Genomic DNA, 72,089 nt, shown 5'->3' on the forward strand with positions numbered 1-72,089 from the left:
TTACAAATCATTGTTAATTAAAATTGGCTTTGATATACCTTGGGATCCGAGTGGATCTATTACTTGAGCACTATATGCCTAGCTTAATGGCTTTAAAGAAAGCGCAGCCGGGTTGACAATCCGGAAGTTTTAGAGAGTCATTTTATTCTCGTGTGTGATTTTAAAAAGTTTAAAAACAAAAAATATAGAGGGGAACCTAAAACTTTTCAAAAAGGAAAGTGAAAGTAATTAAGACGAGCACCGTTGAAGTGGGGGAGCTCCTTGAACTTTGTTCATGCCCATGGAACTTTCAAATCTTTAATTACAGAAACTTTCCAACAATAATAATTATACCCTTTGTACTGATCCATTGTATTATAAAAATAATGTGTCAGGATTTACCTTTAGGATGTTTAAATTGCTTGTTTGTTGTGTGCGGTGCAAAAACATAAACTTTTGCTGTAGTGCGTGAATTTATATTTTTTACTGAAGCGTCCAAAAAATCTGAAATTTTTAAGTAGTACTGCTATGCAAATTTTTTATTTTTTCCTAATTTTTAAAAATTGTTTGATTTACATAAGTATATGTACCATCTGCATCTTTACAGATTGTCCTGTTTTCACAGATTGTTGTTATTGTTGCATTATTTGCGTATGTTTGAAATCTTGTTGAGCCCCGTTGACTTGGGAGCCATAGAATTGTGATTGCATACAATAGGTAATGTTTGGTTCTAATTATGCAATAATGTTACAACAATACATGATGGGATTTGATGTTATATGTACTAACCCCGCTAGGTTCAGTTATGTTTTTTGTGGATGAAGTGTCGAAGATCGAGGAGGTATTGATATGAGAAGAATGAGGAGAGGAAAGAGCTCAAGCTTCGGGATTCCCAAGGCACCCCAAGTAAATACTCAAGGAGACTTGTCTAAGATTGGGGATGCCCCGGAAGGCATCCCATCTTTATTCAACAAGTATCAATATGCTTCGGTTTTTGTTTTGTTCACATGATATGCGTAAATTCTTGGAACGTTGTGTGCTTTTTATTTCTCTTTTAGTAATGCATCATGTTGTTATGATATAGTCCTTGGTAGATTTATAGAATGCTCTTTGCACTTCACTTACATCTTTTGCGTATGGCTTTACAGAATGCTTGATGTGCTTCGCTTATATCATTTAAAGTTTGGATTGCCTGTTTCAATTCTTTACACATAGAAACCCGTAATTTGTAGAATGCTCTTTTGCTTCACCTATATTTGTTAGAGCGTGGGAAAACCTTTTTTTAGAAAGAATTAAACTCTCATGCTTCGCTATCTATTTAGAGAGTCAACAAGAATTGGTCATTCACATGGTTAGTCATAAAATTCTACATAAAACTTGTAGATCACTGAATATGATATGTTTGATTCCTTGCAATAGTTTTGCGATATAGGATGGTAATATGTGGGAGGTACTAGTGAATAATTGTGGTTTAGTAAGAATATTCGTGTAAAGGTTTGTGATTTTCGAAGCATGCACATATATTCTCTCGTTATGCTAAGAAGTTGGAGCATGATTTATTATTTATTGTCTTCCTTTGCGTGGAGGTCGGGGGGGCGATGGTTAACTCATACCAACCTCCCCCCTAGGGGCATGCGTAGTAGTGCTTTGCTTCAAGGGCTAATAAACTTTCACAATAAGTATGTGAGTTCTTTATGACTAAGGTGAGTGCATGGATTATACGCACTGTCACATTTCCGCAATTTGCTAGCCTCTTCGGTACCGTGCACTGCCCTTTCTCACCCCGAGATGTGGTGCAAACCTCGCCAGTGCATCCAAAGCCCGTGATATAATACTCTCTTTCACACATAAGCCTCATTATATCTTCCTCAAAACAGACACCATACCTACCTATTATGGCATTTCCATAGCCATTCCGAGATATATTGCCATGTAACTTCCATCATCGTCATATACATGACTTGAGCATTAATCGTCATGTTGCTTTGCATGATTGTAAGATAGCTAGCATGATATTTTCATGGCTTGTCCATTTTTATATCTTTGCTATGCTAGATCATTGCACATCATGGTACACCGCCAGAGGCATTCATATAGAGTCATATTGTTCTAGGTATCCAGTTGTAATTTTGAGTTGTATGTAAATAGAAGTGTGATGATCATCATTATTCATTATTAGAGCATGTCCCAAGTAAGGAAATAAAAAAGGGAGGCGTAAAAGAGACCAATAAAAAAGAGGCCAAAAAGAGCCCAACGAAGAAAGAAAAAAAGAAAAAAAAGGGAGAAAAAATGAGAGAAAAAGAGAGAAGGGGCATTGTTCCTATCCTTTTTTTATTCAAAACAGCACCATGTTTTTCATATAGACAGTCTCCTCTGTTGTCACTTTCATATACTAGTGTGAATTTTTCATTATAGAACTTGGCTTGTATATTCCGATCAAGGGCTTCCTCAAATGCCCGAGATCTTCTAGCAAGCAAGTTGGATGCACACCCACTAGTTTTTAGTTGAGCTTTCATATACTTATAGCTCTTAGTACATCTGTTGCATGGCAATTCCTACTCCTCGCATTGATATCAATTGATGGGCATCTCCATAGCCTGTTGATTTGCCGGGTCGATGTGATACTTTCTTCCTTTTTGTCTTCTCCATATTCATCTCTACCATCGTATTCTATTCTAGCCATAGTGCTATATCCATGGCTTGCATTCATGTATTGCGTGGGGGATGAAAAAGCCGAAGTGCGTTAAAATGTATGAACCAATTGCTTGGCTGACACCGGGGTAGTACATGATAAATAATTAAATACTTTGTGTTATGAAGATGGAGCATAACAAGGCTATATGATTTTGTAGGGATAAAGTTTTTTAGCAATGATATTTTGAAAGACATGATTGCTTGTTGGGATGCCTGAGTATTGATGTCCTTATGTCAAATTATAGACTATTGCTTTGAATCACTCGTGTCTTAATATTCATGCCATAATTAGATTATATGATCAAGATTATGCTAGGTAGCATTCCACATCAAAAATTATCTTTTTTATCATTTATCTACTCGAGGACGAGCATGAATTAAGATTGGGATGCTAATACGTCTTCGTCGTATCTATAAATTTTGATGGTTTCATGCCAATTTCTACAACTTTCATATACATTTGGCAACATTTTATATTATTTTTGGGACTAACCTATTGATCCAGTGCCCAGTGTCAGTTCCGGTTTGTTGCATGTTTTTTGTTTCGCATAATATCCATATCAAACGAAGTCCAAACGTGATAAAAATAGTAGGTATAAATATTGGGAGCCGACTTGCTAGGTTGGAATGGCCGAACGGTGTCAGGTTCATCGGGAGCCAACCGGCTGGGGCAGAATGACCGGAACGAAGTCCTATTCATCGGGAGCCAACATGCACGTGTGGGGCGTACCGCATAACGGCCGAAATGGCGTCCTGTTCATTGATCCGCACTGGGCGGGGTGTAGCATACCGCAAAAGGGCTTAAACGGGTCCTGTTCATCCAATGCCAACCATCTACGGCTGAAGCAGGGTACTGTTCATCGAGAGGGGTGTGACGTACCACAAAACGGCCTCCACAGGGTACTGTTTCATCCAGCGCCAACTGCCTACGGCCTCCATGAGGTCTTGTTCAGTAAGCGAAGGGCTCGTCGTGCACGCGTGTGTATGAGAGAAGCATGCAAACCACCCCTCCCGACCACCCAATGTATACCAGAAATCCTCGAAAAATTCCCGCCTTCACTTCTACCATAATTTTTTAGGTCATGGACACCCAAAGAATGTCATGCAGGTGCGCCTCCAGCCTGGCTAGGACGAAAAGCTCATTTCCTGTCATATTGTTTTATCATGGAACTAGGTGCCCACCACATCCATGATGATACGTGTTTTTATCACAATTATCCTCACTTCCAGGATGGAATTTTTTTGTTCTGGCCATAATGTCATGGATGTGTCTTTTTCTTGTAGTGAAATATTCAGACAAAAGTATTGGGTGTTTAATGACTAAACCTCATTTGCCCCCAGGGAATTTTTTTCTGCTACCATACTAACCCCTTCTCTCACTGCTGTCCGGAATAGCATTCCATGTTGTCCTCGCTCTTTTACCTTCTCCCTGATCGATCTAGATGATCTTGGGTACCTGCAGGGCCTTAGAACGAAAAGAAGACAAGAGACAACTCCGTGGAATCGGATAAATACAAATAACGTCAAATACACAAAGTCATTCCAGTGATCACATGCACAAATACATAGGGTCACAAGGCCTTGCCTCAATACACTGCCTTACCGAATTACTCACACGTTGCGACCGGATCGAAGATGAACTCATTGAAGACGACATCAAGATGAATGATTGATTTATAATATGTCTTACAATAGTTGCTAGATGCGATACAAATTACAATTGGAGATGGATGGCTGCGGTGATGATTGTGGTGGAGGCTATGGAGATGAAATGGTAAATGATGGCAGCTGGGGTTGGAAGATGGGTTTTTGGTTCTACATTTCATGAATGATGCCCTCACTATTGATATTCTGGTGTTCGCCCCTTTATAGAAGTTGGTCACGTGGACAATTTGAGCTGGCGGCATGTGGTACGAGCGGGTGCGCTCATACCATGCGCCGCCTTGCACTCCATGAAAGCCTGTTGCTCCTCCTATTGACTTGCCTCTTCCACCCAACTTTGGATTTGCTTGTATATGATGATATCCTTCCATGTTTAGTCCCTTTTCCCGCAGAAACACATAAACAAAGGGTTTCATGATCTCTTGCAATCGTTAGTCATTATTGTCAATATCAGAGTGATTTTCTTGGAAAAATTCCGGAATTAGCCGGTTTAAACAACGGTGCAATGACCGCAAAAATATCACTCATCAACCTCCCTGAACTTAAACCTTGATTGTCCTCAAGAAATAAAAAAATTCAACCATAAGGAACTTAGTTTAAAACAAAATAACGAGAAGGTTTTGGTTCACTTACAATCAGTATGCCTAGATAGCCCTCCGCTTTCTTGAAGAGCATCTATGATTGCATATAGCTAATCCGTTTCTTCAAACGTCGGCAAACACGGTTGGGTGTGCGGAATAGTTATCGGTCATCCCACAAATTTTTGTTTTGACAACATGGTACCTCATTTAGTAAACCTCAAATCCATCCAACCACATGCATCGTAAACTATCACCATGATCCAACACAAAGCGTCCTGGTACTATATCAATACATGCGATAGGACAACAAAAAATTGCCACGTTCTACTAGCTATGGACAAAGATCATTGACGGCTGCCCTTGCCCTACCTTGTGTGGGCGTCCTTGGCGTCTTTGTCGCGGGCGTAGCTCTCGAAAACGCGAAATGGATCAAGCCGGATCTGCTTCTCGTCAGAGTTGTCCGAGTCGTCACTGTCTTCTTTCTCCTCTTTGGGGGGCAGTCCGGCCATGGCACAGACCGCTTAGTTTTGCTCCCGAACGAGAGCATGCGTGTTCCTCCTTTGTCGCTTCTGGACGATGCGGGCATGGACGACTTCCTCGTCCAAGGCAGCGCGCGCCGCCGCATCGGTCGTCTTTGCCTCTGCAGTTCCGGCAGCGAGGCGGTCCTCAGCCTTCCACAGCCTCCCCTTCACACGACGGGTACACCGGTCCTTGTAACACTCAAGTTCCTCTAGCCTCCCACAGCCTCTCCTTCACACGACGGGTACACCGGTCCTTGTAACACTCAAGTGCCTCCGCACCGGAGATGGGGCGGGAGACGGACCTCGAGCCTTCAGCCCCCGCGGATTCGAGCGCCGGTTGCGCCGGCGCAACGGATTCCCGCTGGATCGAATCCGACCTCGGTTGGGCGCACTCTTCCGGGAATGGCGGAGGGTCATGCAGACGACCATAACCTCCTGCTCCCCGCATGGGACGCTGCCCTAGTCGATGGATCAGGAGTGGTCGGAGTCGATCCGCTGCCCGCCATGCTAGAGAAACGAGCTTCTACCCGACCGATTAGCCCAGGCCGGAAATCGCTAGAAGGGAGCTTGAGGGCGGACTGAAGAGGGATGCCTAAAATTTGATCCTAGATGCGGATGAGAACGAATATATATGGAGTCGAGGTGGGACAACGTGGGCTAGATCTGACATGACGGATGCGTGCGCCGGGTCCCTCCGTATCCGCCTAGATTTCGGCTGGACGTGATTACCCCATACACCTAGGGCCGGTACGTGACGTCGAGTCGGAATTGTGTGACCGGTGAGTACCAGGCCATTCGCGCGGGCGTAGGGGTTTGGGAGCCCGGTTGTAGATGCTGTAGGTATACTGTATGTTCTTTTGTGAGTTGTGACATAGCGCATGGCTGTGTTGGTCAAAGCTGCGTTTGCCGAACTCCTGCAACGCACCACGCCTCCCAAGCTGCTCGTCTGCTCCGCAGACACCAAAACGGCAACTGCCAAAGGCCATCGTGTAAAGCCTACAGAGCTCAGTCCAACGACTCGTCTCGTCGTCGTACCTGCAAAGCCACGACAAAAGCCCTAGAATTACTGCCACGGAGAAAAGAAAGAGAGGAGCGATTCAAACTCGTAGTACAAACGCATCAACCCCCAATCCACTTATCAGTTTAGTTCATCAATCCCCTCGTGGAGAGAACCCCTGGAAATTAGGCGGCTAAAACCCTACTACTACCCTCCCACACATTCCCATCGTTCACGGGCATCGGCATCACTCCACTCCACCCTTCTCCGCTCGCTTTCGCTCCGCTCTCCTGCCAAAATGGCTCCGCCGGCGTGGGTCATCCTGGGCGCCGTCCCGCGCGTGTCGGAGCAGCAGGACGCGGACCTCTCCCTCGACCTCGCCGCGCCGCCGCGCGTCTCTGCCCTCACCGTGCCCCCGCGCGTGTCCCCCGTCCAGGCCGACCCCACCAGCGGCGCCTGCCCCTGGGTTGTCACCGCGGACCCTGCCTCCGGCCTCCTCCTCCTCTGCGCCCCGCCGCCCCCTCCCGCTCCCACTCCACCTCTCCCGCCGGCCTACCGCAACGGGAGGCTCGTCCTCAACATCACCGACATCGAGCGCCGGCCGCCTGCCTACTTCGTCTGCGACGTCGCCTCCGCCACCGCCTTCCGCCTCCCGCAACCCGGCCGCGACCCGAGGGGGCTAGGTTCGGAGATCAATGCGCTGAACCTCGGCGTCGTCGCTGCCCCAGGAGCCGGAGGTGGTGCGCTGCGCTACATGGTCGTCGAGTTCCGCTACATGTTCGCAGACAAGCACGCCACGCTCCTCTGCTTCTCGTCCGACACCGGCGAGTGGGTGTGGAAGCCGGTGCACAACCCCCTGGGGCACTGGATTTGGGGCAGAGACGGCGTCGTCGCCCACGATGGCAAACTCTGGTGGGTGGATCTCGCCGGGGGGCTCATCTTCTGCGACCCTTTCGCGGATGCGCCGGTGCTGGACATCGTCCCGCTCCCAGAAAGCGACTGCTATCTGCCTGGTGCCTCGTGCGCCCACTGCGCCGGGAGACCGGCGGCCTACCGCCGGTTCGTGCAGGTGAGCGCTGGCAAGTTCCGGTGCGTGGAGTGGAGCTCTCGCAGCGACGACGAGGCACCCATGACGGTCAGCATGTGGACGCTGAATGATCCGGAGTCCAAGGAGTGGGTTGTCGGAGTAATGGGCCACGGGTAGGCTGACCCGGGACCCAAGATCTTTCAAGACATCGGGGCAGGCCGCGCCCCTCAGCCGAGTCCCAGCCAGCGACCTTCGAGAAGGCCGAGTCCCCGCTGGCGACCTTTGGAGGAGCCGAGTCCTTAGACGGCGACCTTCGAAGAAGCCGAGTCCTCAGACGGCGACTCTAAAACAAGCCGACTCCGGGCTTGCGACCTTTCAAGAGGCCGACTGTGAGAGTCGGCCCGCGACCTTACACGAAGACCGATGCGGGGTACAGCCCCGACGTGGCCGTCCCCTCAAGCCCACGGGAGGAAGGCATGGCTACAGTGTGCCGCATCACCAGGAGATCTCCGGTGAGGCGCGGCACTGTTGCCATGCCACCCCTGACCTCAGCCACAGTGCACGAGGCACTGTGCCCACGACGGCGGCATGTACGTCCCGGAGATCGCCGGCCCCCCCGTCAGTGGGAGAGAAGAAGATGGCCGGAGAGTCCGAAGACGGCCCTGCGGGAGTCGGCCTCCCCAGAGTCGGCCGCCTCCCGACCAGGGCCCCACAAGCCATAAACCAGATTGGACGGGGAGTGGCGACAGTGATCGCTTGACAGACGGCGACACTGTTCCCACGACCCCATGACCGAGCCTGCGTCATCAGGAGAGCTGCACAGTGTTCTGCCTGTCCGCGGGGCCCGCCAGTCGGCGGGCCCCAGAAGCCGGCAGGGAGGACGGCTGCAAGAGAGACTAACGGCTGGGGGCCACGCCCAGTCAGATTACCGTTGTACCCCCGGGGGGTAGGCCTATATAAACCCCCCGGGGCACCCATGCAAAGGGTTCGGCCCTGGATAGGCTTTAGACACATAGAGGAAAGGGAAAGAGCTAGCCTTGCTCCTTCCTGCCACCCGAAACACCTCAAGGAGCACCTCTGTACTGTCATACCATAGTGATCATGCGGAGACCCCGCAGAGCAGCAGTAGGGGTGTTATCTCCCCGGAGAGCCACGAAGCTGGGTAAGATTCGCCGGCGTGCATGTCTGCGCCTTATCCCGTTTCCAGGCACCGGCGGCGTTCTACTCGCCCCCACCATGATAAGCCACCCGTTGGCATATGTCGCATCCAACCCTCGACATTTGGCGCCCACCATGGGGCGAGGTGCACCGTCGTCCGGAGATCTGTTTTGGACGGGAACCCTCTTCCTCCCTGGCAAGCGCAGCCAGCCCGGCTCGCCAGATGGAGTCTGCATCGACGCGCTGCGCGGCGCCGAAGCCGCCTGCGCTGCCAGCGGCCTCGCCAAACTCATTGGCGAGGTGCGCCTCTCCGACGAGCCTGCACCGAGCGCAGGCACGGGTGGCCCCGAGAACCTTCTCGCGGGCCTCCTCGACCAACTCCACGTCGCCGGCGAGCCTGCCGTAGATTTGGAGTCCGTAGGCTCCTCTGACCCGATGTTGGTCGACTCCGACGCCGTATCGCTTGATATCTCCCCCACCAACGTGGTGGTCTACGACGAGCCGCTTCCGTACGAGGAGAGTGGCGGAAGTGCCGTCACGGAGGTGCTCGTCATCGGCCACGGCGAGCACTCTGGCGAAGACGCCCAGGACCCGCTGCCAGCGGCCCTGCAAGACCTGACCGCGCCTATTCCAGAGGACGCGGACGCCGAGACGCTGGAAGAACGCCGCCTTCAGCTCATCGAAGGCGCCAAGAAGTTGGCAAGCATGAGACGCTTGTCCGAAGCATACCAGCGCGAGATGGATCGTGCTGTAGGCGGCTCGCCGGCTCCGACTGGGCCGAGCCGTCTAGGTGCGGTCCGTGAACGCGGCGTGGCCATCGCCGATTTGTTCGGGGCGAAACGCCCCGTGTACGCCACCCCTGCGGAGAACATCCGCGCCGCCCAGGCGGCGACCGAAGAACTGAGGAACCTCGAAGGCGAAGAGCGCCGTGTAATAACGGAGCGAGTCCAGCAGCTCCTCGATGCGGTTGCTGCGCAGAACGCGGCAGGCGGCCGCGCAGACGCGCAGCAGCATCCGAACGACGACTTACCCCCTCGCCGAGACCAAGGCGCGACCTCCCGGACGCCGACTGGCGGAGTCCGCGGAAGGAAAGAGAAGGAGCCGGCTGCTAGCCACAGCCGGACGCGCATCACCATCGAGCGTGACCAAGACGGCCGCCCCAGAGCCGTGGAGCGACGGGACGATTATCTGCCTCCCCCGCCCCAAAGAGAACGGCGAGTTTCTCCGCCGCCTGTTGAGCATCCGACTCTCGGAGGTCGCCTTGGCCGCCGAGAGGGAGTCGGAGAGAATGATGCCCGCCACCGGATCGACCGACTCCACAGATCCCTGGCGTTAGAAGAAGAAGATGAGTTGGGTCCGCCTTGCTTCGGGCCCCGCATCAGAAACGAGCCCTTCCCCAAAGGGTTCACGCTCCCCCGAGATACGCCCAAGTACACCGGCTTCGTGAAGTCGGAGGATTGGCTGATAGACTACTCCACAGCCGTCAACATCGCCAACGGCAACAAGCGAGTCGCCGTGAAGTATGTTCCTCTCATGCTCCAGGGCACGGCCCGGACATGGCTGAACAGCCTGAAGCCCCGCAGCATCAATAGCTGGGTCGACTTTACTGAAGCCTTCATACGCAACTTCACCAGCACGTACAAGCGACCTCCCAAGCCGCGCCAACTCTCCTTGTGCGTGCAAGGCCCCGAAGAATCAACACGCGACTACCTCACGCGCTGGGGCGAGCTCCGAAACTCCTGCGAAGGCGTGCACGAGGTGCAGGCCATTGAGTACTTCACGGCCAGGTGCCGAGAGGGCACCCTCCTCAAGCACAAGCTCCTCTGCGACGAGCCCGAAACCCTCGACGAACTGCTAGTCATAGCAGACAAGTACGCCACGGCCGACTCCTCTATGAAGACGGAGATCCAAGTCAACGCGGCTGGCAAAGTGACTCCCCAGGATCCCAGAACCCCGGCTGGAGATGCCAGCCGGCGACAGCAACAGAACGACAACAAGCGTAAAGCCCCACAGCCGACTTCCAACAGTCGGCAGGTCGCGGCAGTGGAAGATCAGCAACCGGAAGGGCAGCCTCCGGCCAAGCGGCAGAAAGGCGGCAAGTCCAACTGGTTGCCGGCCTTCTCCTATGAGCAGACTCTGGATGGTCCTTGCAAGTTCCACAGCGGCGCGAAGCCGTCGAACCATACCACCAGAAAGTGCCACTGGCTCGCCAGGATCGCCAAGGGAGACGGCCTTGCCCCTCCGCCGCCTGCGGGGCCGCCGCCTCCGCCCCCGCCCCAGCAGCCGGCGGCTCGGCCAGTCGGCGCAGTCCAAGACGAGTTCCCAGAAGAGCACAGAGCATACGTAGTGTTCACCAGTCTGGCAGATGATCGGCGCAGCAGGCGCCAACAGCAGCAAGAAGTCAACGCAGTAGCAACAGAGGCCCCTGAGTTCATGCATTGGTCCGAGAAGCCTATCAGCTGGAGTCGGGCAGATCACCCAGAGGTGATGCCGAGTCCGGGCTCCTACGCCTTGGTTTTAGGTGCGACCTTGGCCACTGATAGGCGGACCGCCCGTTTCTCACGGGTCCTGATAGACGGAGGCAGCAGCATAAACATCCTATACAAGGACACCATGGAGAAGCTCGGAATCAGGCGGAGGCAGCTGCAGAGAAGCCGCACCGTGTTTCATGGAATCGTACCCGGCCTCTCCTGTTCACCAATTGGCAAGATTCTGATAGACGTCCTCTTCGGAGACAAAGATTACTTTCGCCGAGAGCCTGTCTGGTTCGAGGTGGTAGACTTGGAGAGCCCGTACCACGCCCTGCTTGGCCGACCAGCCTTGGCCAAGTTCATGGCGGTTCCCCATTACGCCTACCTTAAGATGAAGATGCCGAGTTCCAAGGGGATCCTGACCATTGCCGGCGACTACAGGAAGTCGTCCGCCTGCGCGACCGAGAGCAGTCGGGTAGCCGAGTCTTTGGTGATCGCGGCTGAGAAGCGGCTCCTTGACCGTGTCGTGGCGATGGCTGGGAAGCAGCCGGAGATGTCGCCTGACCCCAAGGAGTCGGAAGCAGAAGGATCGTTCAAGCCGGCTAAAGAAACCAAGAAGATACCCTTGGACCCGGAGCACCCAGAGAAGTACGCTGTCATAGGCACCGGTCTTGACAGCAAATAGGAAGGCGAGCTCGTCGATTTCCTCCGTGAGAATCGGGACATCTTCGCGTGGTCCCCCAAGGACATGCCAGGTGTACCGACGGAATTCGCCGAGCACAAGCTACACGTCAGGCCAGATGTGAAGCCCGTCAGGCAGCCCTTGCGCCGCCTGTCAGAAGAGAAGAGAAGAGTTGTGGGAGAAGAGATAGCCCGGCTCCTGGCAGCCGGATTCATCATGGAGGTGTTTTTTCCGGAGTGGTTAGCCAACCCTGTGCTGGTGTTGAAGAAGAATAAGCAGTGGCGGATGTGCATAGACTACACCAGCCTCAATAAAGCCTGGCCAAATGATCCATTTGCTCTGCCAAGGATCGATCAAGTGATAGACTCCACAGCCGGATGCGAGTTGTTGAGTTTCCTAGACGCATATTCAGGGTATCACCAGATCAAGCTGAATCCAGCAGACAGACTGAAGACCGCATTCATCACGCCGTTTGGAGCCTTCTGCTACCTGACAATGATGTTTGGCTTAAGGAATGCCGGCGCCACCTTTCAGCGTTGCATGCAGAAGTGCCTCTTCAAGCAACTCGGCAGAAACGCCCATGTTTATGTGGATGATGTGGTGGTGAAGACGGAGAAGCGTGGGACGCTGCTGGAAGACCTCAAAGAGACCTTTGAAAATCTGCGCCGATTCCAGATCAAACTCAACCCTGAAAAGTGCGTGTTCGGAGTCCCGGCCGGCCAACTCCTCGGCTTTTTGGTCTCCGAACGCGGCATAGAGTGCAACCCCGTGAAGATCAAGGCCATTGAGAGAATGGAGGTACCCAGCCGACTGCTGGATGTGCAGAAGTTCACCGGCTGCTTGGCTTCAATCAGCCGATTCATCAGTCGGCTGGGCGAGAAAGCTCTGCCGTTGTATCAATTGATGAAGAAGACCACCTTTTTTGAGTGGAACCACAAGGCAGATGAGGCATTTCTCCAACTGAAGAAGATGCTGGCGACTCCCCCTGTGTTGGCGGCTCCGACTCCCAAAGAGCCCATGCTCTTGTACATCGCCGCCACCAGCCGGGTAGTCAGCACAGTTATTGTAGTTGAGCGCAAGGAGGAAGGCAAGGCGCTTCCGGTCCAGAGACCGGTGTATTACCTGAGCGAGGTACTGTCGACCTCCAAGCAGAACTACCCTCACTATCAGAAAATGTGCTACGGCGTGCATTTTGCCGCCAAGAAGCTGAAGCCCTACTTTCAAGAGCACCCAATCACCGTGGTCTGCACCGCTCCACTCGCCAAGATCATCGGAAGTCGAGACGCCTCCAGCCGAGTGGCCAAGTGGGCCATCGATCTGGCCCCTTACACCATCTACTACCAACCTCGCACCGCCATCAAGTCGCAGGCGCTGGCCGACTTCCTCGTCGACTGGGCCGAGACTCAGTACCTGCCACCAGCGCCCGACTCTACTCATTGGCGGCTGCACTTCGACGGCTCCAAGATGCGCACTGGCCTCGGAGCCGGCGTCGTCCTCACCTCCCCCAAGGGCGACAAGCTCAAGTACGTGCTGCAAATCCACTTCGCCGCCTCCAACAACGTTGCCGAATATGAAGCGCTCGTCCATGGACTCCGGCTTGCCAAAGAACTCGGCATTCGCCGGATCCTGTGCTACGGCGACTCCGACTTGGTGGTTCAGCAATCATCCGGCGACTGGGACACCAAAGACGCAAACATGGCAAGCTATCGCTTCCTGGTGCAGCAACTCAGTGGATACTTCGAAGGGTGCGAATTCCTTCACGTGCCGAGAAACGACAACGATCAAGCAAACGCCTTGGCACGAGTCGGCTCTACTCGCCAAGGGATACCTTCCGGCGTCGCTCTTCAGCGCCTCCTCAAGCCGTCTATCAAGCCTTCGCCAGAATCCGACTCCATCTTCGTGCCGGCTCAGCCAGAAATAGTCGGATCCGACCCCAAGGCCCCAGCAAGCGACCTCAAGAAAGCCACAGTCGGCCCGGGGACTGCGCCAGTCGGCCCGGGGACTGCGCCAGTCGGCCCGGGGATTGCGCCAGTCGGCCCGGGGACTGCGCCAGTCGGCCCGGGGACTGCGCCAGTCGGCCCGGGGACTGCGCCAGTTGGCCCGGGAGCTGCTCCAGTCGGCCCAGAGATTCCCTCAGTCCAGCAAGAGGCAGCAGAGTCCAACCCGCCGCCTCCCAGCCCAGCCACCCTTGTCCAGGTCGCTGTGGTAGCAGTTGAAGAGATAGCAGCACCTTCATGGGCGCAGCCCATCCTCAAGTTCCTAGTAAACAAGGAGCTACCAGCGGACGAGACCCTGGCTCGGCAAGTACAATGCCGAGCAGCAGCCTACACCATAGTCAACAGAGAGTTAGTCAGGCGCAGTGTTACTGGTGTTCACCAGCGCTGCGTGGAGTCAGAGCAAGGCCAAGCAATCCTCAGAGACATCCATCAGGGCGAGTGTGGCCACCATGCGGCTTCGAGGGCGCTCGTGGCCAAAGCCTTTCGGCACGGTTTCTTCTGGCCGACTGCCCTGGAAGAAGCTAAAGAGCTAGTCAAAAAATGCAAGGGGTGCCAGGTGTTTCGCTCCAAGCCCCTTCAGCCGGCCTCCACGCTGAAGACCATCCCCATTGCCTGGCCCTTCGCAGTTTGGGGCTTGGACATGGTGGGACCTTTCAAGACGGCCCGAGGCGGCCTAACTCACTTGCTTGTCGCAGTGGACAGGTTCACCAAGTGGGTGGAAGCAAAGCCCATCAAGAAATTAAACGGGCCTACAGCAGTGACCTTCATTGCTGACATCACGGTACGGTATGGCATACCGCACAGCATCATCACAGACAACGGCACCAACTTCGCCAAAGGCGCCCTGGCTCGTTTCTGCGCGACGCAGGGCATCCGACTGGACTTAGCGTCCGTTGCCCATCCGCAGTCAAACGGCCAGGTGGAACGAGCCAACGGCCTCATCCTGTCCGGCATCAAGCCTCGATTGGTCGAACCACTCGAGCGCTCGACCGGCTGCTGGGTCGAAGAGTTGCCTGCCGTCCTCTGGAGTCTGCGCACGACCCCGAACAAGTCAACCGGTTTCACACCTTTCTTCCTCATCTACGGTGCCGAAGCCGTCATTCCGACGGATATACAGTTCGACTCTCCGCGAGTCTCCATGTACACCGAAGAGGAAGCTGAAGAAGCACGCCAAGACGGCGTCGATCTGCTGGAAGAGGGCCGACTGTTGGCACTCAGTCGGTCCAGCATCTACCAGCAGAGTCTGCGCCGATACTATAATCGCAAGGTCAAGCCAAGATCATTCCAAGAGGGCGACCTTGTGCTCCGGCTGATTCAGAGAACAGCCGGCCAGCACAAGTTGTCGGCGCCTTGGGAAGGTCCCTTCATCATCAGCAAGGTGCTAGGGAACGACGCCTACTATTTGATCGACGCTCAGAAGCCTCGAGCACGCAAGAGGAACGGCCTGCGAGTGGCCGGGAAAGAAGTCTGCCAAGACAGAAGGAAAGACAATCAGAAAAAACCCAAAATCAGCCCGACACAGAGTCGGAAGGCCAAAGAAGAGAAAAAGGAATTACCGTCGACGATGTCCTAGAGCTCGTGGTAGCCGGAGGTCAGCATCGCCTCCCGGTCGGTCCAGGCGGAGCGCTCGATCTCGAACTCGGCTATGAGGGCATCTTCCCGCGACTTGGCGTCTTCCTGCGCCTTTCGGAGCAGCTCTTTCTGCTCGGCCAGCTGCGTCGCCAGCAGGTCGCGCTCTTGGACGAGCTTGTCGCACTCCTCCTCCTTGGCGCGGCGAGTGGTGTTGGCCTCGTTCAGCTGCTCCTGGAGGGCGGCATTGGCGTCTGAAGATTGAGAGACAAGAATGTCATCAGTAAAGAAGGTCGCCGGGGAGATCCGGCCCAACTACTCAGTAGTCGGCCCGAATCTTGGGGACTACAGCCCGCGGGCGCGCCAGCGCGCCCCCGCGGAGAAGGAAGAAAGGTCGCCGGAGAGATCCGGCCCGACTGCTCAGCAGTCGGCCCGAATCTCGGGGACTACAGCCCGCGGGTGCGCCAGCGCGCCCCCGCGAAGGAGGAAGAATTGGCTCACCTCGGCTTTCCGCCAGATCGGCGGTCCGCTTCCTCAGCTCTTCAACATTGCGGTTGAAGACAGTAGCGCGGAGATTGTGGTATTCCTGCAAGGTCGGCAAAGCAAAGTTAGTCTTCGGAGCTCGCCAGAAGGAGTTCCGAGTCGCCTGCTCAGCAGCCGACCCCGAACTCGGGGACTACACCCAGTGGGTGCGCTGGCGCGCCCCCACGGAAAAAGACAGAAACTAAAAAAGGAAAAACGGAACATACCCGGACGGAGGTCCGCAGGGCCAGATGCGCCTTGGTGTAGAGTTGGAGGGCGTCGCCCTCTTTGCGCAGCTTCGATTGGACGTCCAGAAGGGCCTGGTTCAGAGGGCCGGTGCCGCCTTCACGCAGCCAGCCGGTGGGCGCGGTACTTGAGGCCTCGACGTCCAAGTTCGCCGAGCTCGCGACGCCGGTTTCCCGAACTCGCGGCGCTGAGTTCGTCCTCTCAATCCGGCGGCGCGCTGGCGCGGCGACCTGAAGAAGTAGTTGCGCGTCGGCGTCGTCCACAGTTGGAGGATCCTGCGGATCCACCGGCTGTTTGCCGTGCGGCCTTGAGGATGGAGGAGGCGGAGGCGGCGGGGGCGGTGCTTGAGTATCCGAGCCGGAGGCGTCGCCGCCCTCCTCCGCGAGAGGGTTTGCGGTGCCGACCTCCCCGGTCTGCCCCGTGAACTCAGGGGGCGGCGGCGCCGACGACAGTGGGGGGACGAGCATTGCCGATCGACGACGCGCGACCTCCTCGGCATGCCGCGTTGCCGCAGCCGCAGCCACGGCCTCCTCCAGGTGCCGCTGGGTGTTGGCGGCCGCCTTCTCGGCCTCCGCCTTCTCTAGGCGGTCGGCCTCCTCCTCCTCGCGCTTCTCTCGCGCGTTCCGTGCCGTCGCCTCCCGAAGGTCGGCGGCGGGATCAATCCGCCGTGTGTTGGCAGACGTCTCCACCGACCCCATGACGGAAGGGACGGCGGCTCTCTCAAGGGAGAGGGGAGCGCTGGAGAAGATTGGAGGGAAATCAGAAAGACTCAAGCAAGATCCAGAAAAGAAATGAAGGAGTAAGGGACTTACGAAGAAACTAGGGCGGCCTTCTCACTTCCTTTCGGAAGCGGTTGGCCTTCGCGGCCGCCTCCTCCCGCTTGGTCGCGGCGGCGGCTCCATTGAACTTCTTCGACTTGCCGCCGGGCACACTCGGCCCGGCGTGATGCCTCTTCGCGCCGGCTTGGCTGGAGGAGCCGGCTCTCGGCTGGCGGCGCGGGGCGACTTCTGCGTCGGCGTCACCCTCGGGCCAGTCGGCGAAGGTCGCCGACGGTCTGAGGCCGCCGTCTTCCCCCTCTCCGCCGCCTTCGGCGTCGGCCTCCAGCGCCGCAGCCCCCAAGTCGGGGTCGTCGATGTCACTGACCTCGCGGTCGGGGACGTAGTCGCGCGGCTCTCTTGTAGCGCCGGCTGCGGGCGCCGTGAGAGGGTTCTGCTCAGAAGACACCAACAAAGATCAGAGCTCGAAGTCAAACGTGAAGAAGATCGAAATACAGACGGAAGCAACTTACCATTAGAGGGGGGTTGTCGCGCGAGTACGGCTCCTTGCCGAACTGCCACTCTTCCGTGAACCCGCAGTGGGCGATGTGGTTCACCAAGTTCGCCACCTCTCCACGCGGCATGTCCTTGGTGCACAGTCGGCTTGGATCGCGCCGGCCGCTCATCTGACAGATGAGGTGAGGCCGGCCCTGGAGCGGAAGAACCCGGCGCGCCACGAAGGTGGCCAGGAGATCGGAGGCGACGAGCCCCTCTGACTGCAGCATGACTCGGAGTCGCGCCACGGCGCCAACTCCGGGGGCCGAAAGCGACTTCGACCGATGGGACCAACTGGGCAGCCGGCCAGTCAGTGGCTCGGGGTTGAAGGGCGGCAGGTTGACCCAGTCGCCGTCGGTGGAGACGTTCTTCACGTAGAAGTACGTCTTCTGCCACATCTTCACCGATTTCACCAGCGGGATGGGCGGAAAAGGGTTGTCGGCCGTCGTGCGCCGCACCGCGATGTAGGTGCCGCACTGTGCCGGCGTGTCGGCGGCCTGAGTGCCGAGCTTCGAAGAGAAGAACTCCCCCCACAGCTCGAGGGTGGGGAGAACGCCGATGTAGCCTTCGCACAAGGTGGCGAAGGCGGAGAGAAGCACCACCGCGTTGGGGGTGAGGTGGTGCGGCTGCAGGCTATGAAACTCGAGGAAAGAACGGAAGAATCCGCTCGCTGGGAGCCCCAGCCCGCGCATGAGGTGCGAGCGGAAGATGACCCGCTCGCCCTCCGCCGGCGAGGGCCGGATCTCTCCCGCCGGCGCGGGACGGGCCTGCACCAAGTCCGCGCTCGGGAGACGGCGGGTCTGGCGAAGGAACTCGATGTCCTCCGCCCCCACATCCGAGCCGTCCCACACGCCGGAGCGCGAGGTGGGGGGCGCGACGGAAGAAGAGCTCATCGCCGGCGAGAAGGGGCACTTTGGCTCGCGGCGGAGGGAGAAAGCTGCGGCTCGCGGCGAAGGAAGAAGGAAGGGCAGGGGAGCGGGGGAAAGGGTGCGCGTGCATTTCCGCCCGCTCCCTCCCGCCTACTTATAGCCCAACGGGCTGAGAAGCCGAGGGGGCGACGTGGGGATTAACTGCGCCCGCGGCCCCACGCCGCCCACGATCAACCCCCCACGAAGTTACTGCGCGCAGTAACGGCGTGGGGATGCCAACCGCCCTCGGCCACAGCGGATCCGCTCGAGAGCCGAGGCGCGGTAGTGGCGGGCCCCGCCTGACGGCCCGTCCCGTCGCTCGCGTGGGCAAGCAGACTATCGCCTCCACGTGGCGCCGTGCGATAGGACCACCTCAATAATGGCAGGGAAGCGTAACCGATACGCCGCCAGTTTCCCGCCACGACTTGCGAAGCGGCGGCTCCTCACGGAGCCAATCCGGCTTCGGCGAGGCGGCCCTGTGAAACAGCGGCCGAGTCTCAGAGTCGGCGCTGGGAAGATTGAAACTGCCGAAGCCCCACAAGGCGGCGCCCGCTGGGCTTCGCCAGCTTCGGGGACTACTGTCGGAGTAATGGGCCACGGGTAGGCTGACCCGGAACCCAAGATCTTTCAAGACATCGGGGCAGGCCACGCCCCTCAGCCGAGTCCCAGTCGGCGACCTTCGAGAAGGCGGAGTCCCCGCTGGCGACCTTTGGAGGAGCCGAGTCCTTAGACGGCGACCTTCGAAGAAGCCGAGTCCTCAGACGGCGACTCTGAAACAAGCCGACTCCGGGCTTGCGACCTTTCAAGAGGCCGACTGTGAGAGTCGGCCCGCGACCTTACACGAAGACCGATGCGGGGTACAGCCCCGACGTGGCCGTCCCCTCAAGCCCACGGGAGGAAGGCATGGCTACAGTGTGCCGCATCACCAGGAGATCTCCGGTGAGGCGCGGCACTGTTGCCATGCCACCCCTGACCTCAGCCACAGTGCACGAGGCACTGTGCCCACGACGGCGGCATGTACGGCCCGGAGATCGCCGGGCCCCCCGTCAGTGGGAGAGAAGAAGATGGCCGGAGAGTCCGAAGACGGCCCTGCGGGAGTCGGCCTCCCCAGAGTCGGCCGCCTCCCGACCAGGGCCCCACAAGCCATAAACCAGATTGGACGGGAAGTGGCGACAGTGATCGCTTGACAGACGGCGGCACTGTTCCCACGACCCCATGACCGAGCCTGCGTCATCAGGAGAGCTGCACAGTGTTCTGCCTGTCCGCGGGGCCCGCCAGTCGGCGGGCCCCAGAAGCCGGCAGGGAGGACGGCTGCAAGAGAGACTGACGGCTGGGGGCCACGCCCAGTCAGATTACCGTTGTACCCCCGGGGGGTAGGCCTATATAAACCCCCCGGGGCACCCATGCAAATGGTTCGGCCCTGGATAGGCTTTAGACACATAGAGGAAAGGGAAAGAGCTAGCCTTGCTCCTTCCTGCCACCCGAAACAGCTCAAGGAGCACCTCTGTACTGTCATACCATAGTGATCATGTGGAGACCCCGCAGAGCAGCAGTAGGGGTGTTATCTCCCCGGAGAGCCCCGAAGCTGGGTAAGATTCGCCGGCGTGCATGTCTGTGCCTTATCCCGTTTCCAGGCACCGGTGACGTTCTACTCGCCCTCACCATGATAAGCCACCCGTTGGCATATGTCGCATCCAACCCCCGACATGGGTGCTGGAGTATAAGGTGAGCTTTCAGGAGATCTGGGCCGACGACAGCTACAAGGCTGCCGGCCGGACGGAGAAGAACCCCACGTTCGCGCTCGTCCACCCCATGAATCCGGAAGTGCTCTACTTCTTCCTGGAGGAGCACCTCTTCGGCGTGGACCTGCGCGCCAAGAGGGTTGTGGAGTGCGGCGTGTACGAGATGGTGGTGCCACCGTCAGGGAAGCCCCCCAACTGTTTCTCCGTCCGCGCATTGGAGCTGCCGATCGCGCTTTCCGCAGGTAGCCACCCATCACACCTTCCATGGTTTCTACCCTCTATGCTGTTGAACACTGGATGTTATTTGCATTGGAATATCACTAGACACGTGCAAGCAATCACATTTCAATTGCTCCCCTCGTTTGCTAAGGTTTTAGACTCTACTTTGCCTTGCCCAATTCAATCAAAGTTGATCTGTGGGATTAGTATTCACATGTGCAAACTTGTTATGCCGTTGCTCACGTACGTATCATTATGATGCAGTCCTTAAGCTCTGTACTCCTTCTACAGTCATCCTTCTATACTACTCCCTCTGTCCCATAATGTAAGACGTTTTTTACTAGTGTCAAATTACATTATGGGACGGAGGGAGTAGTTATTTGGTTGTATTTTTCTCTTGTATTTTTTTTTGTCAGTTGTTCATCTGTTTAAATTAGTAGTAGGTATACTAGACAGCACACTTAATGCTTATTCGGCTCCTATGCTCTGTTTGCTTCCAATTGAAATTGTTCCGAGAAAAAGGCATACATGTGTTCACCTCTGATTGATCTTCTAGTAAGCCGCTGCTATATTGTCTGCATGTGCCTAAAAAGAGAGACAAAATACCTTTGTTTAGTGTCTGCACTCTTTTTAAATCCCAAAATATTCAATGTTATCTGTTGTGCAAACAAGATTCAATTAACGTTACCTGAATCACATCAGCATTGGCACACACATCCAGAAGCATGGACGTTTCGTACCAGATCTGGAAGTTGAATATACACTCTCACATCTAAACTCTGTTTTGTAATAGGATGTTGCATCGTAAATTGGAATAGTATAGAGCTCATATCGTTCAGGACTTCAGGTTGCTCCTTACGAAGGGTTTAGGCTGTTTGTTATTTGGGGTCAGAAACTTGCAATGCATAAGCAATTTATCTTGTAGGCTGTTAAACTTGTCATATTGGAGATAGCTTGTAGTGGTCACAACGTATATCCTCTTGATTGTTTGTTATCAACTTGGATAGTGGTGGACTGTAAGTATTTTTCTTTCTTATGGCACTGTAATATACTCCCTCCGTCCGGAAATACTTGTCATCAAAATGGATAAAAAAGGATGCATCTAGACATATTTTAGTTCGAGATACATCACTTTTTATCTATTTTGATGACAAGTATTTTGGGACAGAGGGAGTACATTCGATTGTTCGTCTATGGCTATTATATCTACAGGTGTACAAACCTGCAGCCACTATCTCATCTATTTTGTTCATCTATGGCTATTATACATACACCCACGTAGTCTTTGCATGTACTGAATAGTGCCACCAGTTAACTTCAAACAAACAGGTTTTCCGGAACATGGGTTACCATGCCATCACAGACTTGGCAAAGGGACACATGGATTGATTCTTTATGCTTTGGTTTTCATTTTTCCTATGTAATTACTACTGTATTTCTGAGTGGATATATAAAGCATTGATATATTTCCAAAAATAGTTATTTTAACCATTCACGCCAACGGAAAAAAATTATATGAGACCAGGTCTCATATAAACCAGGTGAGACCCGCCCTGATGGATGACATGTGACATTCACAAATCACAAAACATCTAATCTCTCCCCCCTGATTTCAGGTGGGTGTTGGGGTAGATGCTTTGTGATTTGTGAATACCACGTGTCATCCATCAGGATGGGTCTCACCTGTAACCCGTGAGACCTGGTCTCATAATTTTTTCTTCCCACGCCAACTAAGTTATTATATCCATGCATTCGTGGCAATCCCAACATTGGTTATGTTGATCAAATACTTGTTAGTTTTGACTGTGTTTCAATTGCTGTTTATGCAGGTTCGTATTCTGATGTTGGCAGTGGTCCCAACGGCGAAGAGGACGTCATTTCTTTCCCGGGTGAGCTTCATCAGAGATTTGTTATTCATGTCGATCACCACACCACACGGATATTTGTCTTCCACAGCAACGATGATGACAATGGATTTCTGTTGTGTTCTCCATGCAGGAGGAATCGCTGAGTCTGCAGATCGAGTTTGAGGAGGGATCTTGAAGCAGCATATACTTAATCTGATCAACAAGGCAATGGATTTCCATGGAGATAACTTATATCTTAGTCTTCAGTCCCTCAAGATGGTCTTGTCCTTTTGGTTGCGGCCTCTTTGGTTCTATCTACGTACCCTTGCTAATTTAGTAGTTGTAGTTTCCAACAAGATGTGAGCACTCTAATTATCTTGTTGTGTAATGAGTCTCTAGTATGCTTTAGTAGCTCGATCTCACTCGCTGCTTGATGACTTATGATTATATCATGTAGGGATGCCTGTAATGTGATTCTAAATGATTAGAGAACTTTTAAGATGCTCCCAAACGATTATGGATCATCTATTTACTTTGATCTAATGGCTAGAACGATGTATTATCTTGTACTCCCCCCGTCCCAAATGACAAGTATTTTGGAACGGAGAGAGTAGATGGTAAGAGGTGGACGGTTCAGATTTAAACTTCGTCTTACAAATGTGATCGAACGATTAGGAGTTCAAAGTGATGCCAGGTGCCATATTAGCAGTGGATAGCTGCCAGGTGCCATATTAGCAATGGATAGCCACCTGAGTTATGAGTTGTGACCAGTAGGAGTATTTGTTACCAAACAGTGGCGGATCCAGGATTTGAAGTTACCCGGGGCGGAGAAGAAACAAATAATCAAAGCCACGGTACAATCAAATAAGACAATCAAGAAAATTAATTGGCCAATACTATGCATTTAGGCAAGATGATCAACACAATGAATTGTTCAGGTAGTTTCATTCTAAAGGACTAAGCCAATAATATATACTACAAAAAATCATATAAAGTCTAACTTAAACCCTAAACCCTAAAAAAGTGTAACTTAGACTCTTGCTGGCTAAATCTTCCTATAACATCTAATTTGTAATTAATATCAGTATTCAACTTTTAAGAATTAGGTCCATGTAACAATAAATAAATAAAAATGATAGAACGGAAGACAAGAAGATTACTGGAGGGCAAAAGGAGCTGCTCTTTGCTGCTTCTGTTGGTTGCTCTCTTGCAGTTTTAAGCAGGACGTTGGGCCGTGGCGGTGACGAATGGCACGAGAAATCGGTGGCCTCCCTTCTCCTCCATCAAACACCATCCATTGGAAGAACTGGGAAGCATCGCAGTGTCTCGTCAAGGTCAAGGAGGCGAGGCAACAACGGAGGGGGGTGGCGTAATTGTGTAGCGCGGTTGATCTGTTTCGATCACTAGGAATTGGCAACGTCAAAGGCTGCATTTTTTTCCCGGGAGTACAAGGCTGCGTTTTTTTGAACGGCAAATGCTTCAAAGGCTGCGGCGTAAGGAAAAGGAATGGGCTGCGTACGGAAAAAGAATGGGTATTCTCATTGGCCCATCTCTTTAATGAAGCGTTCTCTTCTCTTTTCATCTTCGTGCTCGAACCGTTGTCTATCTTCTTCTCTGTAGCATTCATAGAAACCTACAGCAGGAAGCTCCCCTCGCCTCCCATGGTGGCCAGGACTGGCCAAAGCATTAGGGGTACCATGGGTTCCCAAAATTTACCCGGGGCGGCCGCCCCTACACGACCCCACGCTGGATCCGCCCCTGTTACCAAAGGTGACCGTTCATAGAAAGTTGCATTGATTGAGAAATCACTTTAGTTACATGACAGTCGCCTGACTTTTAAATTTCAGTAAGTTGATTTTCCTGTCCGTTTGATTGATTTTTTTGATTCGTGTTGTTTCTTCTTTTCCTAGCGTTGGTTGTTTGCCTCAGTGGGCTGTTTTTAGATTGACTAACCCTTATTTTGGATTGTCGATGTCCTTGTTGGGCACGTTGCACGCCCATTCGGTCCTTGCCTGCTTCTTATACAGAACTTACGGAGACTCAATTATGAATTGAGTAGTAGAACGTTCAAAATGTTTCTGTAGTTCAGGATGCATGCAAGTCGACATGAGGCACTGGACTGACTCATGGTCATCACTACGAGTAGTGAAAGGATCTACAACTCCTTTTGGCGCATCCTTTGTAGGAGTATCACCTAGGAGCTGATCCAGCACATACTCCTTTTTTCACTCATGAGAACAAATTAGGTACTGAATCCAATCCACATAATTTTCACCATTAGCAGCCAACTTTTCTTTCTCTAACATACGGGCTAAGTTGACCATATTGCGAGCCATTGATCTACAACGATAAAAACAAATATATTTAGACATAATTCATAATTAATTATTGCACTAGTGATTAAACGATTTTAATATAAAGCGCACTCTCACTGAAATCAATATCTCTCATAATTGATAGTGAGTGATTCAAGATCATGATCTTATTCTCAGCCAATGATGTGGACATCACTGATGACGAGAATTTTGACCGGTGGGCAATCTTTTGCCAATCATATCTCCATATTACTCTTGTTCATATTTCAATGCTTCGTACTCCAAGCTCAAAACTATTCTGCTAGAACTTCAATACAACCGAGTGCTATCTTCATACATGGTTTGGCCATCCTCATCTGACACCTCACATCTCGTTTGTACTCATGTGGACATGACGCACTCCGCAACACTACATGTTATAGACGGCTGTAATATTGGGAAGAGCACCTTTTTAACTTGATATTTACTATGAGAGGTCACCCTAATAATTGACTATCGTGCAATCAAAGGGTGCAAACAACAAAGGGATAAACATATTAGGCAATTCATAATAGCATGACATGTTATAGCCCTTGGCGCCGGACGTCTCCATGGACCACCGACGTCTTCATGAAGTTTTCTCCGGAAGCGTTGCCGTGGCGACAATTTTGAAAATTGTCGTCGTGGCACCGATTTTGTTCACGTGCACCTGGTGAAGCTCCGGGTCCTCCGAGTAACCTGTACGATGTCTCTACATCTACTCGCTCCATCCCAAACTAAGTGACTCAACTTTATACTAACTTTGCACTAGAGTTAGTACAAAGTTGAGTCACTTATTTTGGTACGGAGGGAGTATTACATTAAGGTGGCAATCCCGTAGCTCCAGCCATCATACCATGACGCACAGGCGACTTAACATTACATGTAGCCCTACAAAACAAAGTTAAACGGTTTGGCAAATTTTATTTATGTGGCTTCTAGGGCTTCCGGATAACACTAGCTACATATACACACCATCAAGGCGATAATTCTTGTTGCTCGATTAACTCTCCGTGTGTGTGAAAGAAGAGACTTAATTAAAAATCTCGGCCCCATAGTAAAATTCGTCAAATATGCGTGACCCCTAGAAGATCGTTCATCTTCATTGCCCTCTTGTGTACACAACAGTTCGCTATTCTTGATGATGAAGCCCAAGGAACTGTTAGCAGATCATCGACAGCCAGAGCCGATCAGTTGTCAGAACTTTGCTCAAAGCAACAACATGCCTTCAATGAATTGAACTGAAGCAACACTTGAGGGAAGCATAACAAGAATATCAAACCCTCACATCCACATGTGATTTAGATCAAAACCTAGATCTACTCATAGAACCGCTCATGATGCAACTGTTCGGAAATGTAGTAGAAAACAAAAAATCGCCTATGATCACCCAGGAACAATATGAAGATGCCTATAGGGTTTGGATCAATGATCATTACCAACTCTAGAGTGCAACGGAAGTAGACAAGTCCGTGTAGAACATACTTGGAATCCCTCAAACCATTGATGACGATCCCGTGAACTGCCCTCAAACGGAAGACCGAAAGCACAGCCTCTCTACTTGGTTGTAAGCGTACAATCTTCATGATCCGGTAGTGCTTCGCTCTCCAGAGCTAATTATCATCGGAGAATTAGAGGAAGGAGATTAGAACCACACTGTGTTTCTAATTATGAGGAATAGAGGAACTAGGTCTAGCTCTAATTAGTCAACTAGGACCAAATAGATCTAGATAATCTAGAGCGGGCTCCAAAACTTGTATGTCCCAAAGGGCAAAATCCTCCAGTATATATAGGTTAGAGGGGAAGGGAAGGGCGGCCACCAAGGAGGGCCTACTTGATCCCAATAAGAAAATAAGAATGCTCTCCCTCTATCTCACTACAATAAAGTGTGGGGCCTATTTGATCCCAACAACATTCTTATTTTCCTATAAAGTAATTCACATGGTTACTCCCGACAAGTGGGGCTACACTTATCATTGTGAGATAGAGAGAACTGGCATGTGGGACTAGGCTTATTTTTGTCATATAACATGGTCAACGGGGTTGACATGAAAATAAGAATGTCTAATGCACTTTTTAGCAAACATCTAACGGAATGATGGCATTTTTAGATATCTGATGGCATTTTTGAGCAAGCATCTCACCGATCAATGGCATATTTGAGTAGTTGTAACTTCTAATGGCAAAAGTGAGTAGTGAGACACAACTAGTGGCATAAATGACAAAAACCCATTATTGGAAACATTTTCCACATATATTATTTATTGATAATACCCGATAATCTTCGAAACCCTTCCGATGACTCCGAAACACTTCCGGTTCCTCTCGAAGCTATTTCGAATATTAATGAAACAATTCCACAAATAAATCATTTGATACTCTTGTCCTACTAACACTCAGCAGATCATGATTACCTTAAGCTTGTGACCCCATAGGTTTGGTAAATCATAGACATGAACGAAACCCCTTCGTTCAATGACCGATAATGGAACCATGGACATCCATATCGATCCCTATGATTACACGGATGACATTCGAGTGAACCTTTGGTTATCATGCACTAGTAGGAAAAGGGCCTAATGTGAAGCACATTAGTCCCGGTTTGTAGCTGAACCGGCACTAATGGTCACATTAGTGCCGGTTCAAATGGCTAGGCGAGCGTCGCTCATTAGTACCGGTTCGTGGCGAACCTTTAGTACCGGTTCATGCCACGAACCGGTACTAAAGAGGTTGTGGCAGGCTGTTGGCAGGCTGGAGCCCCACCAGCACCTTTAGTACTGGTTCATGCAACAAACCGGTACTAAATTTTTTTTGTTGCAGCGTTTTTTTAGTCCCACCTTGCTCCGCTAGCAGGGTTTTCACCACCTTAAATATGTCACTTCTCAAACTATCACAACCACTTGGTCTTCACTGAACTCTATGTGTAGGATCTATGGCCGCATGGGAATCTTCGTCGGTTCTTAACCCGGGGAAGATTCCTATTGACAATTTAGATTCTACACAAAAAGATTATTGATGATCAATGTATTTTTTATGTATATTTTTACATTTTTACATGGACGAAAACTCATCTGTTACACCGGTACTTCATTTTTTTAAACTTATTACAACTCCAGACTTTTTTGCGTTCAGTATGCACCATTCAAAGCCACGTCGTCAACTTTTCAACCCTTTCTAACATCATTTGCTATTTTTCATGCATTTACAGATTTGTTTTGAGCTAAATGACCCTGAAAATGAAAAGCACTACAAATGAACTCTGAAAAGGTTGAAACTTGGCATGGTATCATTATTTCACCCACATAGCATGTGCGAAAAAGTAGAGAGGGTTAGGGCAAAAACTGGATGCACTTCGTGTACAAACTGGATAATCTCTTTTGAAGTATCAGGGACGAAAACTCATCAGTTACACTTGCACTTCATTTTTTTAAACTTATTACAACTCCAGACATTTTTGCGTTCAGTATGAACCATTCAAATCCACGTCATCAACTTTCAACCCTTTCTGACATCATTTGCTACTTTTCATGCATTACGGATTTATTTTGAGCTAAATGACCCTGAAATTGAAAAGCACTACAAATGAACTCTGAAAAGGTTGAAACTTAGCATGGTATCATCATTTCACCCACATGGCATGTGTGAAAAGTAGAGAGGGTTACGGCAAAAACTGGATGCACTTTGTGTACAAACTGGACAATCTCTTTCGAAGTATCAGGGTTTCGAACAAAAACTCATCTGTTACACCGGCACTTCATTTTTTAAACTTATTACAACTCCATAATTTTTTTTGCATTCAGTATGCACCATTCAAAGCCACGTCATCAACCTTCAACCCTTTCTGACATCATTTGCTATTTTTCATGCATTTACAGATTTGTTTTGAACTAAATGACCCTGAAATTGAAAAGCACTACAAATGAACTCTGAAAAGGTTGAAACTTGGCATGGTATCATCATTTCACCGACATAGCATGTGCGAAAAAGTAGAGAGGGTTACGGCAAAAACTGGATGCACTTCGTGTACAAACTGGATAATCTCTTTCGAAGTATCAGGGTTTCGGGCGAAAATTCATCTGTTACATCGACACTTATTTTTTTAAACTTATTACAACTCCAGACATTTTTTGCGTGCATTGTGCACCATTCAAAGCCACATCATCAAATTTTCAACCTTTTTATGACATCATTTGCTATTTTTCATTCATTTACAGATTTGTTTTGAGCTAAATGACCCTGAAATCGAAAAGAACTACAAATGAACTCTGAAAAGGTTGAAACTTGGCATGGTATCATCATTTCACCCACATAGCATGTGCGAAAAATTAGAAAGGGTTAGGGCAAAAACTGGATGCACATCATGTACAAACTGGACAATCTCTTTCGAAGTATCAGGGTTTCGGACGAAAACTCATCTGTTACACCGGCACTTCATTTTTTTAAACTTATTACAACTCCAGATTTTATTTTGTGTTTAGTATGCACCATTCAAAGCCAAGTCATCAACTTCTCAACCCTTTCTGACATCATTTACTATTTTTCATGCATTTACAGATTTGTTTTGAGCTAAATGACCCTAAAATTGAAAAAGCACTACAAATGAACTCTGAAAAGGTTGAAACTTGGCATGGTATCATAATTTCACCCACATAGCATGTGTGAAAAAGTAGAGAGCGTTAGGGCAAAAACTGGATGCACTTCGTGTACAAACTGGACAATCTCTTTCGAAGTATCAGGGTTTCGGACGAAAACTCATCTGTTACACCGGCACTTCATTTTTTTAAACTTATTACAACTCCAGACTTTTTTTGCGTTCAATATGCACCATTCAAAGCCACGTCATACACTTTCAACCCTTTCTGACATCATTTGCTATTTTTCATGCATTACAGATTTGTTTTGAGCTAAATGATCCTGAAATTGAAAAGCACTACAAATGAACTCTGAAAAGGTTGAAACTTAGCGCCGTATCATCATTTCACCCACATAGCATGTGCGAAAAGGTAGAGAGGGTTACGGCAAAAACTGGATGCACTTTGTGTACAAACTGGACAATCTCTTTCGAAGTATCAGAGTTTCGGACAAAAACTCATCTGTTACACCGGCACTTCTTTTTTTTAAACTTATTAAAACTCCATACTTTCTTTGTGTTCAGTATGCACCATTCAAACCCACGTCATCAACCTTGAACCCTTTTTGACATCATTTGCTATTTTTCATGCATTTACAGATTTGTTTTGAACTAAATAACCCTGAAATTGAAAAGCACTACAAATGAACTCTTAAAAGGTTGAAACTTGGCATGGTATCATCATTTCACCCACATAGCATGTGCGAAAAAGTAGAGAGGGTTACGGCAAAAACTGGATGCACTTCGTGTACAAACTGGACAATCTTTTTCGAAGTATGAGGGTTTCGGACGAAAACTCATGTGTTACACCGGCACTTCATTTTTTTAAACTTATTACAACTCCAGACTTTTTTTGCATTTAGTATGCACCATTCAAAGCCGTGTCATCAAACTTTTCAACCCTTTCTGACATTATTTGCTATTTTTCATGCATTTACAGATTTGTTTTGAGCTAAATGACCCTGAAAAAGAAAAGCACTATAAATGAACTCTGAAAAGGTTGAAACTTGGCATGGTATCATCATTTCACCCACATAGTATGTGCGAAAAAGTAGAGAGGGTTACGGCAAAAACTGGATGCACTTCGTGTACAAACTGGACAATCTCTTTCGAAGTACCAGGGTTTCAGACGAAAACTTATCTATTACACCGGCACTTCATTTTTTTAAACTTATTACAACTCCAGACTTTTTTGCGTTCAATATGTACCATTCAAAGCCACGTCATCAACTTTCAACCATTTGTGACATCATTTGCTATTTTTCATGCATTTACAAATTTGTTTTGAGCTCAATGACCCTGAAATTGAAAAGCACTAGAAATGAACTCTGAAAAGGTTGAAACTTTGCATGGTATCATCATTTCACCCACATAGCATGTGCAAAAAAGTAGAGAGGGTTACGGCAAAAACTGGATGCACTTCATGTACAAACTGGACAATCTCTTTTGAAGTATCAGGGTTTCGAACAAAAACTCATCTGTTACACCGGCACTTCATTTTTTTAAACTTATTACAACTCCATAATTTTTTTGCATTCAGTATGCACCATTCAAAGCCACTTCATCAACCTACAACCCTTTCTGACATCATTTGCTATTTTTCATGCATTTACAGATTTGTTTTGAACTAAATGACCCTGAAATTGAAAAGCACTACAAATGAACTCTGAAAAGGTTGAAACTTGGCATGGTATCATCATTTCACCGACATAGCATGTGCGAAAAAGTAGAGAGGGTTACGGCAAAAACTGGATGCACTTCGTGTACAAACTGGACAATCTCTTTCGAAGTACCAGGGTTTCGGGCGAAAATTCATCTGTTACACCGGCACTTATTTTTTAAACTTATTACAACTCCAGACATTTTTTGCGTGCATTGTGCACCATTCAAAGCCACGTCATCAAATTTTCAACCTTTTTATGACATCATTTGCTTTTTTCATTCATTTACAGATTTGTTTTGAGCTAAATGACCCTGAAATCGAAAAGCACTACAAATGAACTCTGAAAAGGTTGAAACTTGGCATGGTATCATCATTTCACCCACATAGCATATGCGAAAAATTAGAAAGGGTTAGGGCAAAAACTGGATGCACATCATGTACAAACTGGACAATCTCTTTCGAAGTATCAGGGTTTCGGACGAAAACTCATCTGTTACACCGGCACTTCATTTTTTTAAACTTATTACAACACCAGATTTTATTTTGCGTTCAGTATGCACCATTCAAAGCCAAGTCATCAACTTCTCAACCCTTTCTAACATCATTTACTATTTTTCATGCATTTACAGATTTGTTTTGAGCTAAATGACGCTAAAATTGAAAAGCACTGCAAATGAACTCTGAAAAGGTTGAAACTTGGCATGGTATCATAATTTCACCCACATAGCATGTGTGAAAAAGTAGAGAGGGTTAGGGCAAAAACTGGATGCACTTCGTGTACAAACTGGACAACCTCTTTCGAAGTATCAGGGTTTCGGACGAAAACTCATCTGTTACACCGGCACTTCATTTTTTAAACTTATTACAACTCCAGACTTTTTTTGCATTCAGTATGCACCATTCAAAGCCACGTCATCAACTTTCAACCCTTTCTGACATCATTTGCTATTTTTCATGCATTACAGATTTGTTTTGAGCTAAATGACCCTGAAATTGAAAAGCACTACAAATGAACTCTGAAAAGGTTGAAACTTTGCGTGGTATCATCATTTCACCCACATAGCATGTGCGAAAAGGTAGAGAGGGTTACGACAAAAACTGGATGCACTTTTGTACAAACTGGACAATCTCTTTCGAAGTACCAGGGTTTCGGACGAAAACTCATCTGTTACACCGGCACTTCATTTTTTTAAACTTATTAAAACTCCATACTTTCTTTGTGTTCAGTATGCACCATTCAAACCCGCGTCATCAACCTTGAACCCTTTTTGACATCATTTGCTATTTTTCATGCATTTACAGATTTGTTTTGAACTAAATGACCCTGAAATTGAAAAGCACTACAAATGAACTCTTAAAAGGTTGAAACTTGGCATGGTATCATCATTTCACCCACATAGCATGTGCGAAAAAGTAGAGAGGGTTACGGCAAAAACTGGATGCACTTCGTGTACAAACTGGACAATCTTTTTCGAAGTATCAGGGTTTCGGAGGAAAACTCATCTGTTACACCGGCACTTCATTTTCAACTCCAGACTTTTTTTGCGTTCAATATGCACCATTCAAAGCCGCGTCATCAAAATTTTCAACCCTTTCTGACATTATTTGCTTTTTGTCATGCATTTACAGATTTGTTTTGAGCTAAATGACCCTGAAAAAGAAAAGCACTATAAATGAACTCTGAAAAGGTTGCAACTTGGCATGGTATCATCATTTCACCCACATAGCATGTGCAAAAAAGTAGAGAGGGTTACGGCAAAAACTAGATGCACTTCGTGTACAAACTGGACAATCTCTTTCGAAGTACCAGGGTTTCGGACGAAAACTTATCTATTACACCGGCCCTTCATTTTTTTAAATTTATTACAACTCCATACTTTTTTGTGTTCAGTATGTAGCATTCAAAGCCACGTCATCAACTTTCAACCATTTCTGACATCATTTGCTATTTTTCATGCATTTACAAATTTGTTTTGAGCTCAATGACCCTGTAATTGAAAAGCACTACAAATGAACTCTGAAAAGGTTGAAACTTTGCATGGTATCATGATTTCACCCACATAGCATGTGCAAAAAAGTAGAGAGGGTTATTGTAAGTGCATTTAGTGCCCCTTAGTGATTTTGGTGTATTGAAGACTTATAGGTTAAGGGACTAATATGTTTGTGAGTGTACACAGGCTCTATAAGTCAATGAGGAGTTTGATATTTACAGTGAAAGTCGATCCCTAAAAATGAATGTCTTCGGCTGAAGACTTTGGTTCTCCTAAGACTTTGAAAGTGAAAAAATGGTGTAACCTTGAAGACTTTGATATTCATGCGAGGAACCTGAAGCGTGAAGACTTTTTTTTCGTAGTTTCATTTTCTTCTTCTTGAGTCATAGGAAACACCGTACTGTTAGAGGGGGGGCGAGGTAATACTAAGGAAACAGATTTCCAAGTGATGCTCATCTCAAAATCATACACCTACCCAATCCTTCGAGTGAAGCCATTGGAAATCTCATATCAGTTCAGTCAATTTCTTCACTGACAGAGACGAAGATCTTCTGGTCTCTGAGTAATTTGTTCTGACTGAGGAGTTAGGAATTCGCCAGTGCGAATTGCCTACACAGTGAGGAACATGATAGCCCTGAGGAATTCGAACCACAAATCCGACATTGCTGTGCCGCGCGCCAGCTGTACCAATATGTCCTACCACCTAACGGTCATATTAGACAAGGGCATTTATGGCTTATCATGTCTGGCTGCTCCCTAGGCCATAAATAGCCGCCCCCTACAACCACTAGCTGGTTGGCTGCTCCGAGAGAAACTGACACTTGTCAATTGAGAGCATCCCATTCCTCTGAGGACTTTGAGTGAAAATCATCAAGTGAGGAAAACCCAAATCCCAAACCCAAACCTACAAACCCCAAAGTGATTGAGCATCACTGAAGAGATTGTTCCTGTGTGGAACCGACACTTGTTACCTTTGAGGACTGTGTATCCTCCAGATGGTTAGGAGTCATGGTATGAGCATCCAAGACGAATTGTGGATTGCCGAGTGACCAAAGTCTGTGAAGGTTTGGAAGTCACCTATGAAGTCTTACCACTACTGTTGGGCGAGGTCTGTGTGATCTTAGGTCAAGGAGAATACGGTGAGGACTGTGTGTCCTCGAGTTTAAATACTCAGCCGCTCCAACCAGACATACAAATGTCAGAACAGTTGGAACTGGTCTACCAAATCATTGTCTTCACCAAGCCAACTGGTTCTATTTCCTCAACCCTTTCATTTCCTCAGTTATGTGTTGATGTACCTGATCATTACTGTTTGAAGACTTTGACTGAAGACTTTCTCTAATTACTCAATCCTATTTCTTCAGTCTGTTTGTCTTCATCCTGCTTATCCCGTGTTTACGCTTTCTGTACTCTCTATTTGTCTTTCATTTCATCATGATGACTATGCTGTTACTCTATTTTGCTTATACCTGAGTACTTATTCCGCTGCAAGTAGTTCTTCGCTTAGGAATTTCCTCACCCTGAAATTCCTCAGTGAAGAATTCATAAAAATCGCCTATTCACCCCCCTCTAGTCGATGTAACACACTTTCAATTGGTATCACAGCAAGGTACTCCCTTGTTCTATGTGATTTTGGTTTAACCACCTGGAGTTTTAGTTATGCCGATTGCAGGTATGATCAAGGTCTCGGCTAGGTGTCCTACCTTTGATGGGACGGACTACCCCTACTAGAAGAACAAGATGCGTATGCATCTTGAGGCAATTGATAACGATCTCTGGTACGTTGTGGAAAATGGCGTTCCCTCAGTCACTCCATCTCTGAATGCTACTGATGTGAAGAGATTCAAGCAACTCGATTCTCAAGCAAAGAATATCATATGTGGCCATCTGAGCAAAGGTCAATATGATAGAGTGAGTGCACTGGAAACTGCTAAGCTGATTTGGGACAGGCTGTCCAAGGTCAACGAAGGAGTCTCAACTCAACGTGACTCCTGAGTTGATGTTCTTTGCAATCTCTTCATCCGCTTCAAAAGACTCGACAACGAAAATTTTCAGCAAACCTTCGATCGCCTCACTGACATCTCAAATGAGCTTCAAGAACTTGGTTCCACTGATATCACCGATCATGAGGTGGTGAAGAAATTGCTGAGATTACGTGACACCTCATTTGATACCCTCGCACTGATGATTCAAGAACGAGTTTACTACAAGTCACTTGATCCCGCTGATATCCTCGAGAGGCTAAACACTCTTGAGTTCCAGCTTGCTGAGAAGAGAGATCTCTATGGACCGAGCTACGAAAGTTAACGTGCACTGAAGGCCAAGGCAGTATCCGAGTCCGAAGCTGGGGATTCTGGTAGAAGCCTTGGTGATCCTGAAGAATTGAGCCAGGAGCTAGCAATGCTTGTGAAGAAATTCCAGAAGTTCTCTCGCCGCAACCGTTTTGGAAAGTCTTCAAGAAATGATGATTCCTCGTCCCATGACTACAAAAAGAGAAATTGCCACAAATGCAAGAAACCTGGTCACTACATGTCTGATTGTCCTCTGTAGGAAAAGGAATCAAATAAGAAGAAGTACAAAGATGATGATTCTGATGACTCAAAGAAGAAGAAGAAATCTTCAAAGTCTTCATCATCAAAATCCTCAAAGTCTTCATCTCATAAGAAGATCAGTTCCAAGAAGGCTCGGGCATTCATTGGCAAGGAAATGGACTCTGAAGCGGAATCTGAGGATAATGTGGAAGATGAGGAATCTGACTCTGGTGTGGCTAGCCTAGCCCTCGCTACTGCTCACTTCAGCAAGTCCATCTTCAACACTGAAGAAAATGACTTCCCCGACTCTGCTGACACGAGCAACAATGACTATGCTCCCACCTATTGCTTCATGGCAAAAGGTGCCAAGGTACTCAAACATTGCCCCTCTGACTCTAGTGAGGATGAATCTGATGACAATCTTAAGCCTAGCTATTCAAAACTTGCAAAAATTGCTGTTAAACAATAGAAGGCTTTAGAAAAGATTCAAAATCAACTAGACAGAAGCGATGACCTATTGGGTGAGGAATTGAATCGAACTAAGACTCTGACAGATGATCTTCAGAGACTTCAAACTCGGTTTGACAACCTTCAAAATCATCATAACACACTCTTATTTGATCATGAAAAGCTTTCTTATGAATTTCTTCAGAGAAAGCAAGATCTTGAGAAGTTAAAACTGAGTTATGAAGATCTTCAGAAGGAAAACGATTCATTGCTTGCTCAACAGATCAGTTCCGCTCAGGAAGAATTTATTCCACCATGTCTTAAATGCATTGAGCGTTAATCTGCTAATTCATCACCTGAATGTTCAAATGCTTCTATTGCTGCAATTTCTTCAATTGTCTCTGTGGTTACAAATTCCTCATCTGAGGATACCACATGTACCACTGACGATAATGCATGGCTTTAGGAATTGTATGTGACAGGCATTTACAAAAGCCTGAAAGGGCATCAGATGATATGTGATGTGCTTAAAAATCAGATCTTGAATAGGAACCCTAGGAAAGAGGGTATTGCCTTTGAGAGGAAACTCAATGCTGATGGGACCTACTGGAAACCTGAGCAGTACCACAAAACCTCATGGGTTGCTGCGAAAGGACCTCCTGTAGACCCATGCAATTTATCTGGTTTTACCTCTAATTCTTCATATTCCTATGATGAGTCATTTGACTCTAACTATAAACTGTTCAAGAATCAGAACGGTGAAGTATTTGCTCGATATGTTGGAACTAACTGCAGGAACGGTCCCCCTATGAAGAAAATCTAGGTTCCTAAGAGATGCCTTGAAAATCTTCAGGTGAATGTCATCATGACACCACCCATGAAGAATAGGAACCCCAGATCAAATTCTTCATATCGATCAAAATCTTCATATGGATCCAAGTCCTCATATGGACCAAATTCCTCACGTGGTTCAAATTCCTCACACGGATCAAAATCCTCATATGAACATCATCGTGCTAACACTTCTCTTTTGCAGGGAAAGTCTAAAGGCTATGAATATGTGCATTATTCTTCAAACCATTATGTTCATAAGTCCCCGAAGAATTTCTCTGCTTATTCATATGCTTATCCTAACCACTCTTCTGTGAAATGAAGTGCACTGGCTTCTATGCCATTATTTTCTTATGGAGCTCGCAGAATGATGAACTCTTTGCCATCCCTCCAGATGTGGGTGGTGAAGTAAAAGAACTAATCTCTTATGCAGGGTCAGGTCTCTAGACAAACTTAATCGTCTAAAGAATTTGCTGGAGACTTGAATGTGCTTGAAAGGATGCAAGCTAATCATGAAGAAATGAATCATTCATTTCTCACATCCTCATATTGCTATATCCGTTGTGCATGAGGAGCCGACTGTCTGTTGGAAGCGCTTCGCGGCGCTTCCATAGATGAAGAGCACCGTACTCTCATGAGTACGGTGATTAAAAAGGTTTTGCCCGCCAAAAGCGGACTAACCGAAGCTTGCACCAGCCTCCTGACAGGCTTTGAGGTAAGTAATAAATATGTGCAAAATTACCACCCGATAGGTAGTAGGCCTTGATACTCTGTTTGGCGTTCGGAAAGAAAAGCCAAGCAGAGGGTCAATTATAATCCGTAGGAGTCTAATCAGAAGTACTATGGTGAATAAGCAGGTTGTGCTGCTTGTTGCGGCTGCCCGTACTGCCGAGGTTGCCAAACTTAAGCGGGACTTGGAGCAGGCGCAGGGAGAGCTCGACCTCATGAAGAGGCAGCTCGAAGAGAACAAGGGTAAGTAATTCCTGTTGTTGTGCATTTAAGGATAGGCAATATTGGTGGGTCTAACACCTAAGTGTCGGGACCGTGTAACAGGGGACACCACCGAAGTGGCGTCCCTGAAGAAGGCATTGTCCGAGGCCGAAGACAAGGCGGCCTCGGAGTGTAAGGAACGCGAAAAGCAAAGTGCTAGAGTGGGTGAAGTACAGCAAGAGCTCCAGGACCTCGGCAAGAAATGCGAGTCCGTAGAGCATGATCTGAAGGCGAAAGAGGCCGAGCTTTCGAAGGCCCTTATGAATTTAAAAGACGCCAAGGCCGAAGCCGAGAAAGCACAGCAGGAGATCTAGGAGGCCAAGAAGATAGCAGCGGGTAAGAAGTTCTTTATGCAAAGCAAACATGTGGAGGAGGCGTTTCTTTTACTTACTCGAATTCAGAGCTCTCCAGGGGCGCTCGCAGATCTGCCACACAGCGTATCAGACGCTGCAGAGTTCTACCGTGCCCAGGAGGGGAACTCAACAGAGAAGCTATTCTGGTCCCAGTATGCTGGGGCCGAACACCCGATGCCTCTGAGTGACCAACTAAAGCAGTTGGTCGAACTCCATAGGGCGGCCGAACTGGCTATGAAAGGTTTCATAATCTGGATGTGGCCTGGTGAGCTCATGCCCAGTAGCTACTTCGGCCTGATCAAGCGGATGGTGGATGCCTGCCCGCGGCTTGAGGTGATCAAGCGATCCGTGTGCATCGAGGGTGCCCGCCGGGCCTTTGCCCGCGTCAAGGTGCATTGGGGCGAGCTAGATGCGGAGAAGCTGGTCAAGGACGGACCGCCGGAGGGCAAGGCGCATCACCATCCCGAGCTATACTATGATGGTGTTATGAAGGGTGCTCGTCTCGTCGCTGATGAATGTACCAAGGACGCCATTTTTGAATGAATTCACTTCTGTCCTGTTTGTAATTTAAGAACGAAGTTACTTGCACTATGTAGCGCCTTTGTTATTTAAAATATTACCTTCTCCGCGGTTGTTTATAAAATTCTGAAAGTAGGCCATTCGTCGGCTTCCTCCCCCGCGTAACTAGTAGTGGGGTGTTCGTGGAAAACCCAGACACTCTTTATCCAAATGTTTGATCCCTTAAGGAGGTGTCCGGCACAGCAAACAAGGCAATCAGACTATATGGCTTTATAACTTTCACTTAGCCATAGAAGTCTACAATTTTAAATTTCTGCTAAGCCCCTAGAATCTGGAAGACCGAATCGGGGCGCTATGCACGCCTAGATCAGACGAAGCCGATATATCGCCTAAAGCGGAAAATCTTTAAGGATTTTAAGACCTCTCGAACAGCGACCATCTCTCGCCACATCATGTCGGTCAGTTTTCGGCTTTCTCTACTGAGGTGCTCGTCCGGAAGAACCGGGACACAATCGCAGTAGTTCTCCCTGCGCTACCTTAGCCAATATAACGGAACGTAAGGCACCAAAACAAGGCAGCCGGGCTATCCCAACTATAGACCCAAGACATGATTCAGAGCTGATGCATATAGTGCTATAAGTTCGGGGTGCCACACTATTGAAAGTGTTCGTACTTTGGTTGCTATATTACGGGGCGCCATGAGAAGCCCCTGGCAAACTGATCGTACCAAGGTGTACGGATGCAATATCAAATACACATTTCTAAGAGAAAAAAAATGCTCAAATAAGAATAATAAGCTGACGCTATATATGATCTCCCATTGACAAATAATATGTTTAAGCGTATGTTTACAATGGATGCATTAAGAGGAGATAAATAGGACTATTTGACATGTCCTATCCAAGGGCAGGCTGTGTACAGATAGATAAAGCAGGTATAATGATCATAAGTAGATTCCACCTGGGTATTTCCTTCTGCGCACAACGTCTGTTGCCTCCTTGGGTGTCTCTCCCATGTGAGTCCGGCAATTAGGCTCTTCTGAGGATGCTACACTAATGCGGTGTCCTGAAAGGTAAGAGGGAAAGAGCATGAAGGTATTTAGCGGTTACCCATATTATCGACTGAGTCGTTGATGCGCCTCCGCCTATGCCCAAGGTATCTTGAGTGCCTAATTGTGTACGCGTGGCACGGATGCTGCTTTGGTGGGGCTTGAGTGGAGGCCGGACTGTTAATCACGATCTTGACGTTCCTAATGATCCTGTTGCGGGGTGCTCCGGACTTGTTTGACAGTGCTCGAAGTTGTCGCCGGATTGGTTTGTCGGAGGAGGCCGCATTGTACTTCTGCCGCGAGGGCTGCTGTATGCTCGTCTGTTCGAAGGGAGCGGTCCATATTTCCATTGACAGTGATGACCCCGCATGGTCCCGGCATCTTGAGCTTGAGGTATGCATAGTGTGGCACCGCATTGAATCTAGCGAATGCAGTTCGTCCGAGCAGTGCGTGGTAGCCACTGCGGAAAGGGACGATGTCGAAGATTAGCTCTTCGCTCCTGAAGTTGTCCGGGGATCCGAAGACCACTTCCAGTGTTATAGAGCCCGTACAGCGGGCCTCTACTCCAGGAATAACACCTTTAAAGGTAGTTTTGGTGGGCTTGATCCTTGAAGGATCAATGCCCATCTTGCGCACTGTGTCCTGATAAAGCAGGTTCAGGCTGCTGCCGCCGTCCATAAGGACACGCGTGAGGTGGAATCCGTCGATGATTGGGTCTAAGACAGATGCGGCTGAGCCGCCATGACGGATGCTAGTAGGGTGATCCCTACGGTCAAAGGTGATCGGACAAGCTGACCATGGATTGAACTTGGGGGCGACTGGCTCCATCTCATAGACGTCCTGTAGTGCCCGCTTCCGTTCACGCTTGGGGATATGGGTGGCGTAGATCATGTTGACCGTTTTCACATGGGGGAAATTTTCTTTTGTCCCCCCGTGTTCGGACGCTGGGGCTCTTCGTCATCGTCGCTGTGTATCCCCTTGTCCTTGTTTTTGGCATTTATCTTGCCGGCCTGTTTGAACACCCAGCAGTCTCTATTGGTGTGGTTGGCTGGTTTGTCCGGTGTGCCATGAATTTGGCACGAGCGCTCCAGTATGTGGTCCAAACTGGACGGTCCCTGATTATTTCTTTTGAACGGCTTTTTCCGCTGTCCGGACTTAGATCCGCTGAATCCGGCATTGATTGCCGTGTCTTCCATGCTGTCACCGTTGTTCCGTCTCTTATGTCTGTTGCGTCGTGGCTTGCCATTCGTATCGCGGCCATCCGAATTGCTGGAATGTGGCGTGGTGCCGCTGCGAGCCAACCAGCTATCCTCACCCGCACAAAAGCGGGTCATTAGTGTCGTGAGAGCTGCCATGGACTTGGGTTTTTCCTGGCCGAGGTGTCGAGTGAGCCACTCGTCGCGGATATTATGCTTAAAAGCCGCCAGGGCTTCGGCGTCCAAACAGTCGACTATTTGTTTCTTTTTAGTTAGGAACCGAGTCTAGAATTTCCGGGCTAACTCTCCGGGCTGTTGAGTGATGTGGCTCAGGTCATTAGCGTCCGGTGGTCGCACATATGTGCCCTGGAAGTTATCAAGGAATGCATCTTCCAGGTTTTCCCTGCTGCCAATGGAATTTGCTGGCTGGCTGTTTAACCAATGGCGGGCTGGTCCTTTGAGCTTAAGGGGAAGATACTTGATGGTGTGTAGATCATCTCCGCAGGCCATGTGAATGTGGAGAAGGAAATCTTCAATCCATACTGCAGGGTATGTCGTGCCATCATACGATTCGATGTTTACGGGTTTGAACTCTTCTGAGAATTCATGATCCATCACTTCGTCAGTGAAGCAGAGGGGGTGTGCGGAGCCTCTGTGCCGGGCTATGTGGCTACGGAGGTCGGATTGGTCTGGGTTGCTGTGTTCGGCCCGGCCGGACTTGTTGATGATATATCTGGCGCGACGGTCACCGTCGCGCGCTGGGGCACGCCCCCTCGATCCGTAGATTGATCTTGGTTGTCCTGCTTTGTTTTCCAGAATATCTTGCAGGTCTTGCCTGTTACCCTGGGCCGTAGTGTATCGGCGTGGGGGTGCGGGCTGGTATCCGGGCTGATATCCCGTTTTATCCCGGCCACGGGGTGGCCGATTAGCCGTTTGGCGTTCGAGTCCGTATTCCTCGGTTGCCAGGACTTCAGTCCATCTATCTGTGAGCAGATCTTGAGCAGCTTGGAGTTGCTGCTGCTTCTTCTTCAGGCTCCTCGCAGTGGCTATAAGCCTGCGCTTGAAGCGCTCTTGCTCCACGGGATCCTCGGGCACACCGAATTCGTCGTCGCCGAGTCTAATCTCGTCTTTGGAGGGGGGCATGTAGTTGTCCTCCTCCGGGTATGTGTCTGTCGCCTGTTCTTCTGGGCTGATCTGCTCATCCTCCTGTTCGGCCTGCTCAAAGGCGGGCTGGTCAGGGTCATATTCTTCTTCGGCGCCATCTGGATTGTTTTCGTCTTCGGGGCCGGTATTGCTGTGGCGGGGCTTGGAGTGGCACCGACGACGCCCATGCTTTGTTTTTCTTCCCGAGGGGTTATCCTCCGCGGCCTCATCGCCATTTGTTTCTTTCTGAGTGTCCACCATGTATATATCATATGAGAAGGTGGCAGTCCACCGCCCAGTGAGCGGTGGCTCCTGTAATTCTCCTACATCGTCGTCCATACCGTCGATGTCGTCGGAGTCGTAGTCGAGCACATCGGTTAGATCATCGATCGTGGCAATGAAGTGGGTGGTGGGTTGGCGACGAATTGCCTCGTCGTCTGCTTCCCACCCAAGCCGGACATAGTTCGGCCCAGAGTCTCCTGACAAAGAGAGAGACTTCAATAAGTTCAGTATGTCGCCAAAGGGCGAGTGCTGAAAAATGTCCGTCGCAGTGAACTCCATCATCGGAGCCCAATCAGGCTCGGCGGGCTCGGGGGCGTGCGGCTGGAGCCTACAACGGGACACGAGTCCGGGGTCACAGGCTTCCTCAGAAGTGAGACCTCTGTTCGGCTCCATCGCCGGTGAGGGTACGGCCTGCGGGGCGGGGTCCAGCCCTCCGTCCTCAGGCAAAGCAACTTGCCCCAGATTTAGATCCGAGGCTTCTGCCGGGGTGATATCCCGAGCAACGTCTGAGAGCAGGTCTAAGCCGCGCCCATCGTTACTGTTCGACGCTCCTGGTGCTGGCCCGAATCCGTCGAAGACCAAATCTTCGCAGATATCAGCCGTGTAGTTCAGGTTTCCGAACCTGATTTGATGGCCAGGGGAATAGCAATCGATCTTCTCCAGGTGGCCGAGCGAGTTGGCCCGCAACGTGAAGCCGCCGAACACGAAGATCTGTCCGGGGACGAAAGTCCCACCCTGGATAGCATCGTTGATGATGATTGAAGGGGCCATCGAGCCTAACAGTGACGACACAGAGGAACTCTCAATGAAAGCACCAATGTTGGTGTCAAAACCGGCGGATCTCGAGTAGGGGGTCCCGATCTGTGCGTCAAGGCTGATGGTAACAGGAAGCAAGGGACACAGATGTTTACCCAGGTTCGGGCCCTCTCGATGGAGGTAAAACCCTACTTCCTTCTTAATTAATATTGATGATATGGGTAGTACAAGAGTAGATCTACCACAAGATCGTAGAGGCTAAACCCTAAGAGCTAGCCTATGATGGTATGAATGTAATTGTAATCGGCCTTCTAAGGACCAACCTCTCCGGTTTATATAGACACCGGAGAGGGCTAGGGTTTACGTGGAGTCGGTTACAAGGAAGGAAATATAATATCCGGATCGCCAAGTTTGCCTTCCACGCCAAGGAAAGTCCCATCCGGACACGGGCCGAAGTCTTGAGCCTTGTATCTTCATGCTTCAATTGTCCGGACGTTGTACACAGTCCGGCTGTCCGGATACCCCCTAATCCAGGACTCCCTTAGTATGCCAAGGGCTCTTCCTTTGATCTCATTGGATATTCAGACTCTGACTATGCTGGTGATCAGTGGACCGCAAGTCAATGTCAGGCACATGTCATTTCCTCGGACGATCCTTGATATGTTGGTCCTCGAAGAAACAGAACTGCGTATCACTCTCCACTTCAGAAGCTTAGTACATTGCTACTGGATCTTGCTATGCTCAATTACTATGGATTAAGCAAACACTAAAGGACTACGGCATCAACGTGAAGAATGTGCCTCTCTACTGCGACAATGAGAGTGCTATCAAGATTGCTCACAACCCAGTTCAGCACTTGAAGACAAAGCACATCCAGATTTGTCATCATTTTCTTCGTGACCATGTGTTGAAGGGCGACATCTCCATCGACCACGCAAGTACTGAAGACCAGCTGGCTGATATCTTCACAAAGCCCTTGGATGAGGAGAGATTTAGCAAGTTGTGGTGTGAGCTAAATATCCTAGAATCTTTGAATGTTCTTTTAAAAGGACACACATCCTAACACTTGTGATGACTTGATGACTTAGATGTGCAACACATGAAGTAACGTTTTTCTTCAATCAATGAAGACTAACCCTCTAAGTGTGAAGAAATTAATGAAGAAATTGATTCTCAGAACCCTACGAGAATTGTACACTGTGTCCTTGTCAGCTTTCTTATACGGTGGGTTACGCCACCACCAAAGTTGAAAATCTTCAAATTGAGTTTTTCTTCATTTTTGAAATTCCTCAAATTTTCAAGTTCTTCAACTTTGCATTGTTTTCACTCTTTCCGTTGTTGTTCTTCATTTGACTATATATATATATATATATATATATATATATATATATATATATATATATATATATATATATATATATGAGTTTATGTCCTCTACAGCATTCAGTTATTGCTAATTCTTCAAGCTGATTTTTCTGCTAAGTGAATGTGACCGGACCCCTCCCCTTCTAAGCTAAACTCAACCCAATATGTTCACAAATTCTTCTTGTGCGTTCTATTTGAAACTCGTTCAAATTCTTCACTGTGTCCTTGTCAGCTGAAGAAATTGCGAACAACACTTTAGAATATTCTAATCTGAAATTTTTCGGCGTTTGCCGCTCAAAACTTACGCATTCCACGGTATACTTATCTACTCACCCACGATCTCACACGATCTCCACCTCTCAGTACGTGGGTGACACATGTCGCAGGAATAAGAAGGGTCAGGGGCACGTTCGTCCAAATTCTTCGGGCGAACAGTTTTTCACCTCCGCTATAAATACCCCCTTCCCTTCCTCATTTCACTTTTACTCCGCTTGACCTCACTCCCTCGCTCGAGCTTGTCAAGCCCTAGCACCGCTGCTACCTCCATCGTCGCCAGTGTGGAAGAGCTTCACTGCCTCCACCTCATCGTCGTCGTACTCGTGCCGGCCGCGGAAATCTTCCCTCCACCATTGTCGTAGACGTCTTCCTCCGCCAAGTTAGGGCGTGGAAGATCCGAGCCGACGAACTTCCAAATCTACTCTTATAGTTCGTCATGTTCTTCATCAAGGGTAATTAAAAGTTACTTTTTCCGCATTTATTCTACTGATGATTTTCATCAAATCCTCAAAAGGTGTTTATCATTCAACCTCCACACTCTAAACACCTAGCACAAATCTTCAGTTCTTGATCTGTTTCTCTAAGTGACATTTTTCTTCAGGATTCCTCAGTTGTGTCAATCTCACGATCCGCACAACTCTGGAACCTAAGTCAAAGAACGCTTAGTTAAATTCTTCAAGACACATCGGGTCAATTTCCTTAAACTTGTTCATTTTACAAAACCTTCTGAGAACGCATATGACCTCTCCAAATTCTTCACACCTATACTCTGTTCACAGGTACATATGTCTGCTGCTGAATCACTAGGTTCTCATCAACTTAACTCATTTGCAGCATTCCTCAAAGAAAAGCTGCATACTTCTTTAGAAAACTCGATTGTGCAAATTCCTCAGCTGAAGAAAATGGCAGATGGAAAAAGGCCTCAGAAAGGAGGAAAGAAGCTTGAGGTCAATACTGCTTTTGAGATCCCTGTGGATATCTATGCAGGGTACTGTACGCCTGATGAGGCAACTCACGGCAAGGAAACGAAGAATGATTGCAAAGTGCGCATTCAGAGGATAGAAAGAAGATGTGCAAGAGAGTGGAGGGAGTACAGATATGTCACTCCCAAATACATGAAGAAATACGCTCTCAACCCTCCATGCCCAAGACCTCCTCTGGCACCTGGCCAACTAGCTGATCCAACAAGCCTTAAACATGGTGAGGATTATGCTGATGAGTGGGCTAGGCGGCAAGCAAAGCTGGCCAAGCAGGCCAAAGAAGCAGTGACGAAATTCAATGAGGATTCTACTGCTGCCGCTGCCGCTGCTGAGGCTTCTTCAAGCAATAAGGCTATGCCAAAGAAGCCAGGCAAGAAACCACCTTCCTCGGCAATGCCCTCATGACCGAGTTCTTCTTCAATGCCCTCACGACCAATTTCCTCAGTGCCACCAAGGCAATTTCCTCAAGCTGCCCCAATTCCTCAGGCTGCTCAAATTCCTCGGGTTTCAAAAACCTCAGCTCCTCCAGCAAAGTCCTCAGCACCTGTGCATCTCGCCACATGCCAAAGGACCACTGGCATATCAATTACCTCAGGAGCTTCAGCAAGTTCTTCAGCTCACCCTTCATCAACTGGTCCCACTCTGCTGAAGACCAAGGCCACTGCTGGACGAGGCACTAGACCAAGTCCTCACAAGAAGCAGGAAGTCTTTCAAACTCCGTATGATGATGAAGCTGATGATGGTGAATTAGTTGGTATCATCATGGGCAGACAGCAGCAGGCCGCTAGAGCCAAAGGGAGTTCTGTGCCCCTTCTAATCGATCCGAAGAAAATGCTCGATTTCATCGATCTATGGCACAAGGATCCAAATGCTCCAATGCCAGAGTTGGGCCTCACTCTTGGACAAGGTCACGTGGTGACGGCGTTCATAGATAAAGAGAAGTTGAAGTATGACCAAGCCAGAGTGGCTAAGAAAGCGCAGTACAAGAAGCAGCGCTACCTAAAGGATAATGTCCTTAATCTTTCGCATGAGCAGCTCATCGCACTCGAAGCTGAAATCAAAAAGCTCGGTGAAGAATTCAACGCCTACAAGGCTGAATGGTAGGGTGCCAAAGTCGGATTCGTCAAGCTGATGAAGAAATTCACATCAAGTGCTGCTGCTCCTATGCACATTGATGTCACTCAGGCTGAAGCATCTGCTCAAGCCACTGAAGGAATTGCCAGCACCGCCGATGAAAATCAGGCTGCTGATGAAACTGCAAGCACCAGGGCTGCTAAAGAAATTCTAGCCGCTGAAGAAACTGCCAAGGCATCCACTAGTGTTGCGCCTGAAGAGTCTGCCAGGCCAGCTGAAGACTCTGTTGCGGCGCCTGAAGAAACTGCTCAAGACAGGCCAACTGCATCAGCTGGGCCAGAAGAAATTGATCCAACCCCCACTACTCTGCCTGCACCAACATCAAGCCCAGTTCTTCCTTCTGCTCTGGAAGTGAAGAAAACCAAAGCTGCGGAGCATGCTGCTTTGAAGAAGAGGAAAGCATCGGCTGCCACAGAATCTTCGGCCCCCAAGAAGGCGAAGATTTTGACAAGTTCAATGGACAATCCCGTTGATGATGTTCCTCTTGCAAGCATGCCATCAAAGGAACTTGTTCCTTATGGTGAAGAATATCAGATTCCTAAAGAATCTGCTTAAGAAGATCCCTCTGCTGCTTCCACAAAGCAGATGGATGAAGAAATTGAAGTTGAAGCTTTCACCTCAACTCCTCAGGTATCATCGCCAACGCCTCAGTTTACTGCTGAAGAGGCCGGCGTTGAAGAAATGGAAGTAGATGAAGATGTGGACATTGGCTGCACCACTCCATTGATGAACGATGATTTTTGGGATAGCCAACACCCCAACTCTCCTCTGTTCACACCAATCCAACAAATTCCTTAGTCCCCAGCTCCATCTGAAGTTCAAATGGGCTCTGAAGTAATTCATGCCACCCCTTCCATTCATGAAGAGATTCCAGCCACTAGTGCTGATGAAAACACTGCTGATGAAATGGAGGCCTAGGCTGCTACTGAAGCAGAAGCTGATATTCCTCAGCCTGCGGCTCCAGAGATTGACATTCCAGAAGTTATTCTTCAGATCACTGACACTCCTCAGCCACAACCGAAGAATCCATTCTCCAAAACACCAAAGTTCAAGGCTAATGCTTTCTTCAATGAGCATGTGTTCTTCACTGACTATAATCCATATGACTCTGCTCGTCTAAGGAGGAAGCGTTTCTGGACTGCCAACCAAGCCAATTTCTATTCTTCGGTGCTGTTCAACAAGGACAAAGTCTTCGACCATGAGCATATTCCTCACGTGGATATGGAATCACTACCTTGCTTCGTGCCAGTCCTTGCTGCTATTCATGATGCTGGCCTACTCAATTTCTGCACTGACATCTGCGATTGGAATGAAGAACTCATTCTTCAATTCTATGTGACACTGCACATCACAGGCAATGCTGAAGATGTGAACTCTTGGGTGTTGGACTGGATGATAGAGAACACACACTATAAGGCATCGGCAACTGAATTATTTCGTGACATGCCTGTCAGTCCTCCCCCAGAAGGTGCGCATCTGATCGACTCTGAAACTAAGCTGTCAGATCATTTCATGCAAGTGCTGATGAAGCCATTGAAGCCCGGACAAGCCTCAAGGACCAAATTCCTCATGAAGGAATTGCAATATGTGCCAAGCACAGTCTATCGCATTCTGACAAAGACATTGTGTCCAATCAAAGGCCACGACTCGAATGATGAAGAAGTCGTTGGCATCATGAAGAATCTGCTTTTCAACATCATGCACGGTATTCCCGTGAACTATCATGATTTCTTCATGAGGACTTTGGCAAACGTTGCAATGTCCCCATTTGAGTTGAAGCCTTACTGAAAGGGCTAGTTATCACCTAGAGGGGGGGGGTGAATAGGCGATTTTTATGAAAGTCTTCAAAACATGGGAGTTTCGAAGACATGCAATATGAACAACACTATTCTAATGCAGCGGAAGGTAGACTACACTAGACAAGCCATAGTCAAGTATTCAATGGAGTGAAAGCATGAAGACTAATAGCAACTAGGTAGTAAGGATCAGGATAGAATATAGTATGAAGCCGATCAGAACAGATAGTCACACAGTGAAGTCAAATAGATAATACAAGCAGGCAATGACTTCATGAAGACAAACTGTAAGTAAAGAGAAGTAAGAGATAGAACCAGTGGCTTCAGAAGGACAGGGATTTGTTCGACCAGTTCCAGTTGCTGTGGCAACTGTACGTCTGGTTAGGGAGGCTGGTATCCAACTCAGAAGACCGCGTCTTCACCTTATTCCCCTTGAGCTAAGGACACTTAGTCCCCGCCCAATCACTTTGGTAAGTCTGCAAGGTAGAATTCTGAACCTTCACAGACTTCGTTCACCGGCAATCCACAATGGCTCTTGGATGCTCAGAATGCGACGCCTAACCGGCTGGAGGATTCACGGTCCTTAAGTGTAGCAAGTCTTCAGATCACGCGGACAGAAAGACTTCATTGATGCCAAACACTCTTTGGGCTCTGGGTGGTTTGGGCTTTGTCCTCGCAAGGATTCTCTCTCGAAAGCTTTGGCGGTGGGTTGCTCTCAAACGACAAAAGCCGTGTACTAACTTTGAGCAGCCACCAATTTATGGTGTAGGGGGTGGGCTATTTATAGCCATTGGCAACCCGACCGGATTTGTCCGAAATGACCCTGGGTCACTAAGGAACTGACACGTGTCGCAACGATCAGATTTCAAACACACGCGGCAGCTTGACTTGGGCTACAAGTAAAGCTGACTTATCCGACACATGATAAGATTTGCTCTCATTGTTTTCCCTCGAAGACATAGGATTTGGTTTGAGCATCACTTCAGTCACTCTGACTTTGTTCACTTGGACCCCACTTAACAGTGTGGTGGTTCCTATGACTCAACAAAGAAGAAAAGTCAACAATGAAACATCTAAGTCTTCGTGCTCCATAGTCTTCACTCAATGTCTTCTCGTGTCATAGTCTTTAATGTGAATATCTTCACAGACCACCATTGTCTTCAGTGTCTTCACACATTTTTAGGGGTCATCTCCGGTAGGTAAACCGAATCAAGGAGGGACTACTACCTGTGTTATCCTGCAATTCTCACAAACACATTAGTCCCTCAACCAGGTTTGTCGTCAATACTCCAAAACCAACTAGGGGTGGCACTAGATGCACTTACAATCTCCCCCTTTTTGGTGATTGATGACAAATTGGTTGAAGTTTTCAACGGGGATAAAAGTATGTGAAATTGTAAGGATTAAGATATTGTTTTCATAGATGGCAAAAAGGCTCCCCTGAAGATGTGCATATAATTGTTTTGCATTGGAATGCAAATGCACATGGCAGGTTGTACTTGTGGAGATCTTCTTCACCATATGAAGACAATACATCATGCATGAACAGATACACAGGAATAATGACATGCATAATGAAAAATGGACGTCTGCGGAATGAGTTCATGCGGGATTTATCATCGCATATGCGGAATTTATCGTCGCATCACACAGAATAGCAGAAAAAGTAGCAGACGACCATCAAGTTCAAGTGTTACAACTCAAAGAACCAAATGTAGCAAAACGAGAGTTGTAAGCACTAGGCAAAAAGTATATCAACCACCCATCAGGACCCGCTTGAAGACTATCAACCTATGCTTCTCCCTCTTTTGTCAGTAAGGACCAAAAAGGTTTGAAGACATAGGCTCTACTCGTTCCCATGAGGAGTAGGTGAAGCAGCAGGGTCGTCGTTCAGGTTTGGTGGTGCAAAAGAACTTGGTGCAGTGTCGACACGCGCTGAGGTTGGAGGTGGTGAGGTAGCATCATCTGCGTCATCCAAGACTCTGGCATTCACAGTTGCTGCGGAGGAGGAGTATTCTGAGTCTTCAAGAGACGGGGTTCGACGTAAGACAGCATTCCGGGGAGGAGTGGAGTCGAACTTGAATCTCTCAGTGAAGCCATCGTCTTGAAGATCAGCTTCAGCACTTAGCAATGTCAGACTCTTCCAAGTCCTCCGACAGGTTTCATGGGTGACAAAGGCATTCTTGGTGGCAAGATTGCGAATGCGATTGACATCCACCAAGAGGCTTTGCATTTGACGCTTCATCCAGTAGTGATGCTTGTCATGCTTTTGATGCAAGGCCACGAGAAGCTCTGGGTCATTGAGCACACGAGAGCGCTTCCGAAGCCTTGGAGCAATGGTGCTTTCAATGGCTTCAGTGCGTGCACTGCGAGTGTTGCTGGCCAGTGGATAAACACGAGAAGCAACCTGAACAGCTTCAACATGCTAGGAAAAGCTCTGACGATCTATATTGTGAAGATATAGTGCTTCTTTGGTAGGCTCTGGGTAAATGGCTTCAGTGGACATATCAACCTCTAGTAAAAATATGAGATGGTTACGAGTAGAGGGCTGATAGTCAATGGCAGAGTGGAGCTTGATCAGACGCATAATCCAAGGAGCATAGAATTTCAGACCAAAAATGTCAGACCCAGATGCAGCAAACTGGCGAATGAAGAAATCTTGAGTATTGAAGCTTTTGCCATTTAGAATGTAGAAGACCAATGCCTTCATTGCACCTTCAAGCTTTGCTGAGGAGGAATGCCCTTTGATGGGCCATAGAGTTCGCCTAATGATATGATAGATAGTGCGGGGCAGATACTGTAGGTCTTCAACAAGGAATTCCTTGGGATACTTAGCATCCTGGGGCAGTGGCTTCATCATACTAAGCATCTAGCTCATGTTGGGCTCTGGCTTCTGGAAGAGGCTCTCCAATGCATCCCGATGAAGCTGACAACTAGGTTCATACAGTTCGCCTGGAGTGGAGAAGCCGGTAAGCTCAATGAGAGCAAAGGCTTTGGCTTCATCATGAACGTTGCCCGTCATCCACTCAAGGACCCATGTCGTTGTATCCATGTTGTAGCCGCGAATGTGGAGGGTTGCATAGAATTGCAGGAGAAGCTCTTCATTCCAATGTTCCTTGTCAGTGACAAACTTTAGAAGGCCAGCATCACGAAAGCAGTCTAGGGCTTCTTCTAGGCAGGGCATACCAGCAATGGCTTCAGTGTCCAGACGCATATGAGGAAATATGCGCTCCTGATTGTATAGAATACAGGAGTAGTAGCTGCGCTATTGATAGCTCTAGAACCGATCTGATGATATTCTTGGCTTGGAATATGGGTTCTTGCCAGTATCGAAGGTGTTGTGTGCAATGAAGCCGTTGACATTGAATGAGCCTGGTGCCGATGCAGTTCCTGGGAACCTTGGCAGCCTTGGTTTTGGCTTCTAAACCTGAGGCCTGTGCTCCACATGATAGTCAAATTGCGGTCCAAGAGCAAGCGGAGGAACCAGAATGGGCCATCTAACAGGAACAAGATCGCCTTGGTAGAATGCATGCTCAATGGTGTGGGGCCTTGGTGGCGGAACAGGAGCAGTGGCATCAGCAGAGGCGTCAGGCTGCACATTCGTTGTAGGAGCAACAGTGGCTTCAAGCACAATGTTCACTGCAGGCACCACATTGTCTTCAGCCATGACAACGTCATTGGCTTCAGAGGTGTTGTTGGTGGCTGCCTCAGGATTCTCAACCTCCACTTGAGGAGGTGGAGGGTCGGGCACATATTCGTTCTCCTCGAGAACAACTTCTTGGGTGGTAGGGGGAGTATCAACATGCTCTTCTTCTTGTCTTTCTTCGGCTGATGCCGCCGGATTGTCCTCAGCAACATTTGCTTCAGACGAGGGAACCATCACAAAAGGATTATCTTCAGGGAACACTTGACGTGCCACTGAGCTAGACTGGTTTGAGTCTTCTTCTGTGATGGTGGTCATGGAGACAGAGGGCTTGAGACCTTTGCGAAGCCGTTGAAACACGGGCAACACCTTTGGCGAAGGTGTTGTCTCCATGTAATTATCATCATTCACCAACGGACTGGTGGCTTGCGCTGGTGGAGGATGGGGAGTACTTGGTGAATCTTGACTTGGAGTTGCTGGTTGGCGACGATCAGCCCACGAGGCATCTTGAGAGATTGGCCTCAAAGGACGACCAATGCTAATGAGCTTGCTGTTCGTGAGAACAAGTGATGATACTGTTGGGCGCTCAATTTGAGGAAGGACTTCATCATCTTCTACATTGTCGTGAGGACCAAAGTCTTTAGTCGCGATGGGGTCAACGACTGGAACTTCTTGAGCCTCAGGAGCCTCTATGGAAGCAGACTCATGGACTATCAACCGACGCTCTTGATTGTTAGGGTCAGGGTGAGCGAAAGAAATGGGTTCAACTATAAGGGGCTCTGTGGGAGCAGCCCGATCTCTCTTCTTGGTTTTTCTCTTCTTGGGGGGTGGTGCATCATCAGTGGTGCGCTTGATTTTGCGCTTTCTGGCTTCGGCTTCAGCTGCCTTGGTTTTCTGCTGATCTGAAGCCATTGTGCAGACCTTAGGCTTCGAGCCTGTCATGCTAGCCGGGAAGACAATGTGAGGTTCTTCCCGCCGTGGAGCTTTAGTCTGGGCCATAGTATTCTTCTTCTTCTGCTTGGCAGCCATTTTGGGGTCAATGCCAGGACGCCCAAGAGCCTTGCGCTTTTTGAAGGAAATATGCCCTAGAAGCAATAATAAAGTTATTATTTATTTCCTTATATCATGATAAATGTTTATTATTCATGCTAGAATTTTATTAAACGGAAACATAATACATGTGTGAAATACATAGACAAACAGATTGTCACTAGTATGCCTCTGCTTGACTAGCTCGTTGATTCAAGATGGTTATTTTTCCTAACCATAGACATGAGTTGTCATTTGATTAACGGGATCACGTCATTAGGAGAATGATGTGATTGACATGACCCATTCCGTTATCTTAGCACACGATCGTTTAGTATCTTGCTGTTGCTTTCTTCATGACTTATACATGTTCCTATGACTATGAGATTATGCAACTCCCGTTTACCGGAGGAACACTTTGTGTGCTACCAAACGTCACAACATAACTGGGTGATTATAAAGGTGCTCTATAGGTGTCTCCGAAGGTACATGTTGGGTTGGCGTATTTTGAGATTAGGATTTGTCACTCCGATTGTCGGAGAGGTATCTCTGGGCCCTCTCGGTAATACACATGACTTAAGCCTTGCAAGCATTGAAACTAATGAGTTAGTTGCGGGATGATGTATTACGGAACGAGTAAAGAGACTTGCCGGTAACGAGATTGAACTAGGTATTAAGATACTGACGATCGAATCTCGGGCAAGTAACATACCGATGACAAAGGGAACAACGTATGTTGTTATGCGGTTTGACCGATAAAGATCTTCGTAGAATATGTGGGAGCCAATATGAGCATCCAGGTTCCGCTATTGGTTATTGACCGGAGACGTGTCTCGGTCATGTCTACATTGTTCTCGAACCCGTAGGGTCCGCACGCTTAAGGTTTCGATGACAGTTATATTATGAGTTTATGAGTTTTGATGTACCGAAGGAGTTCGGAGTCCCGGATGAGATCGGGGACATGACGAGGAGTCTTGAAATGGTCGAGACATAAAGATCGATATATTGGACGACTATATTCGGAATTCGGAAAGGTTCCGAGTGATTCGGGTATTTTTCGGAGTACCGGAGAGTTACGGGAATTCACCGGGAGAAGTATTGGGCCTTATTGGGCCATACGGGAAAGAGAGAGGGGCTGCCTAGGGCAGGCCACGCCCCCCCAAGGCCTAGTCTGAATTGGACTAGGGGGAGGGGCTGCGCCCCCTCCTTCCTTCCCTTCTCTCTTCCCTTTCCTTCTCTCCTACTCCTACTACATGGAAGGGCTCCTAGTTCTACTAGGAAAGGGGGAATCCTACTCCCGGTGGGAGTAGGACTCCCCTAGGGCGCGACATAGAGAGGGCCGGCCCTCCCCCTCCTCCACTCCTTTATATACGGGGGCAGGGGGCACCCCATAGACAAAAGTTGATCTTCGTGATCGTTCCTTAGCCGTGTGCGGTGCCCCCCTCCACCATATTCCACCTCGGTCATATCGTTGCGGTGCTTAGGCAAAGCTCCGCGTCGGTGGAACATCATCATCGTCACCACACCGTCGTGCTGACGGAACTCATCCCCGACACCCTGCTGGATCGGAGTCCGGGGATTGTCATCGAGCTGAACGTGTGTTGAACTCGGAGGTGCCGTACGTTCGGTGCTTGGATCGGTCGGATCATGAAGACGTACGGCTACATCAATCGCGTTGTCATAACGCTTCCGCTTACGGTCTACGAGGGTACGTGGACAACACTCTCCCCTCTCGTTGCTGTGCATCACCATGATCTTGTGTGTGTGTAGGAATTTTTTTGAAATTACTACGTTCCCCAGCAGTGGCATCCGAGCCTAGGTTTTATAAGTTGATGCTATATGCACGAGTAGAACACAAGTGAGTTGTGGGCGATACAAGTCATACTGCTTACCAGCATTTTCTACTTTGGTTCAGCGGTATTTTTGGATGAAGCGGCCCGGACCGACATTACGCGTACACTTACGCGAGACTGGTTTTACCGCCGTGCTTTGCACACAGGTGACTAGCGGGTGTCTGTTTCTCCAACTTTAGTTGAACCGAGTGTGGCTACGCCCGGTCCTTGCGAAGGTTAAAACAACACTAACTTGACGAACTATCGTTGTGGTTTTGATGCGTAGGTAAGAACGGTTCTTGCTCAGCCCGTAGCAGCCACGTAAAATTTGCAACAACAAAGTAGAGGACGTCTAACTTGTTTTTGCAGGGCATGTTGTGATGTGATATGGTCAAGACGTGATGCTATATTTTATTGTATGAGATGATCATGTTTTGTAACCGAAGTTATCGGCAACTGGCAGAAGCCATATGGTTGTCGCTTTATTGTATGAAATGAAAACGCCCTGTAATTGCTTTACTTTATCACTAAGCGGTAGCGATAGTCGTAGAAGCAATAGATGGCGTAACGACAATGATGCTACGATGGAGATCAAGGTATCGCACCGGTGACGATGGTGATCACAACGGTGCTTCGGAGATGGAGATCACAAGCACAAGATGATGATGGCCATATCATATCACTTATATTGATTGCATGTGATGTTTATCCTTTATGCATCTTATCTTGCTTTGATTGACGGTAGCATTTTAAGATGATCTCTCACTAAATTATCAAGAAGTGTTCTCCTTGAGTATGCACCGTTGCAAAAGTTCTTCGTGCTGAGACACCACGTGATGATCGGGTGTGATAGGCTCTACGTTCAAATACAACGGGTGCAAAACAGTTGCACACGCGGAATACTCAGGTTAAACTTGATGAGCCTAGCATATACAGATATGGCCTCGGAACACGGAGACCGAAAGGTCGAGCGTGAATCATATAGTAGATATGATCAACATAGTGATGTTCACCATTGAAAACTACTCCATCTCACGTGATGATCGGACATGGTTTAGTTGATTTGGATAACGTGATCACTTAGATGACTAGAGAGATGTCTGTCTAAGTGGGAGTTCTTAAGTAATATGATTAATTGAACTTAAATTTATCATGAACTTAGTCCTGGTAGTATTTTGCAAATTATGTTGTAGATCAATAGCTTGCGTTGTTTCTTTCATATGTTTATTTTGATATGTTCCTAGAGAAAATTGTGTTGAAAGATGTCAGTAGCAATGATGCGGATTGGATCCGTGATCTGAGGTTTATCCTCATTGCTGCACAGAAGAATTATTTCCTTAATGCACCGCTAAGTGACAGACTTGTTACAGGAGTAGATGCAGACGTTATGAACATCTGGCTAGCTCAATATGATGACTACTTGATAGTTTAGTGCACCATGCTTAACGGCTTAGAATCGGGACTTCAAAGACGTTTTGAACGTCATGGACCATATAAGATGTTCCAGCTATTGAAGTTAATATTTCAAGCAAATACCCGAGTTGAGAGATATGAAGTCTCCAACAAGTTCTATAGCTAAAAGATGGAGGAGAATCGCTCAACTAGTGAGCATGTGCTCAGATTGTCTGGGTACTTCAATCGCTTGAATCAAGTGGGAGTTAATCTTCCAGATAAGATAGTGATTGACAGAATTCTCTAGTTACTAGAACTTCGTGATGAACTATAGTATGCAAGGGATGACGAAAACGATTCCCGAGCTCTTCGTGATGTTGAAATTGACGAAGGTAGAAATCAAGAAAGAGCATCAAATGTTGATGATTGACAAGACCACTAGTTTCAAGAGAAGGGCAAAGGGAAAGAAAGGGAACTTCAAGTAGAATGACAAGCAAGTTGTCACTCCAGTGAAGAAGACCAAAGCTGGACCAAAGCCTGAAACTGAGTGCTTACACTGCAAAGAAAATGGTCACTAGAAGCGGAAATTCCCTGAATATTTGGTGGATAAGAAGGATGGCAAAGTGAACAAGGGTATATTTGATATACAGGTTATTGATGTGTGCCTTACTAGTGTTTATAGAGCCCCTGAGTATTTGATACTTGTTCGGTTGCTAAGATTAGTAACTCGAAACAGGAGTTACAGAATAAACAGAGACTAGTTAAAGGGGAAGTGACGATGAGTGTTGGAAGTAGTTCCAAGATTAATATGATCATCATTGCACACTCCCTAGCTATTCTTTCGGGATTAGTGTTAAACCTAAATAAATGTTATTTGGCGTTTGCGTTGAGCATGAATATGATTTGATCATGTTTATTGCAATACGGTTATTCATTTAAAATCAGAGAATAATTGTTGTTCTGTTTACATGAATAAAACCTTCAATGGTCATACACCCAACAAAAATAGTTTGTTGGATCTCGATCGTAGTGATACACATATTCATAATATTGATGCCAAAAGATGCAAAGTTAATAATGATAGTGCAACTTATTTGTGGCACTGCCGTTTGGGTCATATCGGTGTAAAGCGCATGAAGAAACTCCATAAAGATGGATTTTTGGAATCACTTGGTTATGAATCATTTGATGCTTGCGAACCGTGCCTTTTGGGCAAGATGACTAAAACTCCGTTCTTCGGAACAATGGAACGAGCTACTGACTTGTTACATACTGATGTATGCAGACCAATGAGTATGAAGGCTCGTGGCAAGTATCGTTATTTTCTAACCTTCACAAATGATTTGAGCAGATATGCGTATATCTACTTGATGAAACATAAGTCTGAAATAGTTGAAAAGTTCAAAGAATTTCAGAGTAAAGTGGAGAATCATCGTAACAAGAAAATAAAGTTTCTACGATCTGATCGTGGAGGAGAATATTTGAGTTATGAGTTTGGCCTTCATATAAAATAATGTGGAATAGTTTCACAGCTCACGCCACCTGGAACACCACAATGTAATGGTGTGTTCGAATGTCGTAATCGTACTTTACTAGATATGGTGCGATCTATGATGCCTCTTATCAGTTTACCACTATCGTTTTGGGGTTATGCATTAGAGACAGCTGCATTCACGTTTAATAGGGCACCATCTAAATCCGTTGAGACGACACCATATGAACTATGGTTTAGCAGTAAACCTAAGCTGTCGTTTCTTAAAGTTTGGAGTTGCGATGCTTATATGAAAAAGGTTTTCAACCTGATAAGCCCAAACCCAAATCGGAGAAGTGCGTCTTCATAGAATACCCAAAGGAAACTGTTGGGTACTCCTTCTATCACAGATCCGAAGGCAAAACATTCGTTGCTAAGAATGGATCCTTTCTAGAGAAGGAGTTTCTCCCGAAAGAAGTGAGTGGGAGGAAAGTAGAACTTGATAAGGTAATTGTACCTTCTCCTGAATTGGAAAATAGTTCATCACTGAAATCATTTCCAGTGATTCCTACACTAATTAGTGAGGAAGCTAATGATGACGATCATGAAACTTCAGATCAAGTTATTACAGAACCTCTTAGGTCTTCCAGAGTACGGTCCGCACCAGAGTGGTACGGTAATCCTGTTCTGGAAGTCATGTTACTAGACCATGATGAACCTACGAACTATGAGGAAGTGATGATGAGCCCAGATTCCGCGAAATGGCTGGAGGCCATGAAATCTGAGATTGGATCCATGTATGAGAACAAAGTGTGGACTTTGGTGGACTTGCCCGATAATCGGCAATCCATAGAAAATAAATGGATCTTCAAGAAGAAGAGGGACATTGATAGTAGTGTTACTATCTAAAAAGCTCGAATTGTCGAAAAAAAAAAATTCGACAAGTTCAAGGTGTTGAATACAATGAGATTTTTTTCACTCGTATCGATGCTTAAAAGTCTGTTCGAATCATGTTAGCAATTGCCGCATTTTATGATTATGAAATATGGCAGATGGATGTCAAAACTGCATTCCTGAACGGGTTTCTAGAAGAAGAGTTGTATAAGATGCAGCCAGAAGGTTTTGTCGATCCAAAGGGAGCTAACAAAGTGTGCAAGCTCCAACGATCCATTTATGGACTGGTGCAAGCCTCTCGGAGTTGGAATAAACGCTTTGATAGTGTGATCAAAGCATTTGGTTTTGTACATACTTTTGGAGAAGCCTGTATTTACAAGAAAGTGAGTGGGAGCACTACAACATTTCTTATAAGTATATGTGAATGACATATTGTTGATCAGAAATAATGTAGAATTATTCTGCGAAGCATAACAGAGTGTTTGAAAGGAGTTTTTCAAAGAAAGACCTCGGTGAAGCTGCTTACATATTGAGCATCAAGATTTATAGAGATAGATCAAGACGCTTGATAAGTTTTTCAATGAATACATACCTTGACAAGATTTTGAAGTAGTTCAAAATGGAACAGTCAAAGAAAGAGTTCTTGCCTGTGTTACAAGGTGTGAAATTGAGTAAGACTCAAAGCCCGACCACGGCAGAAGATAGAAAGAGAATGAAAGTCATTCCCTATGCCTTGGCCATAGGTTCTATAAAGTATGCCATGCTGTGTACCAGATCTATTGCATACCCTACCACTGAGTTTGGCAAGGGAGTACAATAGTGATCTAGGAGTAGATCACTTGACAGCGGTCAAAAATTATCCTTAGTAGAATAAGGATATGTTTCTCGATTATGGAGGTGACAAAAGGTTCGTCGTAAAGGGTTACGCCGATATGAGTTTTGGCACTGATCCAGATGACTCTAAGTCTTAATCTGGATACATATTGAAAGTGGGAGCAATTAGCTAGAGTAGCTCCGTGCAAAGCATTGTAGACATAGAATATTTGCAAAATACATACAGCTCTGAATGTGACAGACCCGTTGATTAAACTTCTCTCACGAGCAAAACATGATCATACCTTAGTACTCTTTGGGTGTTAATCACATAGAGATGTGAACTAGATTATTGACTCTAGTAAACCCTTTGGGTGTTGGTCACATGACAATGTGAACTATGGGTGTTAATCACATACAGATGTGAATATTGGTGATGAATCACATGATGATGTGAACTAGATTATTGACTCTAGTGCAAGTGGGAGACTGAAGGAAATATGCCCTAGAGGCAATAATAAAGTTATTATTTATTTCCTTATATCATGATAAATGTTTATTATTCATACTAGAATTGTATTAACCGGAAACATAATACATGTGTGAAATACATAGACAAATAGATTGTCACTAGTATGCCTCTACTTGACTAGCTCGTTGATCAAAGATGGTTATGTTTCCTAACCATAGACATGAGTTGTCATTTGATTAACGGGATCACGTCATTAGGAGAATGATGTGATTGACATGACCCATTCCGTTTGCTTGGCACACGGTCGTTTAGTATGTTGCTGTTGCTTTCTTCATGACTTATACATGTTCCTATGACTATGAAATTATGCAACTCCCGTTTACCGGAGGAACACTTTGTGTGCTACTAAACGTCACAATGTAACTGGGTGATTATAAAGGTGCTCTATAGGTGTCTCCGAAGGTACATGTTGGGTTGGCGTATTTCGAGATTAGGATTTGTCACTCTGATTGTCGGAGAGGTATCTCTGGGCCCTCTCGGTAATACACATGACTTAAGCCTTGCAAGCATTGCAACTAATGAGTTAGTTGCGGGATGATGTATTACGGAACGAGTAAAGAGACTTGCCGGTAACGAGATTGAACTAGGTATTAAGATACCGATGATCGAATCTCGGGCAAGTAACATACCGATGACAAAGGGAACAACGTATGTTGTTATGCGGTTTGACCGATAAAGATCTTCGTAGAATATGTGGGAGCCAATATGAGCATCCAGGTTCCGCTATTGGTTATTGACCGGAGACGTGTCCCGGTCATGTCTACATTGTTCTCGAACCCGTAGGGTCCGCACGCTTAAGGTTTCGATGATAGTTATATTATGAGTTTATGAGTTTTGATGTACCGAATGAGTTCGGAGTCCCGGATGAGATCGGGGACGTGACGAGGAGTCTCGAAATGGTCGAGACGTAAAGATAGATATATTGGACGACTATATTCGGACTTCAGAAAGGTTCCGAGTGATTCGGGTATTTTTCGGAGTACCGGAGAGTTACGGAAATTCGCCGGGAGAAGTATTGGGCCTTATTGGGCCATACGGGAAAGAGAGAGGGGCTGCCTAGGGCAGGCCGCGTGCCCCCCAAGGCCTAGTCCGAATTGGACTAGGGGGAGGGGCTGCGCCCCCTCCTTCCTAGGAGTGCCTATATGACGCTCTTTGCGTCAAAAAGCTGGGGCTTCGCACAGAGCGTCTTAGTTCATTCGTGGGCTTTCTGGGCCTTTTTTGTCGACAGTAGCGACTGGCTCAAAAAGAAAAGGTGTGCGCTCGCAGGGAATCGAACCCAGTATTCCGTCCTGGAGAGAAGATGATATAACCAGCTGAACTAGTGACCATTCGTGATTACTTCACAACACCAACCATTAAGAACTGAACTCCAGAGCAGATTCAAAGAATTTCTGAAATTACAAAAGCAATTTTTTCGAAGCAGCTAAAATCATAAATGCTAAAAAATATTTTCTGAAAATCATGGACAGTTTTCTGAAATGGGAACATATTTTGTAATTCCAAAACAAAATTTGGAAAAGCAAACATTTTTTTGAGGGAACGTAAAGCGAACATTATTTCGAATCTCCTAAAAAAATGGAAACATCAAAATTTAATAAAAAATTATAAATAATGTTAAGTTCCAAATAATTTTCCAAAACGGGAACATGTTTTGAACCACCCAAACATTTTTTGAAATTTGTGAACAAAAATTTGAAACTGAACAATTTCAAAACTCAAAAATGAAACTATGCACCTTTTTTGAAATTTGCGAACAATTTATTTAAAATGGGAACATGTTTTGAACTGCTTGAACATTTTTTCAAATTTGTGAACAGAAATAATGAAAACAGGAATATTTTTTGAAACTGCAACCAAAATTCAAAAGCATGAACATTTTTTGGATCTATGAACAAAATTTGAATACGGGAACATTTTTTGAAATTATGAACAAAATTTAAAAAAATGAACAGTTTTAAAACTCCCGAACAAAATTTCAAAACGCGAACAATTTATGAAAAAGTGAACATTTTTTGAAGATGTGAATTTTTTTGAAATCGGAAACAATTTTCTGAAACTCCGGAACAAAACACAAACAAAAATTTGAAAATCGAACATTTTTTGAAAAAGAGAACATTTATGAAAAAGGAAAACAAAAAAGAAAAAAGAAAAGAAACAATAAACAAAAAACGAAATGAAAAAGGAAACAGAAAAAAGAAAAAGAAAAGGAATGAAAATAAAAAAGGGTTCAGGAACCTTCTAGAAGGTTCCCAAAACCAGAGAACAAAATTTGAAACAAAGAACAAATTTGAAAAATCCCGAACAAATTTGGAAGAGCGAACATTTTTTGAATATGTGAACAAAAAGTTGAATTCTAGTAATTTTTCTGAATTTCGAAAGTTTTGAACTTTTTTGTGTATCAAAAACAATTTTTGAATTTTGAGAACATTTTTTCAAAAACTGAACATTTTTTTAAACACAAACAAAACTTAATTTTTTTGATATTTTTTGAAAAAAAAGAAGAAAAGAAAAAGAAATAAAAAGAAAATCCTAATCATTTTGTAAAAATAAAATAGAAAAATATCAAAAAGAAAGGAGCAAGAAGAAAGAAAAAAAGACAGAAAAAAGAAGGGGAAAACGGAAAAGGAAAGAAAAAACAAAAAGAAAAAACCAGTTCAGGAACCTTCTAGAAAGTTCCCAAAACCGGAAAAAACCGGCGTGGAACATTCATAGAAGGTTCCCAAAACCAGTAGGATTGAACGCTTAACAGGTTGGCCCGCCCACGAGCGCTCGGGCGATAGGGTGTGCGGAACCCCGACTGTTTGCCGCAAAGAGCGGCAAATAGGATTTTCCCTCCTTCCTTCCCTTCTCTCTTCCCTTTCCTTCTCTCCTACTCCTTCTACATGGAAGGGCTCCTAGTTCTACTAGGAAAGGGGGAATCCTACTCCCGATGGGAGTAGGACTCCCCTAGGGCGCGCCATAGAGAGGGCCGGCCCTCCCCCTCCTCCACTCCTTTATATACGGGGGCAGGGGGCACCCCATAGACACAAGTTGATCTTCGTGATCGTTCCTTAGCCGTGTGCGGTGCCCCCCTCCACCATATTCCACCTCGGTCATATCGTTGTGGTGCTTAGGCAAAGCTCTGCGTCGATGGAACATCATCATCGTCACCACGCCATCGTGCTGATGGAACTCATCCCCGACACCCTGCTGGATCGTAGTCCGGGGATCGTCATCGAGCTGAACGTGTGCTAAACTCGGAGGTGCCATACGTTCGGTGCTTGGATCGGTCGGATCGTGAAGACGTACGACTACATCAACCGCGTTGTCATAACGCTTCCGCTTACAGTCTACGAGGGTACGTGGACAACACTCTCCCCTCTCATTGTTGTGCATCACCATGATCTTGCGTGTGCGTAGGATTTTTTTTTGAAATTACTACGTTCCCCAACACTTTTCAGCTTCGTTGTAAGCCTGAACACACTTTGTAGCTAGAGTTTTCATGCGCTCTCTTGAGCCTTTGGCTTCCTCACATTTCTTGTGAAACGCCTCCTTGAGGTCATTGAGCATCACCTTGAATTTCTGGACATCCGCCACACTCAGCTTGGCCACATGCTTCTTGAACTGTTCCTTCTCAAAATCAATCTTGTGCTTCAGTTCAACAATTCGCTAAGCCAGAGCCAGCTCAGGAGCAATGGCGCCTTGAAAGGAGATGCTGATGCCAATGGGAAGTTGAAGATCATCAAAGCTGAGATCTTGATTGTCGAACCATTCATCAATGAAATTGTGCAAGATGTTCACATTGAAGAGGGGCAAATCATTGAAGATCTCCGCCTCTTGCTTGCTCTTGATCAACTGCTCGAGAGCATCATTGCCAAATTCTTCATCTGAAGACAAATCAATGGCTTCAGATTCGTTCCTCAGAACGGCAGCAAGTGTCAGTGCTTGACTGTGTCGTTGAACAGGTTTCTTCTGGGGCTTCTCACACTTCTTGGAGATGCGAGAGAGATCTTCAGAGGTGTTACTAGGAGCAGGAGGGGCAGTTGCCAATGGCTTCACTCGCGAAGCTTTTGGAGCAGCAGATGACTTTGAAGCTTTAGCCTTCTTTTGCTTCTGCGGCTTTGGAGTAGGAGCTGGAACTTCATCAGTGTCAGCACCATCATCAGAATGATCCACTTTGGCACCTTGGACAACAATGTGGGTGATGAGGCCAGCAAGGTTGTAGAAGGGGCCGATCCTGTTCTCATTGGCTTCACGGGTGCCATCGTCCCGAGGTGAGGAATGACCAGGGTTGAAGTCAAGCCCTAGAGCCTTCTTGTTCTGCACAGCTGAGTCTTTGGCGAACTGGTAGTTGCGCTTGAACAGATGGTCTTCACGACACCACAGCAGAGAAGAAGGATCAGCGTTCTCTGGCTGCGGTCCGCGAATCATGCACGGATAGAATTCTCGTTGGATGGCTTCAGGAAGGGACTGGGGTTGAAGATTTTGTACACAATATCTCCCCATGGTCCCCTGATGGCATTCTTCTCTGCATATTCTTCAATGACGAAGTGGTATTTGAACCATTCTTCTGCCCAATATCTTCGAATCCACTTGATTCGATTCTTGCGGCCGGTATAGGTTTCCTCAGGGTCTGTTTTGTACATCTCGTGCAAATCTGGAGGCAAATCCTTGGAAGTGTTACCACGGTGCTATCTACCTCCCTTTCATGCTGACTTCTCAGTTGCCATGAAGTTTAAACTGAAGGGCTTCAGTATGTGCAATGGCTTCAGACGGCTGGTCAGACAAGAATTGGCTTCAGGTGAATTGATGTGACTCTGCAAGAATTCTGCAAACGAATGCAGACTATGAGAACCAAGGGATTCTCCCACGGACATGTACCTGTGACAGCATTAGATGTGCGAGGGAAGGGGAAGAGGTCATATGCATTCTCAAAAGATTTTGAAGAGAAATAAGTTTGAAGACATTGACCTCATAATGCGAAGACATTCACTTATTTGATGAGAGTTGGTTCCAGAGTTGTACAAATCCAAGAATAAGTACAAGTGAGGAATCTAGCTTGTAAAGAAGCATAAGTGAATAGACTATGCAGAATGTGAGATGCAGAATGAGATAGATTCAAGTTTGGAGATCTAGAAACCACTTTTGGTAAAGACGGATGAATCTATCAGATCGAAAAGACGATAAAAATAAAGTTTAATTACCACACGAAGAACTGCTAGACGGAGCGAAGGTAGAGGCCGAGCAGTTCGATCTCCCGTGCCCTAACTTGGCGACGGAAGACACCTACGTCGACAGCGGCGAGGACGAGGTCCACGGCCGGCGTGAGGACAGCGTCGAAGAAGTCGCGGAAGCTAAGCGCTTCGTCGGCGGCGTCATCGAGAGCTAGCGGAGGCGCTAGGGTTTGCGAGAGGTGGCGAGGAGGAAGAAGAATTTTTGACCGAGACGTGACGGGTATTTATAAGGACAGAGACGGCAGAACGCAATTACGCAGGTGCCCCTGGCGGTTCACATCTGACGGACACGTGGCAAGCATGCAACACCTTGGGAGTTGTTCCATGTTCCCACGCACGCCTGGATTGTCGGGGTGGTCGTTCCGAATTCTCCGGGTTTCAGGGAAATAGGATAAAGCATTAAAAACAGATATAAATGTTTGTCAGATTGACTTCAGCTGACAAGGTCTCAGTGAAGACAATCGAAAGTTTTCAATAGAATGCATATGACTTGGACAGATAGAGTTGAGGTAGAAGCATAGATAGGTTAGGGTCCGATCACATTCACTTAGTTCAAAAGATTCAACACAAAGTCATAGCTATAAGTGAATGCTGTAGAGGGCAGAACACAGATAAATATATATAGTACTAGTCCAATTCAACCAATTGAAGATAAACTTAAATATAAGCCAAGGATGAACTATGCAAACATAACGCCAATTGAAACACTTCAAACAAAAGTTTGGTGGTGGCGTTACCCACCGTATAGGAAGTATTAGACCCAGACACGACGCACAATTATCGTGGTGCTCCAAAGTCAAATTCCACATTAATGTATTCACACTTAGAGTGTATGCCTTCATTGACTGAAGATATACATTACTTCATGTGTTGCACATCTAAGTCATTAAATGCATAAGTGTTAGGATGTGTGTCCATTCACATGACATTTGAGGATTCCAAGATATTTAGCTCACACCGCAACTTGCAAAACCTTTTCTCATCCAAGGGCTTTGTGAAGATATCAGCCAACTGTTCTTCTGTCTTGATGTGAATGATATCAATATCTTCCTTCATAACATGATCTCTGAGAAAGTGATGACAAATTTCAATGTGCTTTGTCTTAGAGTGCTGAACTAGGTTGTTGGCAATCTTGATGGCACTCTCGTTGTCGCAATAGAGAGGCACATTATTCAGATGGATACCACAGTCTTTGAGAGTTTGCTTCATCCAGAGAAGCTGAGCATAGCAGGATCTAGCACCAATGTATTCAGATTCAGCAGTAGAGAGAGATACATAGTTCTGCTTCTTTGAAGACCAACAGACAAGAGATCGTCCTAGAAAGTGACATGTGCCTGATGTGGACTTGCGATCAACCTTGTCACCAGCATAATCAGCATCTGAGAATCCAACTTGATCAAACTCTGAGCCCTTTGGATACCATAATCCTAGTGTTAGGGTGTAAGCCAAATATCGTAGAATTCGCTTCACAGCTAAGTGATGCGATTCCTTTGGTGCCTCTTGGAATCGGGCACACATGCAAACACTAAGAATTATATCTGGCCTAGATGCACATAAGTAAAGCAAAGAACCAATCATGGAACGATATACCTTTTGATCGAACTCTTTACCATTGTCGTCGGGACCCAGATGACATTTGGTTGGCATTGGCGTCGTGTATCCTTTGCAGTCTTGCATTCCAAACTTCTTCAGGCAATCTTTGAGGTATTTTTATTGAGATATGAAGATGTCGTTGCGTTGTTGACGGATTTGGAGACCCAGAAAGAACTTCAGCTCGCCCATCATGGACATTTGATATTGCTCTTGCATCATGTGACCAAATTCATCACTGTATTTCTTGTTGGTGCAGCCGAAGATAATGTCATCCACATAGATTTGGCACACAAATAGTTCACCATCATATGTCTTCGTGAAGAGTGTAGGATCTAGTGAACCAGGTTTGAAGCCTTTGCTCTTCAGGAAGTCTTTGAGTGTGTCATACCAAGCACGAGGGGCTTGTTTGATGCCATACAGTGCCTTGTTGAGCTTGTATACCATATCAGGATGTTTTGGATCTTCAAAGCCTGGAGGTTGTGCGACATATACTTCTTCTTCTATCTTTCCATTGAGAAAATCACTTTTCACATCCATTTGATACAGAAGAATGTTGTGATGATTTGCATAGGCTAGCAGTATCCGAATGGCTTCAAGTCTTGCCACCGAAGAAAATGTTTCATCGAAGTCAATTCCTTCCAGTTGAGTGTAACCTTGCACAACGAGACGAGCCTTGTTTCTGACAACTTGACCATGCTCATCTTGCTTGTTGCGATATATCCATATGGTGGCAATGATATTGTGCTTCCGAGGATCAGGACGCTTGACCAATTCCCACACATTATTCAGCTCGAACTGTTGAAGCTCTTCTTGCATAGCTTGAATCCATTCAGGTTCCATGAAGGCTTCATCAACCTTCCTGGGTTTAGAGATTGAGACAAATGCAAAATGCCCACGGAAGTTGGTTAGCTGTGTTGCTCTTTGAGTTGCTTTTGAACGAGTGAGTGGACCAGGTGCATTCAAGCTGTCAATTATCTTCTCAATCTGAACTTCATTTGCAACACAAGGATGAGCAGGACGAAGATTTTGCTCTTGCTAATCAATGTCATCATTTGGGGGATTGTCTTCAGGCGGAGCATTGTGTTCAGGTTGATTAGGTGCAGAAATGACAAGTTCCTCTTCAGATTGATTCTTAGAGGGTATGATATCTCCAATTCCCATCTGCTTGATATATTCACTTGGAGGTACTTCATCTAGCACATTTGGAAGGTGCTCTCTTTGCGAGCCGTTAGTTTCATCGAACCGCACATCCACAGTTTCAACCACTTTATAGTGAAAGAGGTTGAAGACTTTGTAGGGGTGCGAATCCTTTCCATAACCAAGCATAAAACCTTCATGTGCTTTCGGTGCAAACTTTGAAGTGTGATGTGGATCCTTGATCCAGCACCTAGCACCAAATACTCTGAAGTAGCTTACATTTGGCTTCTTACCAGTTAGGAGCTCATAGGATGTTTTCTTTAGAAGCTTGTGAAGATAAATGCGGTTGATGATTTGGCAAGCAGTGTCAATGGCTTCAGGCCAGAACTTCCGTGGAGTCTTGTACTCATCAAGCATCGTTCGGGCCATCTCAATGAGAGTTCTGTTCTTGCGCTCGGCGATGCCATTCTGCTGAGTTGTATAAGGAGCAGAGAACTCATGTGTGATGCCAAGCGTATCCAGATAGAGGTCGAGGCCAGTGTTCTTGAACTTAGTACCGTTGTCGCTTCTGATGTGCTTGATCTTGACGCCATAGTTTGTCATGGCATGATTAGCAAAGCGTCTAAAGACATCCTGCACTTCAGTCTTGTAGAGGATTATATGTACCCAAGTATATCTAGAGTAATCATCAACAATTATGAAGCCATAGAGGCAAGCAGTAGGATTGAGAGTGGAGTAGTGAGTAGGGCCGAATAGATCCATGTGAAGCAGCTCGAAGGGTTGAGATGTAGTCATGATTGTCTTCAAGGGATGCTTGGCCCTAGTCATCTTTCCAGCTTCGCAGGCGCCACACAGATGGTCCTTCTTGAACTTGACGCCTTCGATGCCCACGACATGCTTCTTCGCAAGAGTGTGCAAGTTCTTCATGCCAGCATGCCCTAGCCTTCGATGCTAGAGCCAGCATTCTGAAGCCTTTGCTAGAAGACATATGGCCATTTGTGGTCCTGTTGAGAAATCTACCATATATAGATCGTCTTTTTGATATCGTTCAAAGACTAGAGACTTGTCAGATTCCATTAGTACAAGGCATCGATATTTTCCAAATAGCACAGTCATGTTTAAGTCACAAAGCATTGAGACAGACATTAACTTGAAACCAAGGGATTCAACAAGCATCACTTTATCCATGTGCTGATCCCTTGATATAGCAACTCTGCCTAGACCCAATACCTTGCTTTTACAAGTGTCAGCAAATGTGATGTGACTTTTGTCTGATGGACGTAGTGTTGAGTCCATCAGAAGATTTCGATCACCCGTCATGTGGTTAGTGCATCCACTGTCCATAATCCATTCTGAAGTACGAGGTGTCGTATCCTACAGTGCAGTTTGGGGGATAGGCTTCACCAAGCAAGTTGTGAAGCATAAACATTTGACGAACAAGTGGAACATGAAAATTCAGATCTTGGTTAGGATAGATAGGGTGAGTATCAAGGAATCCTGGAACGAAGTACATAGTAAGACCATTTGGGAATTTTACCTTGCGCCCCACAAGATGTTTAAGGTCCCAAGCATAAGTTTTGGACGCCTTTGATTTCCAGCTGGAGACCTTACCCTGCAAAAAGAGTTCAGTTTTCTTAACCACCCACATTTTCAGGGGTGGCTTAGAAGCAATGAGTCTAAGTGCAACATCTGAGAATTTCGGCTTTGGATCCCTAGTAAATAGCCTTGCAGGAGGCGAATAATACTCATAGGAATAAGAAGAAAAATTCTTTGTTCTATGAACATAGTGGTTTGAGGAAACACGCTCATATTCATGGGTCTGAGTATGATTTCCCTACAAAACATTGACGTTAGGGTGCCTCAGATGAGTCCTCGGTCTGTATGAAGCTTTTGGACCATATGAAGCCTTTGGTATGGGATTTGTCTTCTTCACGGGTGGTGTTATGATGAAATTCGCTGGAAGATTCTCAAGACAACTTTTGGGAACCCATATCTTCTTCAAAGGTGGCCCATTCCTGCAGTTAGTACCAAATGATTCTTAAACACTTTATAGTTTGCATCAAAGGATTCATCAATGATAATGGGGTTAGCACAGGTGAAACCAGATAAGGTGGATGGATCAACGGAGGTTCCTTTGCAGCAACCCAAGTGGTTTTAGGGTACTGCTCAGGCTTCCAATATGACCCATCATCGTTCATTTTCCTCTCGAACCCAACACCCTCTTTCCTAGGGTTTCGGTTCAGAATCTGCTTTTGAGGACATCACATAATGTCTGATGCCCTTTTAGACTTTTGTACATCCCTGTCTCAAGCAGTGTCTTCAATTTGGCATTCTCATCAGCAATAGTAGTGGTATCCTCAGCAGAGGGGTTAGTTACCATGTCAGTAGTTGAAGATATTGCAACAGTAGCAGTGGTAGAACATTCAGCATCAGAAGCAGCGTTATCACGCTCAATGCATTTTAGGCATGGTGGTTCAAATCCTTCCTGAGCGGGACTGATCTGTTGGGCGCGAAGTGACTCATTTTCCTTTTGAAGATCTTCATGATCCGATCTCAATTTCTCAAGTTCCTGCTTCCTTTGAAGATAATCATAGGAAAGCTTTTCATGAGAAGTTGTGAGCGATTCATGTCGACCTTCAAGTTCCTGGTACTTAACATGAAGATTTTTTATGTCTTCAATTAAGGACTGAGACTTGGTCATTTCTACGTCCAACATGTCATGGCTTTTTTCTAACAGTTTTTGAGTATGTTCCATAGCTCTCTGTTGTTCAGTTGCAATTTTAGCAAGTGTTTTGTAGCTAGGTTTGGATTCACCATCAGAGTCATCTTCACTGGATGTTTGAAAGTAAGCATCGCGTGATTTTACCTTGGCACCATGTGCCATGAAGCAGTAGGTGGGAGGCGAGTCGTCCTCGTCAGTATCATCAGTGTTGGTGACGGAGCCATTGTCTTCGGTGTTGAAGATGGACTTGGTGACGTTGGCAGTAGCTAGAGCCAGACTCGCAACACCCGAGTCAGACTCCTCCTCAGACTCCACCTCCGCCTCCTCTGAAGCTGACTCCTCCTCAGAATCCATTTCCTTGCCAACAAAAGCACGGGCCTTGCCAGATGAGCTCTTCTTGTGTGATGAAGATCTGGAAGAAGACTTAGAAGAAGACTTTGAGGATTTCTTCTTCTTCTAGTCATCAGAATCATATTCTTTGCTCTTCTTCTTCTTCTTCTTCTCATTGTCCCACTGTGGACACTCAGAGATGTAGTGACCAGGTTTCTTGCACTTGTGACAGGTTCTCTTCTTGTGATCATAGGCAGAAGCTTCATCATTTCTTGAGCTGGATCGTGAAGACTTTCTAAAGCCTTTCTTCTTGGTGAATTTCTGGAACTTCTTCACAAGCATAGCAAGATCCTTTCCAATGTCTTTAGGATCACCGGAACTGCAGTCAAATTCTTCTTCAGATGAGGAAGCAGTAGCCTTTGCCTTCAAAGCTCGAGTTCGGCCATAGTTGGGGACATAGATATCTCGTTTCTCAGATAGCTGGTACTCATGTGTGTTGAGCCTCTCAAGTATGTCAGACAGATCAAGAGTCTTGAAATCAGGGTGTTCTTGTATCATCAGGGCTAAGGTGTCAAATGAGCTGTCAAGAGATCTCAGTAGTGTCTTCACTATCTCATGCTTTGTGATCTCAGTGGCGCCGAGTGCTTGGAGCTCATTTGCGATATCAGTGAGGTGATCAAATGTGAGCTGGACATTCTCGTTGTCGTGTCTCTTGAAGCGATTGAAGAGGTTGCGGAGAGTACTGATACATTGATCTTGCTGAGTTGAGACGCCTTCATTGACCTTGGATAGCCAGTCCCAGACTAGCTTCAACGTTTCCAGGGCACTCACACGGCCATACTGTCCTTTGGTAAGGTGACCACAAATGATGTTCTTGGCAGTAGAGTCCTGTTGAATGAACTTCTTGACATCAGCAGGGGTGACACCTTCACCAGTCTTGGGAACGCCGTTCTTGACGACATACCATAGATCGACATCAATGGCTTCAAGATGCATGCGCATCCTATTCTTCCAGTAGGGATATTCAGTGCCATCGAAGATGGGGCACACAGCGGAGACTTTGATTATCCCTGCAGTCGACATAGCTAAACT

At 47.2% G+C, this 72,089-nt stretch overlaps 1 protein-coding gene across 1 annotated transcript; it reads left to right on the plus strand.

Moving 5' to 3' along the window:
- The first annotated feature begins 6,732 nt into the window (after positions 1 to 6,732).
- LOC119279486 lies at positions 6,733 to 22,315 on the plus strand. Its single transcript, XM_037560708.1, has 5 exons — positions 6,733 to 7,614; positions 13,291 to 13,299; positions 20,044 to 20,308; positions 22,115 to 22,174; positions 22,284 to 22,315. The coding sequence occupies exons 1-5, from the start codon at positions 6,733 to 6,735 to the stop codon at positions 22,313 to 22,315; spliced, it is 1,248 nt and encodes a 415-aa protein (XP_037416605.1).
- Positions 22,316 to 72,089: the final 49,774 nt, after the last annotated feature.

Source organism: Triticum dicoccoides, chromosome 3B, assembly GCF_002162155.2.
Source record: "Triticum dicoccoides isolate Atlit2015 ecotype Zavitan chromosome 3B, WEW_v2.0, whole genome shotgun sequence".
In the NCBI taxonomy this organism is placed as follows: domain Eukaryota; kingdom Viridiplantae; phylum Streptophyta; class Magnoliopsida; order Poales; family Poaceae; genus Triticum; species Triticum dicoccoides.

Excerpts from the sequence above, each read along its gene's own strand:
- LOC119279486 (XM_037560708.1), top strand. The coding sequence starts at position 6,733 with ATGGCTCCGCCGGCGTGGGTCATCCTGGGCGCCGTCCCGCGCGTGTCG. Across the intron at positions 20,309-22,114 it reads GCCGATCGCGCTTTCCGCAG|GTTCGTATTCTGATGTTGGC; the intron begins GTAGCCACCCAT and ends CTGTTTATGCAG. Across the intron at positions 22,175-22,283 it reads GGACGTCATTTCTTTCCCGG|GAGGAATCGCTGAGTCTGCA; the intron begins GTGAGCTTCATC and ends TTCTCCATGCAG.